Below are 72,089 nucleotides of genomic sequence, written 5' to 3'. Positions count from 1 at the left end.
TGCTCAGATGACTCTTTGTTGTTTATCCCTTATTTATTTGTAAGCTACTTGTAAGCAGTTTACATCTTTTAAATTGTTTGTAAAACCATGAGGTTCTTAGTAATTTATCTGGCAGAATTATTCTTTTCCTGTCTTCAACACGGAATAGTCATCATCCTTTCATTCTGGAACTGTTCTAGGCTTAAAACTGAAGATATTCATTACAACTCGGTCTAATATTTTTCCCAAACAATGTTGGATCTTCCCTCTTCTGTATAGAAAGCAACCTCTCCCTCACACCACACCAATGAAGTGAATTCTTTGAAAGGAACAGGAAAAAAGGGAACATTCAATTTGATGGAAATATAAATTTAATATATGCGAACAGGACCATGTACTCTGTTATCTCCTCACCTAGAAGGAAGGAGAAGGACTTAGCAAAATACCGTCCTGTTTCCCCAATCATGTCTCATCTTCTTACCTCTTTGTCCTTCAGGACACTTACCTGATACTTTTAGAAGCTACAGTATAATTAGTGGAAACATAAAAAACACAAAAATATTACCTTCATGGACTCTAAAAATTCCTCCCAATGGCTGCAACCCTGGGGTTCTAGAACGCAACTTGTTAAAGTGATGCATAAATATTTTATGAAAACATTTTAGTGTAAAAGAAGACAGAAAAGGCAAGCAATGTTTACTAGGAATAATAGCATCGACTGACCTGAATGAGGGGTTTGCTGGTAGGAGAGACATTCAAGATTAGATAATTACTTATCTCAAATGTTGCAAAGGGTCCAACTTCTGTATTGGGTAAAGAGGTAGTTGAGCTCAAAGGTCTCTCTCAGTTCTTGATTTGAGATTTCAGATTTACTAGAAAGAAACATTCAGCTCTCAAGGAGGTTGATTTAGTTATTGCAATAAAACCCTGAGCATTTTTTTTTACTTGAAACACACTAGCTTCATTTAGACACTGCTCATGTAAATATTGTCTTTCCAATAAAAAAATGAGGAATAATTCACACAATTGGAAATCAGAAGAAAGAGGGAATATTGGATTTTTAAATTAAATGTTCTGAGTTCAAATTCTCCTGTTATTTACTGCTTTCATGATCCTCAGCAACTCAATTTACAATAGAGAGACTTACTTTTCTAATATAAAAAATAGACAATAATGGGTTAGGGGGAACAAGTGAATTCTAAGATCCTCCTCAATTTAAAATCAATGATCTTAGGTTTCCATAGGAAGCAAGATGCAATAAATGAATGAGAATCATAAAGACTTAGGTTGAAATCAGATAAGAGGTAATTCACCAGGTGTTAGATGTCACTTAACCTCTCTGAGTTTCAGTGCTTACAGCAATAAACTGTTGATAATAATAATAATAATGATAGTAATAATAATAATAAAACTACTCCAAATTTGTTGTGAAAATCAATTGAGGTAAAGTAGTAAAGAATTATTAAGCAAATATTTCAGTAAGGCATTTCAATGTACCTGGAACTGCAAGCATTTCAATTTGAAAAACACTAATGAAATAACTTTTATTGCTGTTGCTATGGTTATTCTTACTCTGTAATCCACTTTTTGTGAAAATGTAAGAATGGAACACAGAAATCCCCAAAACACTATCCTAAGGCCTAGGATGCCATCACCCTTACATGCATTCTGTGAGACTCCAACACATCTTGCAGATCCCTGTGCCATCCACAAATACTCAATCAATTGACATTAACTAAATTTAAAAAATGCTGAAACAATTTAAACTTATTTTCTCACCTGCTTTTTGAGTAATTTGTCTGTTCACAGTAGTCAAAATGATCTGGTGAGAAAAATGCCTCAGAATGGAGAAAGTAAATGTTGGTGCTCCTTGTTGCTTTCCACCAAACTATAAAGCCCAAGGATGCATGGGATTTGTAATGCTGCTGTTGAAGCACATGCATATTTGTTCATCTGAATCAATGTTAAAGTCCCCTTTGGGATTTATAATGGGCCTTTAGAGAATTCAGATGCACAGTAGCTCCTTTCTTAGGTTTTGCAGACTAAGTTGATGTTTTTGTAGACCCATGGATGATACAATAAAAACGTTGTACAGAGCAACTAGAAGTGGGCAAATAGGATGGTCAAGGACATTCTGTTCATGCCAAGTAAGGAATCATTAAAGGACCTGGGGATGTGAGGACACCAAAAGATTCTTTCCACCTCTTCATAGCATTTATAAATGGTTTTGCTATTTCCAAATATAATCTCATTTTCTTCTCCCCTACACTTTGGCTGTTCTTCAGTGGTTTTATCAAAATTTGATTCCTTGTGATTCCAATTTAGAATTATCATGGGAAGGATACTAGAATTAAAAATTCTAGTGTCCATGAAAAAAATCTTCTCAAATTTATTTTAATTTTGAGTAAATTGAAGTAAAACAGTTTGAATCCTGTATCAAGGGTCACATATTTAGTAAGTGTTGTTAAACCAGGTTTAAATTCAGGAAGAGGGGGGTTTTCCTGAATTCCAAGACTAGATAACAAACTTATAAAGATCAGTCTTCTACTGTCATGTGTATGCAGTGTAGATTTTAAAGAACATTCTAACTATAGTTGAAAAGCGACAAAGGCCAGAGTCAATTATCTAACTGATGGCTGATGGGTCCAAAAAGAATTACTTGAATTAATTTTCTTTTTCTTTGTAAATAAATTTACTCACAAGTTAAGAGCTATATATGAAGAAGAAGTGAACGTCAGGAATAGGTCATACATTAAATGCTTATTAATCTTATGATTGATTTTTTATGATTTAAGGATTTTTTTTGCCAGGCAATGGGGTTAAGTGACTTGCCCAAGGTCACACAGCTAGGTAATTATTAAATCTCTGAGGCTATGGTGATATTTTTTTAACCTTTCAACAAAGTTATTTTTCCTGAAAAATATAATAATCATAGAAATATGAGGATTTCGCTTCAAACATCTGGAAGTTTATTTGAAATTATGGGCTCGCTCCTCTTCCTTGGTCTCTGACATTGTATATCATAAGGAAGTGTGTTTGGGTAGAGTTTAGAATAGGTTGAGGAGATATGTTAAATTGGACCAGGAATATATGTTCAACTAAGCTTATGAAGTATTTTGAGGGAAATAGAATATAAAATTTCATTTTAGTTATTATGTTGTCAGAGAAGTATCTTAGGCAAAGTAAAAAAGTAAGACATATTTGAGAACAGTGATTTTAATGATTATCACAAAACCAATCGGACTTTGAAAACATATACTCATTTAATGTCTCATTATCAAAAGGAGATGCTCAGAGTTATCAGAATTCCAGTTCTTCCAGATCCAACCAAATTAAAAAGACTTTATATAGGATAAAGAGACTCACCATCAGAGAGTTGGAACAAAAGTGTTGAATTTTTTGAATCCATAGTAATTCAAAATGCCCATTTATAATATATGGAGGAATTGAAACAAGATATCCAATGATGAAATCTCATGATTGTCAAAAATTTTTCTTTCTTTACTGTTATCATAAAATATTTCACTGTTTTTAATACACTTTCTTATAAAATATTTAAGTTGCTATACAGAGACAAAAATACAGACTGTCAGGGCATGTCCTCCATTTCCCATTTAAAAAATAATGTAATTGAGGAGGAAAGATATTAGATGACTTGTTCCAGGGCACACAGCTTATGAGTGCAAGGCTGAGGATCAAAATTTTTTTTTCACTTGATTTCTACTACTATTTTTACCTAGAGTTTATTTTCAGGTGGCAGGAGGTGTTAAAGGAAATGCAATTGTACTACTAGCTCCATTAATAGAGTGAAGATGAAGGCTTTTTATAGTCTACTGGAGCAGAGTGAGGCAGTAATTTAGGAAACTTGAGATTCATCAATGGATGTTTATTAAGTGCCTACTCTGCTCCAGGTCCTCAGCTAAATTGTAGGGACATAATATAAAGCAAATCAAACAGGTGTTTATCACAAGGATCTGGTAATCTAAGGAGAGAGACAAGATGAAGATTTTTTTTTTGGCTAGGCAATGGGGTTAAGTGACTTGCCCAAGGCCATACAGCTAGGTAATTATTAAGTATCCAGGGCTTGATTAAACCTCAGGTACTACTGACTCCAGGACAATGCTCTGTCTACTGCTACATAGCTGCCCCCAAGATGAAGAATATACACACACACACACACACATATATATATATATATATGTGTGTGTGTGTGTGTGTGTGCATGTGTGTGTGTATGTGTGTATGCATATAGACATTAAATATATGAACATTTTAGGATAATTATTAACACAAAAAACCAGTACTAGAATTATAGTTTGCAAAAAATTTCAGTAAAAATAACATTTGTTTTTATTTGAGATTTAAAGGAAATAAAAGAAGCTATTGGATGCTGTTTAGTAGAGATAGGATTCCAGAGCCAGGGAATAGCCTGGAAAAATGCCAATAGCCAAGCAATGGAGAGTTTCATTCATGGAAAAGTAAAGAGGTTAGTGTCATTAGAGATAAGAGTATGTGGTCTAGATAGATGAAGGTGTTAGAAGCTCAGTTAGATAGAAAGGGACTAGCTTGTTAAAGTAGGAATATCAAACAAAGAAAATTACATTTGATTTTGGTGACAAAAGGAAATCCATTGAATTCATCAGTTAGGAGTGATGATAGGATCAGGACCTGTAAGGTATAAGTCACTCTAGTTATTAAATGAAGGATGGATTTAAATGAGGTGAGATTTGCTATCTCCACCATTTCTGCTTCCTAATCAGAACAACCTGTGTCCTATTAAAATTACAAGCAGACATTCCCATCACTGAGAGGAGGTTATTCTGCCCTTGAGTCTCCTAAGGACATCTTTTATGTCATTATTCCTTGATTATAAATAAAGGGGTTCTACATAGGGGTGACCATTGCATACACTGCTGCAATACTTGCTCTTCCAGGAAGTGTAGGCAATTGAGGAGCTCAAATCTACTGCAAACACTGTGCAATAAAATAAGGAAACAGCACAGTTTAGATGCGCGATTAGAAAAGGATTTGTGCTTATCCTGAAGAGATGGGATGTTTATAATGGAGAACAAAACTGAATTTAAGAGTAGAGGATCCTTGTGAATGGAAGAATACCCAGTAGTAAACAAATGCAGCATTACATAATTGATGACAGGATCAGAACAAGAGCTTCTTAATTTCAGAAAGCTCACAAAAGATCAATGAATCTGATAGTTAGTTCAAAAGTGGACATGTTGCCATTAGACTGAGAAGAAGGGAGTTTACTATCGTCAGCAACTAGAAGACTACAGAACCAAGAACCCATGATAACTGTATAGTGTAGAGGGTGACATATAGCCACAAAAGGGTCATAGCCCATTATGATGAAGAGGACATTATTCAAACCAGCAAAAATATGAAGAACCTTTGGATAAGACAGGCAGCAAAGGGAATAGCCTTGTTTTGTGCCATGATACAATGGCAATATCTTGGAGATTATGGTGGTTACCACAAAGATATCTACAAAGGACAATCTCCAACCTGATGAATAGGTTTGTCAACTACTGTGATCAAATACATGCTCAAGAACAATTCAGAAAAAGGACTTTGATGATCTCAGAAAATAGTTGGAGGATGAATTCAGTGAACTATCTGTTTATTTTCCTGTTACCATGAGTTGGCCATTACTACTGAGAATGAGAAATAAGAAAATGAAAACAATATTTTTCCTTGTATATAGAATGGATGAAACAATCATTCATTAGACTAAGAGGATTTCTAATATGTAGCTCTCTTTCTAGCACACATTACCTTTATGATATTGGAAAAGTCACTATTTCCACATTGCAACTGAATTTAAGACAAAAATTCTAGTTTAATGTCCTCCAAACATGACTTTATTTCTAAAAGGCCAGGAAATGCCTTCCAAGATCTTTTCTAAGCATCAATGACTATTGAGAAGTGGGATAAAAAAGTCCTGGACATGGAAGAACTATTCCTTTAGATGAAAGCAGAGAGGCAGGGAAGATAGTCATCTGGCATGATTGAGAGTTTGGACCTTCCATTCTTCAATTAAGTAATAAAACCAAATGGAATTAGAAGGGATTTTATTATGGAAAATAGAGAATAAATTTTAACCTCATGAAAATTCTAGGCAGAAAAATTGTCCGGGGTCTTCTTCCCCGGACTCCCGAGTGAGCTCCTCAGTGGGCACTGCTTCAGGCGTCCCTGGTGTTTTCCCTCCCCCGGGGATCAGCGAGGAGGGACTCAGGCAGACACTTCTTCAGGAGGCATATGTTTTATTAGGTGCAGAGGGATCCCCCGAATAGCTCAGGGTGATGGCTAATATAGGGGGTTCGTTCTGGGCTGCCACCCCGATCCGCCCCGAGGGCAGGACCTACCACCCGATTGGAGCAATGGACACAGGCCAACCAGGTGAAGCCACTGCACCCCTTAAGGAACCGTATCTTCTTTAGATTGGCCTGACCTCACTCTCGGGGAGGTCCTATCCACTCAGGCGGTCAGGGCCGACCCCCGACAAACTCCCCCTTTTTGTTTAACACAATTAGCGCCCCACCTGCTTATGGGGGGGGCAGAGCACCCTGGCTCGGTTCAGTCAGTAATCACACAGGGGCTGCCCGAGCCCAGCGATGGCGTGGGCCTAGGAGGTCCGCCTTCAATGCCTCCAGAGAACGAGAAAAGATGAAGAACAATAGTTTCAGGATACATGGGAAAAAGAGACAAATCACAATAAACATTCCTACAGCCGGCAAGAAGGAAAACAACCATCTCAGGTGGAGGGCACCCGTAAACCATTTTAGAAAGGAGTCTTCTTGATCATCCCACTCAGCTCTGAAATGGGAGGAAATGTTGTTGAGCTGGGCTATCAGCATATCTAATTGGTGGATGTCATTGGAGGTGTTGTAGGCTAACATCGCCCCCTGTAATGCCTGTTTAACTCTACCCCAGTCTGATGGGAACTGTGACATATTTACAGGCAAATTAAGCACACAGAGAGGCTGATACTTATAATGGCATTGAAGTTTCATGTACCCTGCCATAAGGGCCAGTCTATCCCCTAACCAGAGGACTGTTGTTTCCAATGCTCCTATTTGCTTCTGTAGAAGGGAGTCAACATGTTGCTGGTAATGCCAGAGGGAGACCTGGTTTGTTATGAATGTTTGGATAGTAGAAGCTAACATAGTCACCTCACTCTCTAGTTCCTGGATCTGCCATTCCTCATACATCTCAACAGCCAAGTTCACCAAACTCAAAGCATCCCCGATCCCATCCCTCCTGGTACGTAACAACTTTTCCCCCAACACTGCACGGTACAATTTTTTCACCAAAGAATCAGCGGGGGACAACGCAAAATCTTCTGCTTTGACAGGTAGGAGTTGGTAGGGAGGGGATACAGCTAGGAACACAGCATACCCAGTATGATTATACCGTAAGACATTTGTAAAAATCGGGTCAGTACAAGTGATGTTAAAAAGGGGTAAACCAGCGGACTCCCCCTTTAGTTGAATAGTCAAGTTAGCAGGGGGACAAAGAAGGAAGAGAGCGTCCGGAGGGGTGTGCGCGGTGGCGCTCAGCCGGTAGCACAAGCGGTCTGTGCCGTCCTTGGTTTGATGGCAAGAGATGTTAAGAGTCTTAAACACATTATACCATTGTTGGAATGAAAAGTCATGACAGGCATCGTCATTACGAGGGCATGGCCACAGGCGAAAAGAGGCGTTCACTCCTCCTAAGGCCACTCCTATTTTCCAGAGGTCAGGATGCATCTGTCCATACGGTAAGGCAACAGGAGTGGGAGAGGGTCTCATGGTGTACGTGGTGTGGTTCCGCTGTCCATCCCAAAACCATAACTCAGTGTTGTTAGGTAGCCCAAGTGGTCCTAGTCTTGGGATGCCCGTGGAGCAGGGTACTGTAGGTATGAATACTTGCGAACGGTGGCCTATTGGGCAGGGTGGTAGGGAATGTAAAGGCACTATGGAATTAGAATTCTCCGGAGGGTGCTGCTCAATGGCCATGAATGAAAGATTAACCGCAGCAGTATGGTTGTTCAGGTCCGGAATCGGCCTCGGAGTTTCTGTGCTGTTGTATGGCTCTAAGGGTATACAATGATTCTTAACAGAGGTTCCGTTATCTGGGGAAGAGGAGGTGTTCCCACCCGGCCATAGCCCGTGTGGAGGACGGGCTACCACACAAATAGGCGTGGTAATGGAGAGCAGGGTGAGGGGCTTCTTTAATGGTCTTTCCATCGGTATAGGTAATGTACCGTGTTCATGTAAGCCCAGCACAATGGTGGCGTTGCCATGCAACTTTAATGGCACTGTCTGGCTCCCCCATCCCATTATACGAAGGGACGGTACTCCCCTCGCAACAGCCCAATATGTCTCTCCTCGTTCATCAGCAGCCCTCCGTATAGGAGAGGTCAGATTGTACCACTTCCCACCCTTGCCCCAAGGAAGAGGGGTGGCGGGTTGCAATCCACATAGCAAACCCATGATACTTAGCCATACAGGAGCTTGTGTCTTCATAATTCTTCGTGTCCTGCTAGGTCGTTGCCTTCTTCCGCTCCGATATCTTTTCCTTCGTCTCTTCATAGGCCCTGGTCCATTTGACGGGCACCCAGCGTGTTCCCTCACCTGTTTGGAGACATAAGAATCCCTTTCCCCACACCTTAACCTGTGCAGGGCCGTGCCAACGACCCTCCTCATCTCTCCACCAAACTGTGGTCGGACTTTGCAAGTGTGCTTTTTTATCATGTTTTTGTGTTTGTTGTTCATCATGTTTTTGTGTCTGTGTTGATGTTGACAGCATCTGTTTCATGGCAGGGGTGATGCCTTGTTCATTATCAATCAAATAATTCCTAGTGAATACTGCTGTTGCTACCTGCGCTGCAGTGAGCCTACCACGCACTCCCCCTTTTTGTTTAATGAGAGTGCGCTTCAAGGATTGATTGGCACGCTCCACGATGGCTTGACCGGTGGGGTTGTAAGGGATACCGGTAACATGGGTGACACCGAATTGGTGGCAGAAGCGAGCAAAAGCAGAGGAGGTATAGGCCGGGCCGTTGTCGGTTTTTAACAACCGAGGTATCCCGTGGGTGGCAAAGCAGTGAAGGCAATGAGCTATCACATGGCGTACAGCCTCACCAGGCTGCAAAGTGGCCATAATAAAGTTAGAAAAAGTGTCCACAGTGACATGAATCAGGCTGGCCTGAAAGTGGGTGACATCCATCTGCCAAATGTCATTAGGGGCCAGGCCCCGGGGGTTGGTGGCATGTACAAGCGGGGCAGGGCGGAAAGGGACACAATGCCTGCATTGTCGGACAATGCGACGTGCCTCTTCCTTAGGAAGACCATAAAGCCGTGCAAGTGTTTTTGCTGGGAGATGAAATGTGTCATGAACAATAGAAGGATCTGCATACATGACTATCTCACTTTTGATATCAGGGTCAAGGAGAGCCGAGTCAGCTATGGCATTCCCTGAGTATATTGGGCCAGAAGTGGACACATGAGATCTGACATGTAAGACATAGAGGGGGTCAGAGCGGTGTAGGAGAGACCGTTGTGCTTGGTGTAAAAGATCTATGACTGCAGAATTGGACAAAGAAAGATCTGCTAGAGCTAACTGTTGCAATAAGACAAAGCAGTAATAGCTATCAGTGATTAAGTTAAAAGGCTCATAAGCACACAGTTCTAAGGCTATCACAATGGCCTGCAATTCATTCTTTTGAGCTGAGGTATATGGGGTTTGTAGCACCTTCAATATCTTCCTGTCTGGAATATAAATAGATGCTCTATGGTGTTTGGTAGCATCGGTAAAAACATTGACTCCCTGTACTGGCTGAGGAACTACAGGGTTGGAGGGATACTTCAAAGGGAGTTGCAACCATCCTCGTAATGAGGGAGGTGGATGACCCTGAGAAGTGGGATAAATAGACAATAACATGGCCCACTCCTCAGAGTTCTGTGCTAGATGAGTAAGTATTGCAGGATCCTCTTGGAGCAGTAATATAGGAATGGTACCAAAAATAGTGATTGCAGCTTCCGCTGCTTTCAAAAGGAGTTGTGCATCCACTTCAAACTTGGAGGGTATAGACTTCATGGATTTAGATGAATGTACCCATTGTAAAGGACCTGTAACTTGGAACACTACTCCGGCCTTACCCAATGAAGGATGACACACCAGAGTTACATAAACCGGAGCGGCTGGATCTAATCGGGTAACAATTGATGTGGATGCTAAGTCCTGTATCTGAGTAACAGCTTTTATGGCTGCAGGGGTCCATGTACGAGGCGAGTTCAAATCAGATGAGCCTTTTAAAATATTATACAATGGATACATCATATCATTGGAAATAGGAACTACATTCCTCAGCCATTGGATTGAACCAATTAATTTCTGAAAGTCATTTAATGTAGAAACTTGAGCTGTATCAATCTTAGGAGATTTCTTCACTAAATCCTTGTATACCTGATGTCCTAAATATGTGTAGGGAGGTTCTGTTTGTATCTTTTCAGGGGCAACTTGTAACCCATATGCTGCTAGGGCTGAGGTAATCTTTTGTAAAATAAGCGAGACATCAGTCCGGTGGGATGCAGAAATTAATATGTCATCCATATAATGAATAATAATGGCTCTCGAGTGTTCTCGCCTAATGGGCATCAAAATCTGTGCAACATAAACCTGACATAGAGTGGGACTGTTTGCCATGCCTTGGGGAAGGACTTTAAACTGAAAACGCTGAGCAGGTTCTTGATAATTTACAGCAGGTACACTAAAGGCAAAGCGTTGTCTATCTACAGGGTTAAGGGGTATACTATAAAAACAATCCTTTATATCTATAACAGTTATGGGCCAAGTCTTTGGAATGGCAACTGGAGAAGGCAACCCAGGCTGGGTGGTACCCATAGGTTGTAGAGTGGCATTTACTTTTCTTAGATCTACTAACATTCTCCATTTCCCACTTTTCTTTTTGATTACAAAAACTGGGGAATTCCATGGGCTGGTGGATGGCTCTACTTGTCCAGCCGATAAAAGTCCTTGTACTATGTTAGCAAGGGCCTGTAATTTCTCTTTTGTGAGGGGCCACTGATCTACCCAAACCGGTTTGTCAGATCTCCAAGTCAGTGGTATGGGTTGCGGCCCTCCAGTGACCCCTAGTGGTTTAAAGCTGTGTCTGTAGTCAGAGACAAGCCCAAAGTTTGCAAAACATCCCTCCCCCATAGGGACATAGGAATAGTAAGTACCAAAGGGCAGAAAATCCCTGCTATATCATCACTTTTCCATTTTAGAAATCTTAGAGACTTTTTCGCCAAAGTTCCTCCTGAAACTCCCGTGATGTCTTGGGGAGTTTTTGAAAGTTCCCAACAGGGCTGCCAATCTTTTGTGGATATGACCGAGACATCAGCACCTGTATCAATTAAACCTACAATCTCTCTTCCCTCCACTATAAGTGGTAAAGTGGGACGGTGGGCTGATATAGCCTGTGTCCAGGCCACAAATGTGTCCTCATGGGTACACTCTCTCCAATCCTTATCTATCCAGGGGAGGGAAATAGCAAGAGCAACAGTCTCACCGCCTTTTAGTTCTATTGGATAATGGTGGGGATTTGTAACAGTTATAGAAGTCTGGCCTGGGCTTAGGAGCTGTGTGTGGACAATGACCTGGGGAGCGAGAGCAGTTCCAATCACTAAACGGTGGAAGTCCCTAGGGGAGGCTTTAACAGTAGTCGTAGTCCATGGGCTCAATTCTGTGCTCTCTGAGAGGGGAATAGTAACCGAGGGATTTAATAGGTCAGCCCTGGGGTCGGGCCCTCGGCTTCCCGACCCCTCTTCCCGTTTCCCTGCGGCCCATCATTGCTATACTTCTTATTTTTCTGTCTACAATGCTTTGCTATATGACCAGGTTTACCACAGACAAAGCACTTCATTGCACTCTTCTGGGAATTACGGCACTCAGCTTGAAAGTGACTGGCCTTCCCACAACGAAAACAGTTTCCTTTGCCCTTTGATCTAGGCACCAAGCTTGTGGTTTGTAAAGCATCAACGAGGAGGTTAATAGAGGTTTGGAGAGGATCCGGTGGGGGTTCCTCGTCTAGGGCCTTATCAATTATCTCCTCTAAGGAGGGGTCAGCAGGCAGAGTAGCTAGCAAGCCTTTTGAATGAGTTAGCCCTCCCTTTATCAACTGAATGATTAAAGGCTGTGCTGCATTTCCTGTCCCGAATTTCCCTTCCACAGTAGTCTGCACTCTGCTGATAAAATCTACAGCAGACTCCTTAGCTCTCTGTTTCAGCTGCTGCAGGGGAGTCGAGGCTGCTCGAGCCAGTTTGTTCAGGGCATTCAGTCCTGCTATCTGCACTGCCCTGACAATGGGTTCTGAAAGTTGTAATTGAGCCTCCACAGTGTTAAACTGGCCACATCCAATGAGTTGATTAGTTACTAAATCAGAATTATTTGGGTCTATGATCTCAGCCTGTAGCCTGGCCTCTCTGCGCCAGTAGGCAGCCCAGGCGGTGTAATGTGATGACTCTAACACCGCTTGTAAAGTTTCATCCCAATCCATGGGGAGCCAGGCGGCAGTCTGAGTGTTAGAACTTATGAGCCGTTTTACATAGGCAGATCCTGGCCCATAATTATGGACTGCCTCTCTGAGATCTTTGATAAATTTGTACGGTATTGGGCGGCGAACTCTAACCTGTTGGCCGTTTTCTCTTTGCACAAATATTGGGTAAGCAGCTGCTGAGGAGGTAAGATAGTCTAGGTCTTCTTCCTCTACTTCCTCCCCATCCTCCAAAGCCTTATGAATGGCCTGCTGTAAACGAGTCCGGCGGGGTGCCTGTCTGGGGACGGTTGCCCCAGACCCTTCCTTTCCTGTTATCAGCACGTGGCTCCGGCCATCTGCACCCTGTCCACAGATCCCTTGCCATTCTGTATGTTTGCCCTTTTGTTCTAAAATCTTACTATCACTTTTTACCGGGGCAGGCGATCGACTCGCGGCAGCCAGTTCTTCCCAAGGGTATTTGGGGGCTGGTTCCCTCCGGTCATCAAGCCCCTCATCTGGGGGCGGGGGCCATTCAGGTTCCCCCAGTAATGAGGGTCCTGTTTGTGATTCTCCGGACACGGCTCCTTGTGGGGGCTGCGGGTCAAGGGCCGCAGCCACCACAGAGTAAATTACAAAGTCTGTGTCCGTTAGAAAGCCAGGTTTTTCTGTGTTGTAAGAGGACATTTGAGTTCCTACCACTCTCCACTTCTGAGGGTCAATGCCGGTGTGGGAGACCCAAGGAGAGACAACCAATATTTTTTCCACCCAATCCTTACATTCTTTTATACGGACTCTTATACCATGAGTCTTTACTAGTGCATGTACTTGACATGCTAATACTCCTGAATCCTCTGGCTGTAAATGCTTAGACATTCCTTTGCCCATCTTTACTCCCTCTAGGTGTCCCGTGGACCTAGGGTGTCTGCCTCTTCTGTTTTTACTTAAACAGGCTTACCTCACTCGGCGGGGTCTTCGGGTGTCCCTGTTCGGGCGCCAGTTCTGTCCGGGGTCTTCTTCCCCGGACTCCCGAGTGAGCTCCTCAGTGGGCACTGCTTCAGGCGTCCCTGGTGTTTTCCCTCCCCCGGGGATCAGCGAGGAGGGACTCAGGCAGACACTTCTTCAGGAGGCATATGTTTTATTAGGTGCAGAGGGATCCCCCGAATAGCTCAGGGTGATGGCTAATATAGGGGGTTCGTTCTGGGCTGCCACCCCGATCCGCCCCGAGGGCAGGACCTACCACCCGATTGGAGCAATGGACACAGGCCAACCAGGTGAAGCCACTGCACCCCTTAAGGAACCGTATCTTCTTTAGATTGGCCTGACCTCACTCTCGGGGAGGTCCTATCCACTCAGGCGGTCAGGGCCGACCCCCGACAAAAAATATACTGGGCAAATGAGTATCTTTCCTTTTCCAGAATAATTCTATGGTAACAAAAATTCTTAAATTTCTAAGTCAATCCATTCCTCTATGCGTTTGCTCTCAACTTTCCCTGTTGGGTCAAAATATGAGTCTCTGAGTTCTATCCAATGCATTCATTCCACCCTTTGAGATATTGAGAACAAAGCCCTTTTTTCTGCCATAAAATTTATTTGAATTTGTGAAGAGTGTATGCCCATATCATTTATGATTTCACTCCTTTAGACCAAGTAACTAACTGCTTTAGCTGATTCTAATCAGGTCGTTCATTATACTACTTACTCTGCCTTGCATCCTATACATCTTACAATAGCTTTTTTTCTCAATTGTAGAACACAAAATTTCAGATCCTGTCAAAACATGAAAATGGGATGATCATGTGGTAGCCACAATTATTCTTTATATATTATACATTTTTTATGTTATTTTGTCTGCTATATCTGTGCTAACTTGTGATGAGTTTATACTCCACTGGAAACATCTGATCATTTTTTCAAATGAATTGTGGTCTTACACTTTGGGAGAAGGTTTTGTGGAATACTTTGGTGCTTTTCCCTTTCTTGTATTATGTAGCTACAAGTAGATGATGCTAGATGGGATCAGCCTTCTAGTATCTGATTAAACTCATCTTGCTAAATCTATTCTGTGATACCCTAGTGCTATGTATTTGGAAGGGCACCTCTTTGAGACTGCTCCATTATCCAGGAAATAGCTTCAGGAGGTCTAGTTTTGCATTCTATTATTTAGTCCCTTAAGCCTTAGAAATTAAACATTCTACTCCTATTCCAGCTGATATAATGCTTTAAGTTTCTTTCCTATCACTTACATATGTAAAGGGAATTATTGTAGAACATGGCTGAGCTTAACAATATAGTAGGTTTAAATGAGGACTATTCAGTCTAAGAAAGAGTTTCCAGAGAGAATCTATATAATGCTAAAACTTTTAGTTCTAGTTAACAACTTCAAAGAATTACAGGGCAATTTGAGGGTTCTTTATAAGAAAACTCAGAAATAGTCTGAGTGAGAAAGACAGAATTTCTAGAAGATTCATCCCACTGAGATATCCAGAAGCAAGGAACCTAGGAATTAAAAACACATACTGAGCTCTTCTAACATGGTTAGGATGGCAGCACAGATTTATTGAATATTTATCATGTGCCACACATTGTTCTAAGAGATAGGAAAACAAATTCTAGACATTAGGGAGGTTTGGCAGAGGTGGGGTTTCCACTCCAAGGGAATGGTGATATATATCCTACAGACTCTGATGCAGACAGGAGAAAAATAAAGAATGATACTCTGGAGCTCTTTATCCAAAATGGAAAATTCCCTGAAGTAACTCAAAAAATAGAAAAGAAAGAAGATATGGGGGAATGATCTCTCAGTTCTAAGATACCCCGGGCTCCTAAATCATGTTTCACAAATTCAGAATCAGAAATACAGGTGGGAGATGATTAAAGGTGTATTTGACACATGAGAAGTCCTTATCCAGCTGTTGTTTCAAAATCTCCCACGAACAGGAACTCACCACCTACTGATAGAACCAATTTCACATTTGGAAAGCTGGAATTGCAAAAGATGAACAATTTGCTTGTATCTCCAGATCAAATCTAAATTTGTCTTATTTTGCCATATCCTCTCTAGGAGGACTCTACCTTTCTAAGGAAACCAATTTAATTTTTCGCACTAATCTTTCAAACAGTTCAAGACATCTACCAAGCTAGAAGTGAGAGCACAGTACATATCTATTATAGGGGATATATTGAATACCCAAGACTATAATACTTAGAAAGTTGAAGAAAATGAGTTTCTTTCTCACTTTGGGGTAGTGATGGTGGAGGCAGTAGTAGTTGCCAGAGTAGACAATACTGGAAGCAAAGGTCAGAAGGAGAAAGAATGCCCCAGAAAGACTATCATGTATGAGAAGAAAGAGTCTTTACTGATTCATGCTTAGCTCATGCCCTAGTAAGATCTTCAAGTCTTTCCCTACGTGTGTAAGTTATACCTTTGTATTATTTTTCCAACGCACACTCAAACCAGCAAGATAGGTGTATAGAGGATGTGAGGAATATAGGGAATTGTTGGTCTTCACAGGGTGGAGGGTAGTCCCTATGAAATCCATTACAAAGTGAGAATGACCCCTGCCAATCACAAAACTCAGAAAGTTTTCTTAATCCTATTCTAGAGATCACAAATCCAAAAATAAAAGAATCTAGTCCTCAACAGGTCAAACTTATTTTGCACAATTAGGAAACTGAATATTATCCATCAAACCCCCTTTATGATTGTTGTTCATCAATATATCATGTATTGGATGATGGGGGAGATCATATTAGGGACATGTCATGCTATTTGCGGACCTCTCATATTGTAACTCAAATTCTGAGAGCCTATGAAACTCCAAGAGGGAGGGGAAAGAGTTTCTAAAGATTATAAATTACCTGATTTTGTAACTCTATCTCATGCATTATACTAGGTAAGATAACCATATCCTGCAGGATTCATGAATAAAGTGTTCAATTCTTATCTCTCTCCAGCAGATATCTCTCATTTATAGGTAACAAATAGGTACTCATTGCTTGGGATCCTCAGAACCCCCTTGAGGAAACCCCAGAAGTATTCTGAAGGAAGGAGCACTCACAACTCCAGGGCAGAGGGCAACAGCTGTGATCATCTACATATCAAACAACAGGCAAGAGAGTATGAGACCTTGAAGGAATAAAGTTCCCAATGGGGTGTCCCAAAGACTCCCCAGTGCCTTGGAATTGTAGTAAATTAGTCTTAGATTGAGAAAATGGACAAAGAACAGAAAGGAAGAGGGCTATAGAAAATTACTTTAGTCCTATGGAGGCTCAAAATACATACTCAGAAGATATTAAAGTTGAAGCTTCTGTATCCAAAACATCCAAGAGAAATAGAAAATGAGCTCAGGCTATGAATGAGCTCAAAAACACTTTGAAAAACATTTAAGGAATGTGGAGGAAAAAATGGGAGGGAAAATGAGAACAAAGAAGATAAATCATGAAAACCAAATGAGCAGTTTGGTGAAAGAAATCAAAAAAGAAATTACTGAAGAAAATAATATGTTAAAAACCAGTTTGGCCAAATGGAAAAGGCAAAACAAAACACAAATGAGGAGAAGAAAATCGTAAAAAGCAGAACTTGCCAGTTGTTAAAGGAGATAAAAAAGCTCTCTGAAGAAAATAACTCCTTCAAATGCAGAATGGAACTAAAGGAACCTGATGACTTTACAAGAAAGCATCAGGAAGAAATAAAACTCTTACAAAAAAGCCAAAAATTAGAAGAAAATATGAAAAATCTCATTGTAAAAACAACCTACCTCAAAAACATATCCAGAAGAAATAATTTATAAATTATTGTGCTACCTGAAAGTCATGACTAGTAAAAGACCCTACACTTCATTACAGTAAAATTGCCCTGAGATCCTAGAAGCAGAGGGTAAAATAGAAATAGAGGAAATTCACTGATCACCTCCTGAAAGAGATCCCAAAAGAAAAACATCCAGGAATATTACAATCAAATTCCAAAACTCTCAATTCAACAAGCAATTACTAAAACCTGACAGAAACAGCAATTCAACAATCATGGTTCTGTAGACACAAGTACATAGGATCTGGCAGCATGTACATAAAATGCTCATAGGAATTGAAATCAAATATTCTGGAAGTCAAAATTTCTTGGTTTATAACAAAAATCAACTACCCAGTAAAACGGAAACTTTTGTTTCAGGGGGAAAGACGGACTTTCTCTGAAATATAGGACTTCCAAATTTTCCTATTGAAACAACTAGAGTTTAACAGAAAGTTTGATCTGCAAGTACAGGACTCTGGTGAACCATAAAGGGCATGGATGAGAAGGACTAAGTATGAGAAACTTAATGATGCTGAACTGTTTGTCTTCTTGCATGGGGAAAGGATACTGATAAGTCATATGAACTTTCTCATTTATAAGAACTGTTAGAAAGAGCACATATAGAAAGTGCACAGGAAGGAGCAGAATATAATACAGTAAAAAGATGGAGTCAATGGGTGATGAAAGAAAATAATGGGAGGAAGAGAAAGGAGAGAAAGAAGGGGCTAAGCTATTTAACATGAGAGTCAAGCAAAAGCTTTTTCAATGGGGTAGAATGGAGAAGATGAAGGGGATTGAGTGAGCCTTCATTCTTATCAGAAATGGCTCAGAGAGGAAGTAAAAAGCACACTTAATAGGATATAGTAATCTTACATACACTAGAGAAAAATGAGAAGAAAGGGATGGGATAAGAGGGACTAGGGAGAAGGAAGGGGGGAATAAATCATAGAATAAATGAGAGGGGAGGATTAGAGTAGAGGTAAATATATCTTGTTATACCAACTGTGAGAGAAATATTGAAAAAAAACTTCTTTGGTGAACTTATGATTAAGAAAACAACTCACCTCAGACACACTGAAGTACATTTTTTTCTCTCTCACTATTCTTGAAGTTTCGCAACTTCTTGGGTGGGGGGTATATTTACTCTTGTAACATGATTCTTGAAATAATTTGGAATAAAAAAATTAAAATCTTAAAATAAATTGGAATGGAGAAAATGGGAGCTAATGATTTAATGAGAAATGGAGAAAAAATAAAAATATAAAGAATAAAAAAAATGAGAGAAAATGTGTGTAAATATTCAGGTTTGGATCGCCAGGATCCTGTGACAGAAGTCATGTTGAGGGTCAATTTTGTCATCAATGTCTGGCCTAATATTAATCAGAAATTGCAGAAATTAGAAAAAGGAATATGAATACACTTGAAGAACTATTAAGGGAGGCACAGTGAGTTTACCACAGGAGATGGATGGGAAGCAGAAAAATGGAAGCCAGGGGCAGGTATGTGATGCAGTGGATAAAGCACCGGTCCTGGAGTTAGGAGAAACTTGGTTCAAATCAGGCCTCAGACACTTAATAATTACCTAGCTGTGAGGCCTTAGGCAAGCCACCTAACCCCATTTCCTTTCACAAACCTAAAAAAAGGAAAAATAGAAGAAGGAAAAAGAAATCAGAATGATGGTTTAGGTTCCTAAAGAAGGGATTAAGGGGGAGAAAGGGAGATGGAGGGAACAGAATGATGCTTTAAATGTGGTAGAACAGAGAAAATTACCTGGCTTGGAGAGCAAGTACAGATTGTGACCCTCATGATCTTTGAGTATGAAACTCAGGGGCTCTTGTTCCTCAAGTTCAATCAAGAGCCCTTGATAAAACTGAAGGTTGGAGACTCCAGGAAAAAAGTCCTTTGAAATGTGTGTTTGTTTTATGCCCTGTCTAGTGTAAATGTCTTGTTCAGTATATCTGGATATGGGGACACGGCTTGTTTTAAATTGGGGGAGCTAGGAGTTAGGCTCAGGAGTTTCAGAAGGTGGGGGAAGAAGGAAGTAGATGTGCAGTGAACTCCTATGGCTCAGATCCTCCCTGACTGAGCCATGGTAACTCTGCTAGTGTGTAGAATTAAAGAGAAAAATGGAGGGTGATTATGAAAGAGAAAAAGCTGTAGTTTGGAGAGAGTTTAGAAGAGTTTAAGAGACAAATAACATGTAAGGGAAAGATTGAGAAGTTATATGAGGGAAAATTTCTTATCGTTACAGTGTCTGGGAGAGATCCCATTCTTTCTCCCTGGGTTGGAGGAAGGGTGTAGTGGGTTGGAAACAAGGTGGTGTTGATCCCATCTGCCATCTCCTTAAGATTTGAACTGTAGATTAAGTCTAGCTGACATGCCACCTACCCATTGAGAGGAGGGGCAACAGGAGACTTCAAGTTCTTAAGTCTCAAAGGGAAAGAGATCCTTCCCCAGGCAGGGTATGTGATTGGGAAAGGAAAACAAAGTATGAAATCCAGGGGTTAGGAAAACATTTGTTGAAAGGAAATCATGTTTAATGAATGTCTGCTCTGGCCACATGGTCTATAAACTGAAGTTTTGGGAATCACTCTAAGTGTTTTAAAGGAGAGTTATTAGTACTGTTACTTTCTGACAAAATTTGTTCAAAATGGGAGGAATTAAAAAACCTACATTGTTATATTAGTTTGGGATTATAAACTATTTTAACACTTTTGCAAAGAATTAAGTGGTGCTGGGTTAACTAAGAAGAGAAATATCCATATCATAGGGGATATTTGTTCAATTAATTTGGGAAAAACTAATTCTTTTCATGTTAAGCCTAATAATGCTTACAATTAAATTTTATTTTGGATGGAGTTTTTGGAATGTGAGTGCTGGATTCTCTGTATAAGGTTCTCTAAAATTTTATCAAGCTAAACTGTTGGGAAGTTTAGGTGTAATTGCATTGGGGTTTTAAATGTATTAAATGTATGAGACTGGATTCTGAGAGGTTCTGGTTAAAGAGGTCTGGGAGACAAAAATTTTAAAATAGTGAGACATTCACTTTGCTATTCTAAGGGAAATGAGATGTTTGAATAATAATTTTATGACTAATGTTTGTTAGCAATGTATGTTCAATTTTAAAGAAATTAAGAATGTTCGACTTCTGTCTGACAACTGCAGACAACTGATGGGGGCTCTGAAAAAAGCAATTGTGTGGTCTCCACTGTAATGTAATTATGAATAAGATTTTTTATCAGTTATGTGATATTCTTTTGGAACTGCAAAGTCATTATATCTTCATTATCCAGTTATTTCTTGTGACTATGTTATTTAAAGTCTGTCATTGCTAAAGCCAGGGATTAACATGGGATTGAATTGAAGGGGAAGAAGGGAAATACCGAGAAAGCATGGCCCTTTCTCGGATATATCTGTGGGTTCAAGAATATATGATAATGGAAGGATTGCTTTGTATAATCTACTAATTTGTGTGTTACTCTTATTGCTGTTTTGTTAAATTGAAATTAATAACACATGTTGTAAATTTAAATTCACCTAAGATGTTCTAATGCTTTCAAGAATTCTGAAAAGTAATTTGCATGTTAGGGGGCAGCTAGGTGTTACACTGTATAGAGCACCAGCCCTGGACTCAGGAGGACCTAAGTTCAAATCAAACTTCTGATACTTAATGATTACCTAGCTGTGTGACCTTGGGCAAGTCACTTAAGCCTAATTGCCTTGCCAAAAACAAAAGTAACAGTTTCTATGTTGAGGATAACTTGTAGCTAAACAGGTTCATTTATAGAAGGTTCAATCTACATATGTGAATTGGGAATATTTTGGAAATATATACATATATATATATATATATATATATATATATATATATATATATATATATTCCCAAACTAGTGGTTTGCTTAGAAGTAAAAGCACCTATGTAATATGTGAAAGATAAAAAACAAGATCATTTCAGATTTTTCTGTCTAATCTCCTGGAAAAGGAGGTATTTATTTAGGTAAAATACAACAGGATAGAAGGAGGATTCTCTATCCAAAGAGAAACTTAAATGCCATGTTCATTTAGAGATAGAGTAGATATGATTTCAGACAAAGAAATGTCTCTAGTAAGAGGTAGGAGGTGAGATCTGTAGGGCTAGTCACAGTTAGAATATCTGTTTGTAGGTAAAGACCCAGGAAGGATATACAGATCTTTAGGTAGGAGTTTCATTAACTGGGCCTCCTTTAAGACTGTAATTGGGATTTAGTGAACTATATTCACTGGAAATTCTAATTAGGTAAAACAACTCTTTTAGATCATGAGACTTTTTAATCAGTGTTCTCCTTTTAAGTCAGATACCAGAATGGTTACAAAAGGAAATGTTACTGGGTCAGTGTCATATTCTTGGAGTCAAGGGAGCCAATGGGCCAAGGATGTCAGGTGATAGGGCTGTGCAGCCAAAGGGATGGCTTCTCAATATTACCTGAGTTTGGATCCCTTTTACTTGATTTCCCCAAAATGACATTTGGATAATCTCTCATCTGGAAGAATAAATCTAGCCTAAGACATTTGACTACCCACATGACCTCTGACTGGACGGTGACATTCAATATTTATATCTTTATAGGTATTTTCCTTTAATGTCCTAGATCTTTACAGCTAGTTACTAAGCAAACCAGAAAAAAAGTTTTATGCAAATTGGATCTAATAGCTAGAGATAGGTTAGGTGTGAGGCTTTTTCACTTGCTATCATCTTCGTGTTAAGATTGGAATTGAGTTTCCTTAATTTGTTAGAGGGAATATTTAGGTAAGAAGAATAATGGGAAATTCTTCTTATAATCAAAGTTTCAAAGTTCCAGTTTAAGGAAAAGGAAAATATGGGAATGTTTTAGATAAATGACCATTTTGGTTAAAGGTGTTTGAGTCATTATTGTAATGAGAGCAAAGGCTAAATTTGTTCTATTTTTAAACCATATGCAGGGTACTCTTTGAAATAAGATGAATGTTGAACGTATATCTATGTGATAATTCTCATAGGGCGTTTCCTCATGCATTAAAACACTAATAGAGGGTTATTGTGGTAAAGTGAAGTATATACATCAATGTAGAAATAAGAAAAATTATAATCTGTAATAAGTTCTTAAAAGTAAGCTTCCCTTCTAATTCCCCCTCCCCTTACAGAGAGAGGGTGTGCCAGAGAAAGAGAGAGCATTTCAAAGAGAAAGAAAGTTTTCTCCCCATGGATAATTTCCAAAGCTCAGGTGTTTTGATTTTGTAAAATGTAATTCCTTCCATAGAGAAAGCACCCAGCTTGGAGGTGCAGGGGCAGGAAGCAGAATCTCTGGTACCAAGTTTTCCCATGTTTTAATTCCCCTAATCTTCTAGATAGGTAAACATGTCAATTGGACATATATCAAAAGTCCTTCCTTAACAAACCTCAGTCCACAGTGTTGCATAAATGAAGCTCAGCACTGCCATCACAGCTCAGCCTGAACAGTACACAGGGCAGGCCCACACAAAGGCTACTGTAAAACAACACTTGGGATCACATGTGAGTCACATTTGATGCCACATCATAGCTGACTTCCCACAAAATTCAAATATTTTCCCATTCCTGGACAAAGAAAAGGGAAACACAAGAGGAGGCCTAGAACTTCAATGATTTTCCTACTTTTCTGAAATCTAGGATCCGATAAAAGGTGGGGTCCTTCTCACCAACGGAGCTCCATCCAATTTCCCAGGTCTGGGTAGAGATTTCCTCCTACCTGGCAGGCCATTATATGTAGCTGTTGGCTTATTTGAGTTTGATTGTAATTTGGATGAAATTACATTGAGGAATGTCATTAAAGAACAATGTTGGCATTGGAAAAAGGGAGATAAATCTGGTCTGTTTTTTATTTTCCTACAGTCGAAATGTACCTGACTGAAATCCCCCCATACCTGCAGAAGGCCTGAATTGACAAACTGACTCTTCAACATCTTGCCTTGGTCATGTCAGGTAGGACCTTTCATCTTCCTTATCATTAAAGGGTTTATATTTTAATTTAAAAATTAGACACAATGAAATAAAGCCTTGAAAACAAATAATAATAGTAATAACAGCAGCTATTCCTAAGATAATGGCAGGCAGTAGAGTAGATAGTATGTCTTTTCTGAAGTCAGAAAAATTCCTTCTGTTCAAATCAGGCCTCAGACAGTTTACAGTGGTATGACCATGGACAAGTCATTTGACCCTGGTTGCCTCAAATGCAAATCTCTAAAATGTTTTGGACAAGGAAGTGGCAAATCACTGTAATATATTTGGAAAACCCCAAATGGGTTCACAACAAATTGGAAATGACTGAGCAATTAATTATTAATTAATCATTTTAAATTATTAATTACTTAATTAATTATAATTATTATTAATTGACTATTTTTATAATTAATTAATATTGATAGATGTTATCTAAGACCTCAAATAGGACCATGAAAAGTTGGATAAAGCTAAAAACAAGTGAATAATAGAATAATAGTTCTTTCTCTCTAATAGACATGTTGTAAGTGCTTTAAATATGATATATTACTAATTTTCTTTTGGGACATCTAATTTGAAATAATTTATTTCAATTATTTGATTTTACCTTATTTCATTAAAGAATGTATTTATATTATCTGCCATTGATTTATTCATTTTTCAATTGCTAAAGACCATAAAAATCCTTCTGATATTCCCATTCTTCAATTTTGAAAAGTCCAAATCACTAAGATTGTAGCATATTCAAAAATTACACTTTCTATACCTGAACAGTCTCTTTCATCTGTCTGAAAATCTTCACAAAACTACCAGTTTCATCTTAAATGAGATTGAATCCATGAATCCATCCACTGCTTCAAAGATTGCCTAGATTCAAAAATTCAGTGTGGAGTAAACCAACCTTTTCTGGAAAGATTAGTAATCATAATAACCAGAAATATCAACAACAGCAACAGCAACTACATTCTACCGATAGAATTTTATGTTCTTGATTTTAGTCAGCTTGTAACTATGAGGGTCATGGCAAAGAATTTCAGAAGGGACAAAAGATGCAAAAAGCAGAGTGAATGTCTGGGAACATTTGAAAGCACCACCATTTGTTGCTCATGCTTGTGGGACTTTTCTTGATCCACAAAAATAATGGAATGAAATGGCATCTTCTTCATCTCATTTTACAGATGAAATGACATTTAGAAAATGGATTGTATGATTTGTCCAGGGTCTCACAATAATTTTCGGAGCCCAAATTGAATTCTGGTTTTCCTGACTCCAGGTGGAACACTCCATCCATTGTGACACATACTTACCCCTTAACCTATCAACATTTATAAAATATTCATTACTAATTCATTACAAAAATTTATACTACAAAATTCCTTACAAAACATCATCACTAATATTAAGACAATTATTTGTATCATTTTTATTGTATTTATTTTATTCTTTTGTTTGAAGAAATTTGTCATAAATGAATTTTCTGGAAGAAGAGTGACTTATGGTGGGGGTATCTAGGCAAGGTGAAAAGAAATGTTGTCAATGCAATCTCTTCTTTTTTGAAAGACAACCAGAGTAGAGGAAAGGAACCAGCATAGGGAGTCATCTTTCTAGTTTTATCTTTGACTATCAAAATGACAACAAATAAGTTACAGATTCTCATTTCCCAAAAATGTAGCATAATGAAGAAATTGCTGATCTGCATTGGTGGAGGGACTTTCCACAACTATGTAAACTTATGTCAAAAAAATCCAAGAAAAAATGTTATTAGTATTATTATATTAATTCTAATATCAAAAGAATTTAGGTCAGTTTCTATTTGGAAATATCATTTCTAGGTGTACTTTGGAATGGTAATGGGACATTGTAATCCTATCTATAAAATAAGGGAAATGGAACTGTAAAATGAGATGGTCTCCATTTTTTTCCCTTAAATACTCATATCCTTCTGATATTAGACTAAACTTTTATATCTGAATGATATCTTGATCCATGTAATTCCAAAACATCTAATGAATTGATCACTCTGCCTATGGCTGCTGGGTGGTACCATAGTGTTTAGAATACTGTCCTGGAGTCAGGAAGACACATGAACTAAGTTTAAATCTGGTCTCAGACACTAGATCTGTGGTCATAGACAAGTTTCAGTTTCTTTACCTTGAAAATGATCTGGAGAAGGAAATGGCAATCCACTCCAGCATCCTTGTCAAGAAAACAACCAGTGGGGTCCCAAAGAATCAGACAAGACTGAAATGCTTAAACATGAACTCAGAGGCTGCTTTTCAAAGAATAGCCAAAAGGACATGCAGATTGATAACCCCACTGAAGGAAGAGATGAGCCTAATCCAGTCATGCTGCTGCATGGAAACACCATTTGGATTGGCCCAAACAATTCAGATGATCCTAATTTAGATGAGGAGAAGTAACCACTTAAATGTAAAAAGTTGGAAGTTAGTACTATAAGTAGAAGTGAATACAAAGCTGTTTATTGAAGGAAGAAACAGCAGCTGGTTCTGGACAGACTCCAGTCCTAGGTAGTGGGAGAGCAAGTCTTTTTATAAATTATGGGATATAGGAGGCAGGGTGGTAATGGTTTCAGTGGGACTGGGGGCTGGTTGAAGTCTCGATAGAGTTTAAGTTTTGTTAGAGGAACAACAAGCTGGTTAAGAGTTTCTTTGGAGGTTTGCCTTTGAGTACTCAGGAAAGGTTAATCAATGGGACTTTACTGTGCAAGAATGAAATTCAGAACAGTATCGAACATTAAAAAGTGGTTGCATATGTTTCCAAGCAACTTAACGCAATGACCTAGTTCTGATCAACCTGATTCTGTGACCTGGTAACTAATGTTCAATTGGTCAAAGGAGCACAGAAATCAACATACTCTCAGCCCAGGACAGCCTATTTCTCCTATTCCTTAGTTAACCTTATTAATAACTATGTTGAATGCTTTCTTCACCACTCTCACTTACACCTCATCCACCTGAACCTTCTAAACAGTTCTCATACCTCTATGGCTAGAAGTAGAGATCTTAATTTTCCACCCTTCTCCCATTACCCTCCAAATATTCCCCTTCATATTTTTGTCTTGAAGTATTCTTTGATTTTCTTATGCCCTTCCTTCATATTTCCAATATCCCTTTCCCAGATCCTGAATGTGATTGATTTATCGTCAATGTGAAGGAAATAACGGGATACACCACTGTGTCCTCCACCTTTCTTATTGAGTCAGACTCACTCCCTCCATAGACTTCCTCATAGTGAATAGAATTCATTGCCTTATTTTGAACCCTCACTCTACCAAAAGTGAAATGAATTATCATCTTCACAGATTCTCGGGATTTTTTTTTCATATTTTATATTTTCATGCCACTGTTCCAGCAGAAAAGGGTTTCCTGACATCTAAATCTCCTATAATAAATGTTGACCTAATTCTTAAACTTCTTTGTACTATAACCTCTTCCTTTACTTTGGCAGTGATTCACTGTAAGAGATATTATGTCATGTTCACCTCTGTGACAACTGGCAATGAGAATTCCTGAAAGGTAGTTGAATGGGTTGCATGCCAACCCTATACATACATATATATATATATATATATATATATATATATATATATATATATATATATATATATATATATATATATATACACATATATTTCCAATTTGTTATCTTGCCCTCCTTGAATCCAGAATATACAATGGATGAAAAACAAACATACCTCTCTATAGGGACCTTTTGAGAGGAGCCCTGTATACCTCAGAATGACTCCTCCCCTTTCCCCAAAGTTCAGCAGATACATTACTTTCTCATTTTCATGATTCCCTCTATTGGGAACTATATACCACAAAAAGGCATCTTCTGAGGGAACATGATTACCCAACAGTCACAACATACTAGTGGACACTGGAATTCACTTTATTATGGCTGAACCTGTAATACAATGATCCCCTTTATAACCCATGAAGCCCAAGCCCTCGTAGGCTTTCTCTCAATTTGGGACTGAGAGAGTAGGTGTAAGCTTGAGAAGAGATGAGATCTTCTTCTTCTGTTGGAATGTTGTATATTTATGTCTTCCCACCTGAGCCTAGCATTTGTTTCCTTGTCTCTCACCCTATGTTGAGATAGTACCTAACAAACTCATCTATTCCCATCACCCTCCAAACACATGTAAGGTAGCAGAGTCCCTGTTCTCATTTTTTTCTTAGTGGCTATAGTGAATCTTTCTGGAGTGGGGTTGGAAGCCATCACAAGGTCTCTGTATAAGTTTCACCTATCACAAGACCTACAGAAAAGTCTTATTACATGACCAAAAGCCTTCCATAAACTCAAGATCAATGAAATCTCTAGCTGCTGTAAACTTACAAAACAGACAGTGCATGTGCCTACTAACCACTAGGAAGGGAAGCTTCTGTCTGTTCCTGGATGAAAAATTCATCTTATGTGTTAATCCATCTGAATTGGTTCAGGATGTTGCTAAAAATTCGTTAAAAGAGCATCTCCTATTAAGGCAAAATCAGCTGACTCCTGGTCCAGTTGCCAGTCTTCCCACATACTCCCTTAGCTACTTCCCATATTAACCCCAATAATGGTCTTTTGGGCCTCTTCTTAGTTCCTCCTTTGTTCCAAATGCTTTCATCGTTCATTAAAAATACAGTGAATATTGCAGCATCTCAGATGATCAAATCCTTGATTCTTATTCAACCCAAGTAAAGCAGCAGTTTCAACCTTTACCCTTTGCTATAGCTCATGATAGGATTGCCCCCACTGAGCAAGAAGCAGCTCTAGAAGAACCTATTTCATGGCACAATCCCACTTAGAAAATTAAAGCAAAAAGACTGAAATGGTGTTTTCAGGTCTGAGTTATATTCTTGCCCAATAGAACCTCATTGATTATGCTTTACTAAGGACAAAAATCCAAACATCTATCAAAACTCCAAACAAGTAACAATCACTCCTTGGTGAGACCTAGAGAAGACTCCATGGAGATCCAAAATGGCTCCCAATCTCTGTAGAAACCATATTATTCTGTCTCCTTAAACACATAATTTCTAAAAAGATTTGCTCTCCCCACTATCCTGGTTTGGAGTCTGATCAGACACAGTCAATTCCTTCCTTCAATAAACAGCTTTGCAATTACTTCCATTCATAGTGTTACCTTCCTTTTAACAGCCAGATCACCCTTTGACCTTTCAAAACTGTATAAAATAATCAGTGTAATTGGATGAATTCCACAAACCACAAACCTCCTGTATGATCAATTTACCCTGTATGTGTCACCACTCCTTTCCCTTCCTAAAATATAACCAGGTGTCACACTCAGATCCTACAATTACCCCAACAGCTTCCAGGGCAAAGATCCCTTTGTGACACTTTCCTTGTTCCTCTTCCCTGTTCCCCATTGTCTCATGAAGATCAGAGTCAATGTAAGGAATTAGACAAATTATCTGCCATGCTTTTCTTATCTAGGAGTTACCAGAACCTTTCCAGTCCAGTAGAAATCACTAGCTGTTCTGCTGATCTCAAGGATCATATTTCTTTCTCTGTCTAGAAATGGAAAGAACAACAAAATGATAAAGCTTTTGTAAGCATTAAATAAGGGTTTGAAAGTCTGATGAGATGAATCTGATGCCTTCATATCAAACTGAATATGAAGATGAGAAATCGTGAGTTTACCAGGATGAATCACAGGGTATTAGACTGAGTGAATTGGAAATGATTTTGCTCTTGACAGTTATAGTGAAATTGGGAGGTAGGCAAGGTGTAGGGGAAAGGCAGGGTTTGCGTTTGGACAGTTTGAATTTAAGATGTCTCCTATCTATCTAGTTTGAGTTTTCTGATAATTAAAATTCATGATTAAACTTCAGCAGGGAGGTTGAGCAGGAGAAGTATATTTGAGACTCATTACCTTAGATAATTAGTTAAATCCACTGAAGTCAATGGGACCATTTTGGAAGTAGTGTAAAGGGTTAAGAGAAGAAGACCCAGGATAGAACCCCATGATACACATTTGATTATAGGACATGCTCTCCAGTAGCTTCCAGCAAAAGAGATGGGAAAAGAATGGTCAGATGAGTTAGAAGAGAACCAGGAGAAAAGAGTATCTTGAAAAATGAAAAAGAACAGACCTTCAAAGAGGCAAAAGGAAACGGTATTTTCAAAGGCTTCAGCAGGTCAAAGAGAATGAGGATTGAAAAAAATTCTTTGGTTTTTAACAACAAACATATCATTAATATCTTTGGAGAGAGTAGTTATGGTGAAATTATCATATTGAACTGTGCATTGTAAACAAATTAGAAGAGAATAGAAGGAGAGAGAAATGTGGAAGTATTGCAGTAACCTTTTCAAGGAATTCAGTCAGAAGAGGCACACATGAGATTTTTAATCATCAATGTGAATGAGATGTTGGAGTGAGGGTTTCAGATAGCTTTATGTTGTTGTTGTCCAGATGCAGACTGAAGAAGGACGAGGTGGACTTGAAGATAAAGAAAAGAAGTGATAGATTAGAAATATTAAATAGATAAGAATTTTCTGGAGGAAACAGGAAAGACCAGATTCTATGAGAAGGTAAGGTGCAGAGTCTTAGAAAGATTAAAGCTACTTCATCTTGGGAGATGGAGTAAAGGAGGAGATATCTGGAAAAGGCTTACTACTGAAGTGAGATGAAGAAGTGAAATGAAATGGAGTTTCCTGCCTCATTTTTTTTCTGAAAAACTTTGAGAAAAATATTTCAGCTTACAGAGTGTGGTGGGGAGAGATCCATGTGAGAGTTAAAAAACATGATGAAAAAGTAGATTGAGGATCAAGTTGAAATTCTTAACCACCATGTGTAGTTGCCCCATTGAGAATGATTAAATGAATTTTCTTTATTTTTGCTCAATAGCATATAGTACTGGGGGCAACTAGGTGGCACAGAGGATAGAGCACTGGCCCTGGAGTGAGCAGTACCTGAGATCAAAGCCAGCCTTAGACACAACAATTACCTAGGTGTGTGTAGCCTTGGGCAAGCCACTTAACCTAATTTCCTTGCCAAAAAAAACCCTAAAATAAAAAAAAAAAAGAATATTGTAGAGTAGTTTTTAGAAGATGGAAATCATTCAGGACTGAGTACAAAGAGTGAAATGATAAGGCATAGAAGGACTCAAGAAAAGAGTAAGTGTAAAAAGCACATTGGTATTCACTAGGGGTAAATATAGAAAAGTAGATGGTTCAGGTTCCCAAGGACTTCATCTTCTCTAGACAGAAAACAGAAGGGGAGACATGTTGGTAATATAGGAAAATTGAGATGCAGAAATTGTATAAGTTGAAGAATAAATTGATAATATCATGATTTTCAGACATATATATGTGTAGCTACATGTGTTGAACCATCTATTAAATTAAAAGGGTTTTTAGCTTATTAGATTAAGAAACCTTTATGATGTGGGCAAGAAATTCTTAGCATACCATAGGAAGTTATAGACATAGAATATATATATATATCAGTAGAGAGAGGAACTCACATATCAACCAATAATCCAGAATCAGAGAAAGTTGATTTAATGTGTAAAGAGCCCTATTCAAATTCTAATTAGCTTCAATGGATCTGATATGATTATAGAGCTCTGAAATGTAGATGATAATAACACAAGCACAATCACAGGAAGCCAGTTCAAAGTCATTTTTCCTTGTTCTGTTGATCAAGTTCCTTGTAGTGGAGATGACTCAAATGAAAAGTTTCAATTCATTTTTGTACCTCTAGACCCAGCAAGTGTCCATCTTACATCCACCTAGTCAGGATGTATAACTTGCGTCATCTCCTCCTGCCTAAACTACAAAATAGCTTACCTATTTTAAGAGTATTTTATCACCTCTTAGTCAGTGGGAATGCCCTATGCTTGAGCCAATATATGATCTACTACCAATATATCAATTTTTGACCCTCCAGGTCAAAGTCTATAAACCAATGCGATTCTTTATTTTCTCATGCCTTTTCTTTATATTTGGGCAGATTCAATTAAAATATGGTCAAAGCAGAAGGGGGGAATCTAAGATTGTGAAAAATAAAGGAAGTCCACTTCATGAGGATGGATCATGGATCCTTTAATAAAGTGACATTGGTTCAAAGTTATTCCTCAGTTTCTTTTATGGTAAGCAGGACAATTTAAACTCTCCACACATCTTAGTTGTATCCAGTAGTTCAAATGGAAAATTCAAGATCATCTGCAACCACACCATTTCGAGTGATATTTACCTTTTTTCCAGTGGAGAAGAGAAATGGTTACATGCATATGTGTGCCTTTTTGCTAAACTGTTTGCTGTGAATAGTATGGAGAAGTTGTATTCCATATAGTCAGACCGTGAGGAAATCAAAGACAGTATTAATATATGATACCAAAAACAATAGAAATTTCAGTACTTTTGCTACAGCAAGCATGCTTCGATATAGCTGTGAGTCACAATTTTTGAATGATCTATAATTCTTACTTTAATACTTGGTTGATACCATGTGCATATGATATTGTTGTCTAATGGAGGAACTGATGCATCAATCAATAACATCACACTTGCTATAAATTAAATAGAACTCATGAGAAAAATTTAAAAAAAATATAAAAAGGATCACAACAGAATTTCCACGGAGAGACAAATATTAGATTTGTTTCAGTTTATCTTATTGTATATATAATGGCAGTCAGAAGCATCATAATACTTGAATACTAAAGATATTTTACATACATTTATAATAGGGCAACAAAAGACATTGAATCTAAGTATAAATAAATATTAATTTCTTTGCATAACTGTCTTTCCTAAAACTTTCTTCAGAGCAGATAACACATCTTTATTTCTGAGACTGTAGATGAAAGGGTTGAGCATAGGAGTAAGAATAGTGTATGAAATCGCTAAGACCTTGTCCTGACCTGGTGTATGATATGACCTTGGTCTCATGTATGTAAAAGTAAATGGACCATAGTACATGAATACTACAACCAGGTGGGAGGAACAAGTGGAGAAGGCTTTTTTCTGGGCTTCCATAGATTTAATATGAAGTACAGTACGAAAAATTTGTCCATAAGATGCAAGGATGATGGACAATGGAATTAGGAGGAAGAACACAGAACTTGCATTAACTCCTCCTCCTTCATACCGTGATGTGTCAGCACAGGAGAGTTTCAACATGGCTGGAATTTCACAGAAGAAGTGATCAATGGTCCTTGAGGCACAATATGGGAGAAGCATCACATAAGTCGTATGAATTATGGAATTGATGAGTCCCCAAAACCAGCATCCAGAAGCCATTAGGACACTAATCTGATGGTTCATAAAGATAGGGTAACGCAGTGGGTGACAGATGGCTACATAGCGATCATAGGACATGGCTGCAAGAAGAAGGCATTCAGCACCCAAAAACATGAGAGAAAGAAAGATTTGAAACCCACAACCTACTAATGTGATAGAATTCCTTCCAGTTATGAAGTTACTGGCCATCATGGGAACAATGTTGGAGATGTGCAAGATATCTGTAAAAGAGAGATGACTGAGAAGGAAATACATTGGAGTGTGGAGCCGGACATCGAGGTAGATAAGAAGAATCAAGACTGTGTTTCCCATAATTGCCAACATAAAAATGAGAAGAATAAGCATTAAGAAGAGCAATCCATACTGGTTTGGATCCAATAATCCTAATAAGATGAAATCTCTATCAGAAGTCTGATTCTTTTCGTTCCACATTATGATTATTTTACTTTTTCACCTAAAGCTCAAAAGACAAGTTTTAGAAAAGGAAGAATATTGGGTTAATGCAAAGATCAGGACTGAATTTGTAGTTAAAAATTATGATGTCACAAAAAGATATTCAATAGAAATAAATCAATTAAATGAATTACCTGAATTAACTGAGGCCTTGGGATGATCAATTCATGGACTGAAGTTCTGAAAAAAATCAGACTGGTTCATTTGATGAGTTTTATATTCATGTTCCTTTCCTTATTGTTTTCTTACCATGATAGGCAATGAAGAAACTTAATCAACCCCTTAATAACTGACCTTTCCTTCTATTTGAGTAGCAAGAAACATTTTCTAATGCAAGGAAGAGATGAGAAACTATACAATTTTAGGAGAGACCTGTTTATAAAATTTGAAAGTACATAACATTCAAAAGCAAAAATTTCCCTGATACATCAAGGATGGGTTTGTTCAACATCATAATCCCTATCATCCCAATGAATATTATTTTTATAACTATTTCACTTTCATTTTATGGGAAGAAACTATCATTTCCATAACATAATTATGCTCAAAATACATATTGAATATGAAATTGCAAATTGAGTATAAATTTCTATCCCTTTTAAAAAATGTAATAACGTTATACAAATTTCATCTTTTGAATTTTTGATTCTTTCTTCATAACCTGTCCTACATATAAAAATATGAATGTATATATGTAAATTATTGATATTTGTTTCTATTTATGGCTTTGTTCTTTGTATAGTTTGTCTTTTGCATTTATCCTTTGTTCTTAATATTTCAATTAACAATAGTCATAATGATTAAGTTGCTCAAGAAAGACATTCATAAAATAATATTGTTGATACTGTAGATAATGTAATCTTGGTCCCGCTCTCTTTGCTCTTCACCTTTTTGTGTCTGTCTTTACATGACTTTCTAAAAATATTGAGCTCAAGATGTATTTTAATATAGAAATATTTCATCACAAAAATAAACCATAAATATTTCAGTCATTTTCCTAATGCTGGAAATCCCTGAAATTTCCAGTTCTTTCCAGATTAAAGAAAACTGCTCTAAAAACCAATTCACTTTTGTTTTTTTCATTTTCTCCAGTCAATGAACATTTATTTAGTGTTAATCGCTCCTGTAGGAGAGTCAACAATCATACAATTTTGTACAAGCCATCTTTAGACAGTGAAAGTAGAAAATATTTAATAGAAGGCACTGGAATTGAGAAGGATAAATGCTTCCTAGCATAGGTCAGATTTTAGTTAACTATGAACTATTTTTCTTCATGTATTCTTATGGCTTTCTATGAATACCATGCCTGAATAGTTCTGCTCAGAAGATTCTTTTGTGTATCCTTTATTTATATGCAAGCTCCTTGTAAGCAATAACTTTCAAAGTGTTTCTAAAACCATGAGGATATTAGTCCCTTATCTGGCAGAATTATTCTTTTCCTGTCTTCAACAGGGAGTAGTCATCATCCTTTGATAATGGAACTGTTCCAGTATTAAAATGGAAGATATTTATTACAAATCGGTCTAATATTTTTCCCAATGTTGTATTTTCCCTCTTCTTTACAGAAAGCAAACTCTCCCTCACACCACACCAAAGAAGAGAAATCTTTGAAAGGAACAGGAAAAAAGGAACATTCAATTTGATGGAAAGACAGATTTAATATGTGCCAACAGGACCATGTAGTCTGGTATCTCCTCACCTAGAAGGCATGAGAAGGACTTACCTAAATATTGTCCCATTTCCCCCAGTCTTCTCATCTCCTGACCTATTTGTTCTTCAGCACATTTGCCTGATACATTTAGAAGCTACAGTTTAATGGGTGGAAACATTAAAAAAAAACACAGAAAATACTATCAAGGACTCTAAAAATTCCACCCAAAGCCCGAAATCCTGGAATTCTAGAATGCAACTTGCTAAAGTGATGCATAAACAATTTAGGAAAACATTTTACTGTAAAAGAAGAAAGAAAAGCCAACCAATTTGTACTATGGGATAATACATTGCACTGACCTGAATGAGGGAGTTTTCTGGTAGGAGAAACATTCAAGAACAGATAATTACTTGTCCAGAATGTTGCAAAGGGAAAACCTGTTATATTGGGTAGAGAAGAAGCTGATCACAAAATCTCTCTCAATACTTGATTTGAGGATTTCAGCTTTACTAAAAAGAAACATTCAACTATCAAGGAGGCTGATTTAGTTAAAAACCTGCATTAAAACCCTGATCATTTTTTTTATTTGAAACATTAGCATACACTAACTTCATTTAGACACTGCTAAAATAAATGTTTTCTTTCCAATAAAAGAAAAAAATAAAAAAAATGCACAATTGGAAGTCAGAAGAAAGAGGGAATATTGGATTTTTGAATTAAAAGTTCTAAGTTCAAATTCTCCTGTTATTTACTACTTTCATGATCATGACCAACTCAATTTCCATTATAAAGACTTACTTTCCTGATAAATAAAAATAGAGGATAATGTGGGAGGGGGGTATAAATAAGTGAATTCTAAGATCCTGCACAATTCTAAATCAATGATTTTAGGATTCCATAGGAAGAAACATGGAATAAGGGATTGATCATCAGAAAGATCTAGGTTGAAGTCTGACAACAGGTAAATCACCAGGTGTGAGACCCCCCCCCACTATTCACTTAACCTCTCTGAGTTTCAGTGCTTTCTGTTTTAAAATGTTGATAATAATAATCATTACCCCACATTAGCTGTGAAAATCAATCGAGGTAATAAAACAGAATTATTATACAAACATTTTTGTAAGTCATTGCAATGAACCTGGTACTGCAAGCAATACAAATTGCAAAACACTATTGAAATACCTTTTTTTTGCTGTTGCTATGGTTATTTTTACTCTGTAATCCACTTTTTGTGAAAATGCAAGAATGGAACACAGAAATCCTCAAAACGGTATCCTAAGTCCTAGGATGCCCTCACCCTTACATGTATTCTGTGAGCCTCCAACACAGCTAACAGATCCCTGTGCCAATCACAAATACTCAATCACTTGACATTAACTAAATTAAGAAAACACTGAAACAATTTAAAATTATTTTTCCCACCTGCTTTTTTTAGTTATTTGCCTGTTCACTGTAGTCAAAATGATCCGGTGGAAAAACAGCCTAAGAATGGAGAAAGTGAATGTTGGGGCTCCTTGTTGCTTTCCACTCAACTATAAAGCCCAAGGATGCATGGGATTTGTAATGCTGCTGTTGAAGCACATGCATATTTGTTCATCTGAATCAATGTTAAAGTCACCTTTGGGATTTATAATGGGCCTTTAGAGAATTCTTATACATAGTTGCTCCATTCTTAGGTTTTACAGAATAAGTTAATGTTTTTGCAGGCCCATGGATGTTGCCACCAAGAACTTTGTATAGAGTAACAAGAAAAGGGCAAATAGGATGGTCAAGGACATTCTGTTCATGCCAAGTAAGGACTCAATAAAGGACCTGGGGGTGTGAGGACATCCAAGTATTCCTTCCATTTCTTGATAGCATTTATAAAGGGTTTTACTATTTCCAAACATAATCACATTTTGTTCTCCCATACACTTTGGACTGTTCTTCAGTTGTTTCAGTGAAGTTTGATTTTTTTGCAACTCCAGTATCCAACAAAAATATTACTTTTGCTCTCAAATGTATTTTACAGTTGAAGAAATTGAGGCAAAAAAAGTTTAAACAATTTATCCAGGGTCACATAGATTGTAGGTGTTGTGAGACCAGTTTTGAATTCAGAAAGAGGGATTTTCCAGATTTCCAAGACTAGTGTTCTATTCACTGTACAACCTAGATAGCAAATTCTTATAAAGATCAGGCTTGCACTGCCCTGTGCTTGCAGTATAGATTTTAAACTACATTCTAACCACGGCAGTAAATGTTGAAGCAGTCATACCTTTCATGAGACAAGCGACAATGACCAGGATCAATTATTTGATTTATGGTTGATATGTCTAAAAAGTATTACTTGAATGAAGTTTCTTTTTCTTTTTAAATAAATGCATTCACAACAAGGCTAGAGCTATATTTAGAGATGAAGTGAAGGTCAGGACCAGGTCATAAATTCAATATTCTTCATTCTTATGTGTAATGGTGTCATCTTTTAACCTTTAACAGAGATATTTTTACTGAAAAACATAATAATCATAGAAAAATAAGTATTTCCCTCCAAACATTTACAGGATTATTTGAATTTATGAGCTCCTTTCTCTTCCTTTGTCTCTGAAATTAGATGTTATAAGTACGTGTGTTTGACTATAATGTAGAATATGTTGAGGACGGTTATGTAAAATAAGACCTGCAATATATGTTCAACTAAGCTTATGAAGTATTTTAAGGGAAACAGAAAATGAAATTCCAGATGAGTTATATGGAGACCGCAAAGCATCTTAGGCAAAGAAATAAAAAGTTTAGACACTTGTTTGAGAGCAATGATTACAATGATGATCACCAAACCAATTGGACTTTGAGCACATATATTTATTTAATGATTCATTATCAAATGGCAATGCTCACAGTTATCAGAATTCCAGTTCTTCCAGACCCAAGAATACTAAAAAGACTTTATAAAAGACAAAGGATAAAGAGATTCATCATCAAAGAGTTGGTACAATTGTGTTGAATTTTTTTAAACCATAGTAGTTCAAAATGATGATCTATAAAACATGGAGGAATTGAAATAAGATATCCAATGATGGGGTGGCTAGGTGGCATAGTGGATAAAGCCCCGGCCTTGCAGTCAGGAGTACCTGGGTTCAAATCCAGTCTCAGACATTTAATAATGACCTAGCTGTGTAGCCTTCGGAAAGCCACTTAACCCCATTTGCCTTGCAAAAACCTAAAAAAAAGGTATCCAGTGATGAAATTTCATAATGATTTTCACAATTTTTTCTTTCTTTACTGGTATCATAAAATATTTCACAGTGTTGGATATACTTTCCTATAAAATAGTTAACTTACTATACAGAGAAAACAATACTGACTGTCAGGGCAGGTCCTCCATTTCCCATTAAAAATGATATAATTGAGGAGGAAAGGTATTAGATGACTTGGTCAAGTGCACACAAGTTTATAAGTGCTAGGTTGAAGATTAAATCTTTTTTTCACTTGATTTCTATGACTGTTTTGACCTGGATTTTTTTCAGGAATAAGGAGGCACTAAAGGAGAAGTAATTATACTGCTAGCACCATTAATAGAGTGCAAATTACGGTCTTTTAGAGTCAACTCGAGCAGAATGAGGCAGTAATTTTGGAAAACTGAGATTCATCAACTGACGTTTATTAAATACGTATTCTGATCCAGACCCTCTGCTAAGTTTGGGGGGCAAAAATGAGGCAAATAAATCAGTTGCTTATCTGAAGGATCTTGCAAACTAAACGACAGAGACAAGATGAATATTATATATATATATATATATATATATATATATATATATATATACATATATATATATATATATATATAGAGAGAGAGAGAGAGACATCAAATACATGAACAAGAAATATACATTTTTGTAAAAGGTATTAACAGAAAACAGGGCCTAGAATTAGAGTTTGTAAAAGATGACAGTAAAAATGACATTTGTATTTAATTTGAGATTTAAAGGAAATAAAGGAAGCTCTTTGATACAGTTAAGTAGAGAGAGGATTACAGAGGCAGGGAATAGCCTGGGAAAATGACAATAGCCAAGCAATGGAGAGTTTCAGTCATGGAAAAGTGAAGAGGTGAGTATCATTGGAGCTAAGAGTACATGGCCTAGATTGAGTAAGATGTTAGAAGACTGGTTAGATAGAACTAGGCTGTCAAACTAAAAATGTCAAACTAAAAAAAAATATATCTAAACTTGGTGAGAAAAGGAAGTCCATTGCATTTATCAGTTAGAAGTGATGATAGGATCAGGACCTGTATGTTAAGTAAGTCACTCTAGTCATTAAATGAAGGATGGATTTAAGTGGGGAGTGATTTGATATCTCCACTATTTCTACCTCCTAATAAGAAACATCTGTGTTCTATTAAAATTACAAGGAGTCATCCCGATCACTGAGGAGGTTATTCTGCTCATGAGTCTCCTTAGGGAATTTTTTATGTCCTTATTCCTCAATTATAGATAAAGGGGGTTCAACACAGGGGTAACCATTGCATACATTGCTATAACTGCACTTCCAGGAAGTGTAGACAATTGAGGAGCTCACATCTACTCCAAGCACTTTGCAATAAAATAAGAAAACAGCATAGAGATGAGATCCACATGTAGAAAAAGGGTTTTTGCTTACACTGAACAGATAGGATTTTTGTAATGGAAGAACAAAACTCAATATAAAGAGTAAAAGATCTTTTTGAAGGGGAAAATACCCAGTAGTAACCAATGTCAACATTACATAATCAATGACAGAATCAGAAGAAGAGCTTCACAATCACAGGAAGATAACAAAAGGCAAGTCATATTTGCATTAGACTGAGAAGAAGTGAGTTTACTAAAGATAGTAACTAGAAGGTTGCAGAACCAAGAACTCATGATTACTGTATAGTGTAGAGGGTGACGACTAGCCACAAAAGGGTCATACACCATTATGATGGGGAGGAAATTATCCAAACCAGCAAAAATATGAAGAACATTTCAATAACACAGCATAGGGGATGACCTTATTTTGTGCCATGATGCTTGCCAACATCTTTGGGATTGTGGTACTTATCATACAGTTACCTACAAATGATAATTACCAAAATGATGAGCAGATTTCTGAATCACTGTGACCAAATACATTCTCAAGAACAATGCAGAAAAGGGCCATTGCTGATATCAGAATATATTTGGAGGTTGGATTCAATGAATTGGTTTCCTATTACCACGAGCCTAACATTTCTGTTGAGAATGAGAAAGAACATAACATAAAAACACTTTAATCCTTGTATGTAAAATGGGAAAAAACTGTAACTAACTAAACTAACAGAAGATTTCTAATGTGTGTCTCTGTTTCTACCACGCATTACCTTTGTGATATTGGAAAAGTCACTATTTCCACATTGCAACTCATTCAAGACAAAAGATTATAGTCTAATGTCCTCCTAGCTTGATTCTATTTCTAAATGTCCAGGAAATGCCTTCTCAGATCTGATATGAGCATCAGTGACTTTTGAGCAGGGGGACAAAAAAGTACTGGTCATAGCTGAACTAATCCTTCAGACAATAGCAGAGAGAAAGAAGACAATCATCTAGCATGATTAAATGCTTGGGCCTTACATTCTCCAATGAAATCAAAATCAAATGGAATTAGAAGGAATCTAATAGAAAATATAGAATGAAACTGTACCTCACAAAAGTTCTAGGCAGAAATTTTTACCTGGAAAATGAGTATCGTGCCTTTTCCAGAATAGTTCCACAGAAACAAAAAATTCTTAAATTTCTCAGTCAATCCATTCCTCTCTGGGTTTCCTGTCACTTTCCCTATTGGGTCAAAATATGAGTCTTTGAGTTCTTTACAATGCATTCATTCCACCCTTTGAGATACTGAGAACAAATCCCTTTTCTCTATGCAATAACATTTCTTTGAATATGTGAAGAGCGTAAGCCTATAATGCTTCTAATTTCTCTCCTTTAGGCCAAGTAACTAACTGCTTTAGTTGATTCTATTCGGGTCCTTCACTATCCTGCTTGCCTTGCTTCCTACACAACTTATCATAACTTTTTCTAAATTGTAGTCCACAAAATTTCAGATGAGGTCAAACCATGGTCAAGGTAATGGGATGATCATCTCCTTCTTATTGGTAGCTACATTTATTTTATATAAACTATGCATATTTTAGGTTATTTTTGTATGCTATATCTGTGCTAACTTGAAATTACTTTATAGTCCACTAGAAACATCTGATAATTTTTTCAAATGAATTATGGTCTTTCACTTTGGGAGAAGGTTTTGTGCAAGACTTAGTCACTTTTCCCTTTCCCATATAATGTAGCTACACATTGTTGGTGGTGGATGGGACCAGCCTTCTAGTATCTGATTAAAATTATCTTGCTAAGGCTACTCTGTGATAGCCTTGGGCTACATATTTGAAGGGCACCTCTTGGAGACTGCTCCACTATCCCTGAACAACTTTCAGAAGGTCTAGGTAATTACAGCTTCCAGTTTTGAATCCTATTCTTTAGTCCCTCAAACCTCAAAATCATACATTGTACACCCATTCCAACTTACAAACTGTTATAAATGTCTTTCCTATGAAATTATATATATATATATATATATATATATATATATATATATATATATATATATATACAATTATGTAAAGGTGATTATTGGAGGACCTGGCTGAATTGAACAATAATTAAAAGGAATATGGGTCCAAATTTCAATGGGAATTTCAGTCTATGAAGGTGTTTCTAGAGAGAACCTTAAACCTTTCAGTTGTAGCTAACAGCTTCAAACAATTACAGAACAATCTGAGGGTTCTTTATAAGAAAAGTCAGTAATACTGTGAGTGAAAGAGACAGAATTTCTAGAAGACTCATCCCTCTCAGAATTACAGAAGCACTGAACCTCGGAATTACAAACGCATATTGAGTTCTTCCAACATGGTCAGGATGGCATCAAGCATTTATTGAACATTTATCATTCGCCATACACTGTTCTAAGAGCTAAGACTAAATACTTTAGAAATTAGGGAGGTTTGGCAGAGAGGGGGAGGTTCCAGTTCAAGGAAATGGTGATATAGCCTAGAGACTCTGATGTAGACAGGAGGAGAATAAAGAGTGACACTGGAGCTCTTATCCAAATTGGGAAATTCCCCAAACTAACTCAACAAAGGCAAAAATAAAGAAAGTGTGGGGGAATGATATTTCAGGGTAAAAAGACCCCTGACCCTGAGTCATATTTTGCAAAATTCAGAGTCAGGAATAGAGCAGGGAGGTGATGAAAGCTTTTTGGGACAAAGAAGTCTTTATCTAGATGTTGTTTCAAAATCTCCCATGAACAGGAACTTACCACCTACTGATAGAACCAATTTCACATTTGGGAAGCTCTAATTGAAGAAGTTGAATGATTTGCTTGTATCCTCAGATTAAATATAAATTTGTCTTATTTTGCCAAATCCTCACTAGGAAGACTACCTTTCTAAAGAAACCAATGTAATTTTTCTTGGTAACCTTTCAAAAAATTAAAGATAGGTACCAATCCAGAAGTGGGAGCAACGTACGTATCTATTGTAGTGGATATATTGAAGACCCAAAGCTATAATACTTGGAAAGTTGAAGAAAAGGAATTTCTTCCTCACTTTGAGGTGATGGTAGTGGTGGTGGTGGTGATGGTGGTAGTAGCCATAGTAGACAATACTGGAAGTAAAGGCCAATAGGAGAGAAGAATGCCCCAGAAAGGCTATTATGTCCAAGCTGAAAGAGGTCTGTACTGATCTGTACTTGACTCATCCCCTAGTATGATCTTCAATTCCTTTCCCACATGTGTAGATCATATCCTGAGGCTATTCTTCTAACACACACTCTGACTAGCAATTTGGGTGCATAGATGATGTGAGAAATGTAGGGCATTGTTAGTCTTCACAGGGTGGAGAGGGGCCCCTAACATATCCATTACAAAGGGCGAATGACCCCAGATAATCACAAAACTAGGACAGTTTTCCTAATCCAATTCCAGAGATGACAAAACCATGATTAGAAGAATCTAGTCCTCAACACGTCAACCGTGACCTAGAGATCTTGACTTAATGCAACTGAGTTTGGGCAATTAGATGATTGAATATTATCCCACATACTCCCTGTGGTGATTGGGGTTCATCAGCATATCATGCTTGATATCAATGGGGATGGGGGAAGAGTCTTATTATGGACATGTCATGGGATGGGTGGACCTCTTATATTGTAATTCAAATTCTGAGAGCTTATAAAAATCCAAGGAGGGGAAAGAGTTTCTAAAGACTATAAATTACCTGATATAACACCACATCATGCCTTATCCTAGGTAAGGCACCTGTATCCTGTAGGATTCATGAACAAAGTATTCAATTTTTCTCTCACCCCAGAAGATTTCTTTCATTTATAGGTAACAATTGGGAGGTCATTGTTCAAGATCCACAGAACCTACCTTGTGGAAATTCCAAAAGAGACCAAAGGAAGGAGCATCCATAGCTTGGTTTCAAGCTTGAGGGGTTACCCTTGGCTGGATCTCTGAATGGACCAGGAACCTAGACTTTAGCTCGGAAAGTAATGAAAAATTTTCCAAAATGGACAGAGAAAGGTAGAAAAACTTTGGTTTTGCCTTTCAAGGCTTAAAAGTTCCCATTCTAAAATAACCCTAGAAAAGTAAGATCCAAACAGAATACATTGGGAAGAAAACTAGTTAACTGGGGTGGCAAGGATGCTGACTGAGGTAAAGAGAAATGTTTAACTATTTTTTATGAATAACAAAGGACCTTTAAATAAAAGGAGTTAGAATATTCAGCAGAATGGACAATTGGGGATAATAATGGCCCAGCTGGTAGGAGACACATACAGGATTTGAGGTTCTTATTATCTCGGGATCAAGGTCACCCCCAAATCCCAAAATTTGAACAAAGCTTTTGAAGTATCCTAAAAAAAGATAAAACTCCTAGATTTCTTTAGTGAATGAGGGAAAAATGTAAGTAAATATTCAAATTTGAATCTCGAGGATCCCATGACAGAAGTCATGTTGTGGGTCAATTTTGTCACCATTGCCTGACCTGATATTAATAAGAAATTGCAGAAATTAGAAAGATGGAACATGCATTCACTTGAGGAACTATTAAAGTAGGTGCAGAGAGTTTACATCAGGAGAGAGGATGAGAAGCAGAAAAGGGAAGCCAGAATGATAGTTCAGGCTTTTTTTTTTAAATAAGGGATTGAGAGAAAGGGAGATGGAGTGGATGGAATGAATGTTTTAAATGTGGTAGAGCAGAACATTTTAAAAGAGAATGCCCTGAGCTGGAGAAGGAGGCACAGATTGTACCCCTCTTGACCTTTGACTATAAAACTCAGCAGTTCATGTTCCTCAAGCCCAATCAAGAATCCCTGGTAAACCTGAGGGTTGGAGACTTTAGAGAAAAGCCCTCTGTAATGTGTGTGCTTGTTCTATGTCCTGTCTTGTGTAAAGGTCTGTGTTGAGTATTTCTGTGTGTGGAGACCCAGTTTATTTTAAACTGGAGGAGCTGGGATTTGGGCTGAGAAGTTTTAGAAGGTGGGGGAGGAGGAAGTAGGTGTGTGGCAGAGGCCACATGGAGATCATCCCCTCCCTCACTGAGCCATGGTAGCTGTGCTAGTATGTAGAGTTAAAGAGAAAGGGGGAGTCAAATTTTTTTTTAGGTTTTTGCAAGGCAAATGGGGTTAAGTGGCTTCCCCAAGGCCACACAGCTAGGTAATTGTTAATTGTCTGAGACTGGATTTGAACCCAGGTACTCCTGACTCCAAGGCCAGTGCTTTATCCACTGTGCCACCTAGCCGCCCCGGGGAGTGAAATTCCTAAAGAGAAAAAGCTGTGGTTTGGGAAGAGTTTAGAAGAGTTTTAAGAGACAATTAACATTTAAGGCAAAGATTGAGAAGTTATATGAGGCAAGATTTCTTATCCTTATCAGTATCTGGGAGAGATCCCATGCTTTCTCCCTGGGTTGGAGGAACGGGGTAGTGGGTTGGACACAAGGTGGTCTTGATCCCTTCTGCCATCTCTTTAAGATTTGAAATCTAGATTAAGTCAACCTGAGACCCCACCCACCCATGGAGAGAAGGGGTGGGGGGAGACAGAAGACTTCAAGTTCTGAAGTCTTAAAGGGAAAGAGACCCTTTTACAGGCAGGATATGTAATTGGGAAAGGAAAACAAAAATATGAAATCCAGGGTTTAGGAACACATTTATTGAAGGGAAGTTATGTTTAATCAATATCCGCTCTAGCCACATGATCTCTGAACTGTAGTTTTTGGGAATCACTCTAAGTATTTTAAAGGAGGGTTATTAGTATTGTTACATACGGACAAAATTTGTACAAATTAGGAGGAATTAAATAATCTAGATTGTTAAATTAGTTCAGTATTATAAACTATTTTAACACTATTGCAATGAGTTAAGTGGTATTTGGTTAACAAAGAAGAAAGATATCTATATTATTGGGGATTTTGACTGATTTATTTTGGGAAAAATCTCTAATTCCTTTTAATGATTAGCCTAATAATACTAACAATTGTACATTTCTTTTGTATGGAACTATTGGAATGTGAATGCTGGATTCTCTGGAGTAGAAGATAATCTAAAGCTTTTATCAAACTAAACTGTTAGGAAGTTTAGTGTAATTGCATTGGGGTTTTAAATGAATGAGACTGGATTCTCAGAGTTTCTGGGTAAGGAGGTCTGGGTGACAAAAGTGTAAAGATAGTGGGATAGTCACCTTGCTGTTCTAAGGGAATGAGATGTTTAAATAAGAAGCTTATGATTAATGTATGATAACCATGTATGTTCAATTTTAAAGAAGTGAAGAATGTGGACTTCTCCCTTGGTAACTGTAGACAGTTGATTGGGGGGCGGGGCTTTCTGAACAAATAGCAATTTTGCGGTCCCCATGCTTTGGTAACTTATTAATGAACAAGAGGAATTTAACAGTTAAGTGATTTCCTTTTGTAACTACAAAGAGATTATATTGGCAATATTTAATTATTTCTTGTGAATATGTTATTTAAATACTCTGTTGTTAAAGCCTGGGATTAATGTGTGATCACTTTGAAGGTCAATAAAAGAAATATTAAAAAGTATGACCCTTTCTGGGATATGTCTGTGGGTTCATGAATAATGGAAAGATTTCTCTGTACAATCTAGCAATTTGTGTGTTACTCTTATTGATGTGCTGTTATCTTGAAATTAATAACACATGTTGGAAATTTAAATTCACCTAAGATGTTTTAATGCTTTAAAGAATTCTGAAAAGTAATTTGTATGTTAGGAGGCAGCTGGTTGGTGCATTGAATAGAGCACCAACCATGGAGTCAGGAGGACCTGTGTTCAAATCTGGCCTCAGACACTTAATAATTACCTAGTTGTGTGACCTTGGGCAAGTCACTTAACCCTAATTGCCTTGCCAAAACAAAAATAACAATTTGTATAGATACTAAGGCCCTGTGCAGAGGTGCATTATGGCACAGGATTCGGGTCCAGAGGAGCAGCATATGACTGAATCAGTTAAAGGTGACTATGTTGATACCAGTTTGGTCAGAATATTTTGCTGGGGAGTGGAAAGTATCTGGACATATCTGGAAGCAGGGTACACATATTCTGGACTGTTCAACTTAAAGAGACAGGTGACTGAGACATGTAAGATGCAATGATGGTACCTGTATCCCTTGTAAAAATGCAAAAACTGGGGTACTTGTTAAGGAAAACTGTGATTATGAGTTAGTATGGATTTGCAGGAAAGTGCAGAAATAACTGTTTTCCAGAAAAATAATTTAAGGAACAATGCTTGGTATATTAGCTATTATTGGGGTTAGTCCAATGGCACAAAATCAGGGGTTTATTTTGATCAATTTTGGTGCCCGGAAGACCTATCTAAATACATTGGTATAAAAACTTGCCAATGGAAGGCGGTCCAGCAACTTTGGAAATGTATGAATTATCATGATGATTATATGACTTATTTAGGATGCCCCTTGGATGTAAGGATGAAAAGTATTATACATTTGTTGGAAACCAGGAAACAATATTCCTGAAAAACCAATCAGGACTAGAGGGATATTTTTAGATTTTTGAGACTACTACCTACACCCATTTCTCCAAAGTCTGGTCAGGGAACCCCAATTCATATCCTGAACAGACTAATAAGACTCCAAGTTGTAGTGGAAATAATTACCAATCAAACAACTAGGGCCTTGGACTTGCTGGCTGACCAAGCCACAAAAACAAGAGAGGTGATATCATATTCAACATTGATGGGTGTTAGACTACCTGTTGACTGAGGAAGGAGGAGTCTGTGGTAAACTGAACTTAGCAAATTGTTGTCTAAAGATAAATGACAATGGGCAGATGATAAAGGAGATAATCAGGGATATCAGAAAGCTGGCATATGTTCCAGTCCAACCCTGCACAAGTCCATTTAGTATCTCTTGGATTAATTGGTTGACCTGTTCATGGTGGCAACAGTTACTGGGTATCTTACTATCTTACTATTGGCCCTGTTACCAGGGCGTGTCTTCTGTATGTGTGATCCAGTTAATAACCCAAATTATAGAAAATTCTATCAGCAAATTAGGCCTGGTGTTCTTCTCTAATAATGGATAAGTAAAAATATTGATAGAAAAAGTTAGTAGTCTTATCAAGGATGAGGATTGTGAATTAATTTGAGGAAGACTGCTGGTGAAGTGTGAAGACAATTTGTTATTAAAAAAGGGGGCATTTGTGAGGAATATAAGGCATTGTTGGTCTTCACAGGGTGGGGGGGTCTCTTTGAAATCCATTACAAATGGGGTATGACCCTGGCCAATCCCAAAATTGGGAGAGTTTCCTAATCCCATTCCAGAAATGACAAACCCCAAGATTAGAAGACTCTATTCCTCAACTGGTCAAGAATGACCTAGAGATCTTGACCTAATGCAACTGAGTTTGCTCAATTAAGTGATTGAATATTATCCCACACACCCCCTGTGATGACTGGGGTTCATCAGCATATCATGCTTCAGATGATGGGTGAGGCAGGATCATAGTAAGGACATTTCATGGGATGGATAGACCTCTTAGACTGTAACTCAAATTTTGAGAGTTTATGAAAACCCAAGGGTGGGGGGAAGAATTTCTAAAGACTATAAATTACCTGATATTGTAACATCACCTTGTGCTTTATGCTAAGTAAAGCACTGGTATACTGAAGGATTCATGAATAAAGTGTTCAATTTTCTTCCCATTCATTTCTATTATTTTCTTTCATTCATAGATAACAGAGGACAACAAATATCTGTAAGATTCTAGGTGCCAGCCAGGCCATGTTAGGAGATGGTTTTCTGATATTCATGTCCTTTCAAACTTAAGGATTTATAAACTCCTATTGTGCTTCCTATATTGATTTTGAGTTGATATCAATTAGATAGACAATTGATTTACATAAAGAAATCTTTACTAAGTTTCTATAGTACTAACAGTTTGCATAATATAATGCATGCCTCCTAAGACCAAAGAGGCAGTGGTATACTGATCTACAAATAAAGAGAACCTTCAGGAGAAAGGAGGAAAAAAATGTAGACAGTACTTTTTATAAAGGGGTAGCACAGGCTTATGAAAGTTCTTTTCTTACAGGTCCTTTGTCCCTCTTCATAGAAACCTCAAGAAACGATACCTCAACCTGGTGTTTTTTCTACCTCTATTTCTTAGGAAGTCCTAACACTGCAATTATTAGAAAGCTTTTCATTCCTTCATACATAAATTAATAATTTTCAAAATTTCCATGCATTATCACTAGAATTCTCTATGTTCAGAAATAAATATATATATTTTTCTCATTATACTCTTTCAAATATTGAAAGCAGTTATAACACCCTTGCCACATCATAATATTACCTATTCAAACTTAACTGTCACTTAAAACCCTTCTACACTTTATTTGGGCTACTCTTTCTTTTTCTCTCTCCTGAACTCAGTTATCTCCACATTCTTGGAGGTAGACAAATGCAGTCATTAACTAACAGAACAGTGTTTAGGTCACAGAGTGTTTTCATTTTAAACCACCAAACAAGCTGATACCAAACCACTATGTACATTTAGATCCTTTTACTACTCAAAAAATACATATGACTTTTGATATGTTAATTTTTGTATCTGGGTATAAGCATCCTCAGCAAAAGTATAAGAATGCAGAGGAATAGGTATAAGAATAAAAGGTGGAAAGGAAGGAAATGTAGGAATAATGGAATCAGAATTTCATATCATCTTGTCTCTCCTGACAGAAGCAGAAAGAAAAAAGGGGGGAAAAAGACAAAGTACAAAAGATAGATAGGAGGTGACAAAACCGATAGAACTTACATAAGGAAAGCAAATAGAGAAAAGTCTGAAGTGATGTCTCACAAAGAAACGACTGCCCATGATTGATTTAAGAAAATCTGAGGACTTTTCAAAGACATTTCAGCAATAGATCATACTCCATAAAAAATATCTACAAAAGGATAAGCAGCTGTTTTGGTATACTGATCAGCTATACTCCACATAATATACTGTCAGTGTCTGTGTTCTTATATTTCTTCTTGAAAAATCTTCCAAAGGAAACAGAACTGGCAATGAGGAAACAAAGCTTTCACTTTTCACAGATGATATGATGGTGTGCTTAGAGAATCTGAGAAAATCATCTAAAAATTCCTTGAAACAATCAACAAATTCAGCAAAGTAGCAGGATTTAAAATATGACCACAAAAATCTTCAGCATTTCTATATTTTAAGAACAAAGCTTAAGAGAAAGAGAAATTCCATTTAAAGTAACTTGGAGACAACATTAAATACCTGGAAATCTACCTCCCAAGACAAACCCAGAAACTAGATAGACACAATTATGAAGCACTTCTCATCCAAATAAATTCAGATCTAAATAACTGGAAAAAATTTCCATTTCTCATGGTTAGGTCGAGATAATATAATAAAAATGCCAGTTCTAACCATATTAAATTATTTATTCAATGTCGTGCCAATCAAACAACCAAATAACTATTTTACTGAGCTAGATAAAAAAATAGTAATAAAATGCATCTGGACCAAAAAATCAGTCAAGAATAGCAGGGAACTGTTCAAATACGTAAAACAAGATAGCCTTGTAGCTGCTGCCTTATTTGAGTTCGAATCTTCCTGTGATGAATCTGCCTGTGAAGAATCACTTTCAGACACAGGAAACCAAGGGTAGAAAGAAAATAAAAATTTATTAAAAGATGTTACAACATATAATAAAGTGGTAGGTAAAGAGAGATAGAGACAAGACAGCAGTCAAGCAGAGCTGACTGGACCAGCGAATCAGAGAAGACTGGCTCAGAGAAGACTGGTGTCCAGGGGAGATCCAACCCAGAATTTTATGGTCTAATCCCTTATCCAGAGGGCAAAAGGTGGATTCCTTCTCCTCTTACTGGACCTGGAATTAGGTAGAGGGTTGAAGCCAAAGGGGGTCAGGATACAAATTTTACATTAAGCAATGAAATGATGGTAGTCAATTTAAATCACAAGAGTCAGAGATCTCCACCCAATTTAATAAGATTTAGCAGTCTTTAAGAATACAAATGTTGTTTCTGTTACATTCATAATCCTCTGCTTCTGGTCAATTTACATCTCAGGGGCAGGAAACCATCCAATTTAACAAGATTCCACAGTCCTTAAGATTACAAATTTCTTTTCTGCTAGGTCACGATTATCTTCATCTTTTTTCCTGCATCATTCTCCCCTCAAAATTATCCATAATGCAGACTATTCTGGGCCTTTCAGAGTCGATTTGAAGATGAATCCATTACAGAGAGGATTTCATTGAGGTAGGCTCCAGGGAATGATGGGCTGGTAAAGCTGGGTGGCATCCTGCAGAGACTGGTCTCAGGGATATATAGCAAGAGGAGCAAAACTCAAGGGGAAAAAAATGATCAAGCAAAACCCAGAGATATTTATCAGCGGTCCAATAATTAGGAAAAACCTAGAAGATCTACAAGGGGCAAGAATTATACTAAATGACCCTAAACCAGGATCAAAATAGCTTTTATAAGAACATTGGTTCCAATATAACACAAATTCATTGATGGATGCCACATAAGTTCTAAACAAATGTTCAAAAATAGTATAAACAAATGTACTAAAAAAAGCATTTTAAATTGCACATAACCAAAACGTAATTTGCAAAAGAATTTCTATTTTTCTTTTGTCATATTTAGAATGAACAACAATTCTAGTTGAAGAATGGATCTCTCTTTTAAAGAAGTTAAAAATAGACCAATAGGCATTATCCTGATATAAGCAGGCATAATGATATTTCTTTTCCTTTAGGGAACTTGTGCTAGTAAAGTAATATGCTATGTTAAAAGGCCAAGACAAAATACTTACCAATTGTTTAATATTTAGAATATAGCTTTGTAATGGCTCACTCTAATATTCAGTTATAATTCAACTGAGATGATCTTGCAATTTGCTACAGAGCAGAGAGTGGCACAAGGACATGTTCCCTTATGAAGTCATACAGACAATCTTTTTCAAAGTGCCAGATGAGGGATTCCATTAAGGGAATCCTAGCCCAGTTGATGCCATTCACACTGTCTGCAGCTTTCAACATCAGCCCCATAGGGCTAATGCCTTCATAAGCATATCGTCTTTCTATTTTGAGATACCTGATGTCAGACAGGACAATTATCAATGCATTGTAATATAGCAATTGCCTATAATCAGAGCTTCAGAAAATTTTAGCATTGAAGAGAGTCAAAAACATGTCAGGCTGTAATTTGGTATAAGAGATCTAGGGCAAAAATTATATTTCAATTGTTGCTCATGTACCTAAGAACAGTGATGTAAATGAAATACAATAAAACAGATTTTGTGATGTAAATGCAATAACCCTAATTCATATATATTTTTATAAAATCCACTTTTTTTCAATTAACCTATTTAGTTATTAAATATGTTTAAAATAACTAAACATCTCCTTCCGGCTAGGAGGTTGTCCATCATCTCAAGACTTTTCATATAACAATTTGATAGAGATTGCCAGAATGAAATCTCAAATCATCACCCTTATTTGATCTTCCTCATGTTACATAGATGCTTTTCTCTCAAAGCAAATCAAAACAGTTCAGTCCCAGTTTACATATATATAGCTAAAAACTTCTATACATAAAATTTTAACTACTAGCCATCTTCAGAATGCAAAGTGTTACTTTCAGAATTCTTTAAAACCATTACAATATCTTAAGTAAGCTATATTTTCTACCATGTGTTAATGATTCCAATGCAATTAAACAACATTAAAAACAACCAGGCATTCAATATGAGTTGACAACATGAGTTATTATGCATGAGTCCACAGATTTATTCCAGAAGAGAGTTGTCATTTGTGATATTTTCCATACCACAATTCAAAATAATCACATGTTAATTCCAGGCCTTAACATTACAATATTCAAATAGCTTACATGTTCACAAAAGAGAAGCAAACACTGCAAATATAATTTCTGTGATGTTACAAAAGAATATCATGTACCTGATAAATCATTAATTTTAAAATCTAATATGTATAAATATATTTTAAAAAATATTAATTTTACTTTGAACATAAGATTCTTATCTAAACATCTCATTTCCCTTCCAACAAGAGCAAAATGCTATAAATGCTAGGCAAGGTTGATACATTTTCTTATTTTCCAATAACAGACGTTAAGTATATTTTACTTTTAGTCATATATATGTATTATATACATATTATATATATATATATATATATATATATATATATATAAATTTGCACACACACACACACACACATATAAACCCTTCCATAAACATGTGATAGAAGACAAAGATTATTACAAACTTTCTTCTTTTACCAACAAAAGACTTTGTGAGATTGTTCACAAGATATTATCCATATTTATTTAACATTAAATCCTCTACTTTCTAATCTTCTGAGTATGTGTTTTGGTTCCCCCATAAGATCAAGTCATTGTTTATGGTCAGTATGGTCAGGTCAGGTTCATTTTTTTCTGTTTACTCATTTTCCCAGTCTGTGCCTGGTTTTGGGGTGCTTCAAGAGCTTCTGAGTATTATTGAGTCACCCCCACATACACACACAAAGACTTCAGTGTATGGTTGACCTGGTCTGTTGAATGACCACCAGTGCACCCATCTGTCCTGGGCCTGTGAGTGGAGTCCCTGCCCTATGGGGTGCCTAGACCAGGGTCTGAATGTGGTCAAAGACCCCAAAGTCTTGTCCCAGAGACAGAGGACAGACCTCAGCAGGTTACCTCCACTCCCTTACCTTCCATGGGCTGAGAGCTAGCTTAGTGCTTAGGGCACAATTGCTGGACAGCTCAGGCTGGGCAGCTATGTGGGCCTGCTTCTGTTTCCTGGAATCTGGGCTGGGCTGAGGGCCTGGGCTTCACGCCCATTCTGGCAGAGATCCCCCTGCTATCTAAGTTGTGCTTGATGAACCCTGGGGTATAGGTCAAGAAACTGCTTTTGCTGCCAGGAGTCAGAGCTCCCAGGTGCCCTGGGGCTGTTTCTGGGAGGCTGAAGTTCATTTGCTCTGGTACACTGTCACCCCTCAGAGCCTTTCCACTATTTTCCACATTACCTTGAGCTGGAGAATTGCCTAGTTTAGTTAGAGTCATAATTTTAAGGTTTTTGATATATTTTGGAGAGAGCACCTAAGAGAAGCTATACTTCTGCCACCATCTTGGTTCTGCTCTTCAAGTTGAAATTCTTAATCATCATTGTGTAGTTGCCCCATTCCAAATGTTTATATAATTTTCTTTATTTTTGCTCATTAGAATATAGTAGTGAAGGAGAAGATGTGAATCATTCAGGACTGAATACACACAGTGAAATGCTAAAGGAGAGAAGGGCTCAAGAAAAGTGTGTAAAAAGCACATTGGTATTCATTAAGATTAATTATAAAAAAAATAAGAGTTCAGGTTCCCAAGGACTTCATCTTATAAAGACAGAAAGGGAGATAGGTTGGTAATAAAGGGAAAATGATAAAAAGAAATTGTATATGTTGAAGAATAAGTTGGTAACAACAAGCTATGAAATCCGCATATATGTATCTACATGTATTTATACAGGTATTATATTAAAAGCCTTTTAGATTATTTATTACATGCACAAAAAATTTTAGCATAACAAATTATAGATTTAGATTAGTTATATAGATTATATGTTTACATCCATGTAAGTGGAGAGATGAAATCACATATCAACCAATAATCTAGAATCTAAGAAAGTTGAATTAATGAGGAAAGAGCCCTGTTCAAATGCTCTTTCGTATCAATCAATATGATATGATTCTAGAGCTCTGAACTGCAGATGAAAGTAATACTCATGCAATCATCAGAAGCCAGTTAGAAGTTGCTTTTTCTTTCCTTGTTGAGGAAGTTCCTAGTAGTGGAGAAGACTCAAATACATGAAAAGTTCCAATTCATTTTTGTACCTCTAGACCCAGCAAGTGTCCATCTGATGTCCAGCTAGTCAGGATGTATAACTTGCATCATCTCCTCCTGCCTAAACTAAGAAGGAGCCTATTTATCATATCACTATTCCATGGCCAATATATGATCCTCCTAGTAATATATGAATGTTGACTCTCAAGATCAAGGTCTATGAATTAATGACATGCTATGTTTCCCCATGCCTGTTCTGTACATTAGGACAGATTCCATACCACTCTTGCTATAAATTAAACAAGAACTCAAGAAAAAAATTCAAAAAAAGATAGGATCACCAATAGATTTTCCATGGAGAGGCAAATATTACACTTGGAAGAGATTTCTTATTATATTTTTAATGGTAGTCAAAAGCATCATAATACTAGAATGCTTCTTCTGATATTTTCCATACATTTCTAATAAGTCACCAAAAGACACTGCATATAATTATAAAAAATTATTAATGTCTTTGCATGAGTGTCTTTCCTAAAACCTTCTTCAGTGCACATAAGACATCTTTATTTCTGAGGCTGTAGATGATAGGGTTGAGCATGGGAGTGAGAATAGTATATGAAATAGCTGAAATCTTGTCCTGACCTGGTGTATGATATGATCTTGGTCTCATGTATGTAAAAGTAAATGGACCATAATACATGAGTACCACAACCAGGTGGGAGGAACAAGTGGAGAAGGCTTTTTTCTGGGCTTCCATAGATTTAATGTGAAACACAGTACGGAGAATCTGTCCATAAGAGGCAAGGATAATGGAAAATGGAATTAGGAGGAAGATTACAGAACTCACATTGACTCCTACTTCATACTGTGATGTGTCAACACAGGAGAGTTTCAACATGGCAGGAATTTCACAGAAAAAGTGATCAATGAGCCTTGTTCCACAAAATGGGAGAAGCAGTACATAAGTTGTATGAATTGTGGAGTTTAGGATTCCCCAAAGCCAGCAGCCAGCAGCCAGAATGACACTGATTCGACGGCTCATGAGGATGGGGTAACGCAGTGGGTGACAGATGGCTACATAGCGATCATAGGACATGGATACAAGGAGAAGGCATTCAGAACCCAAAAAGATAAGAGAGAGAAAGACTTGAAATCCACAACCTGAAAATGTGATGGAATTCCTTCCAGTTATGAAGTTGCTGGCCATCAGGGGAACAATGTTGGAAATGTGCAAGATATCCGTAAAAGAGAGATGACTGAGAAGGAAATACATTGGAGTGTGGAGCCGGACATCAAGGTAGATAAGAAGAATCAAGACTGTGTTTCCCATAATTGCCAACATATAAATGATGAGAATAAGTATTAAGAACAGCAATCCATATTGGTTCGGATCCAATAGTCCTAATAAGATGAAATCTCTATCAAAAGTCTGATTCTTTTCAATCCACATTATGATTATTTTACCTTTTCAACAAAAGTCCAAAAGACAAGTTTTAGAAAAGGAAGAACTTTGGTTTTATGCAAAGCCTAGGATTTATTCTCTGGTTAAAAAAATGATGATTGACAGAAAAACAACTTCAATTGAAATAAATCAATTAAATTAATTATTTAAGTCAACCGAATCCTTTGGATCATCAATTCATTGACTGAAGTTCTGAAAAAAAAATCAGAGTGGTTCATTTGAGTAGTTCTATGTTCATGATCCTTCCCTTCTTGTTTTCTCACTATGACTGGCAATCACCAACCTGAATCAACCTCTGAATACCTGGCCTTTCCTTCCATTTGAATAACAAGGAATATTTTCCAATTCAAGGAAGAGATTAGAAACTACAATTTTGGGGGAGAACTGTTTATAAAGTTTGAAAGTACATCAAACTCAAAAGCAAACATTTTCTTGAGTCATCAAGGATTGGTTTGTTCAACATCATCATCACTGCCATTGCCATTATTATTTTAATAATATTTATATGTGTTTTATGGAATGAAACTATCATTTCAATAATATAATTATGATAAAAACCCATATTGTAGATGAAATTGCAAATGAAGTATAAATTGTTATCCCTTTTAATTATATAATAAAGTTAAGATTTTTTCCCATTTTTGTTCTTTTCTCTTCCATCTGTTCTACAAAGACAAAAATATGTAAGTGTATATGTAAAATTATTTACATTTGCTTCTTTTTATCAGTTTTTTCTTTGGATATAAATAGCATATTTTTAATTTATCCTTCATCTTAATTTTCTGCATTAATAATAGTCACAATGATTAAGTTGCTGAAGAATTAATCTTAAAATGATATTGTTCATGCTGTATATAATGAAATAATCTTGGTTCTGCTCTTTTGGCTTTTACCTTTTTTGCCTGTCTATATGTCTTTCTAAGATCGTGGAGCTCATGATGTCTTTTAATAGAGAAATTTTTCATCACAACCACACACCACAACTATTTCAGTCATTTTCCCACTGATTGAAAACCCAATTTCCAGTTCTTTCCAGATCAAAGAGAACTGCTATAAATAACCCATTCACTTTTTTTCTAATTAATAACATTTATTTAGTGTTAATCTCTCTTGTAGGAGAGTCAACAATCCCATAATTATGTACAAATACCCTGTATATATTGAAATTGCAATATAATTAATATAGAGAAGGCATGAGAATTAAGGATAAAGGATTCCTAATTTAGATCAGATTTTAGCTGGAATGGAATTGAATTTTAAATTTTTTTCTAATTACATGCAAAGATACCTTTCAATGTTCATTATTTTGAAAGCTTTTTAGTTTCTACCATTGACCTTTCCCTCCCTCATTCCCATGGCAGTAAGCAATGTGATATAGATTTGACATGTAGAATGGTGTTTACCATATTTACATAGTGGCCACATTGTAAAAGAAGGATTGGAATTAAGGGGGGTGGGAACATAAGAAAGAAAAGAAAACATAAAAGAAGTTTTAAAAGGTGAACATAGTGTGATTGGCTCTGCATTCAGACCCCATAGTTTTTCAATGGATGTGGTTTGCATTTTCCATAACATGACTTTTAGGATTGTTATTGATCACTGAACTGTTTAGAGAAGCTGTATACATCATAGTGGATCATATTACCATTCTATAAGGTATAAAATAATGTCCTGGTTCTGCTCACTTCACTCAGTATCAGTCCATGCAAGTCCTTACAGTCTTTTCTGAAGGCCTCCCACTTATGATTCCTTACAGAACAATTATGCTGTTCAGGTATTCTTCAGTTGATGGGCATACTCTCAATTTCCAATACTTTTCCATTACAAAAAGAGCTGCTATAAATATTTTTGTGCATGTGGTTCTTGTCCCTCTTTTATTTAATCTCTTTCTGAGAGAGACCACATAGTGGGATTTTGGGATTAATTTAAGTATTTTGGCCCTTTGGGCATTGTTCCAAATTGCTCCATGGAATGCTTGAATCACAACTCAACCAACAGTGCAATTATGAGTGTTTTTCTACATCCTTTCCAACACTGATCATTTTCCTTTATTGTATTTGCCAATATGATAGGCGTGCACTGGAACCTCAGAGACATTTGGCATTGCTCTCATCAAGAACATTTTGGAGTATTTCGTCATATAACTTGTAGATAACTTTAATTTATTCATCTCAAAACTGCCGATTCATATCCTTTGTCCCCTTATCAATTGGAGGCAAACTTGGATTCTAATAAATTTGATACCATTCTCTTTATATTTTAGAAATGAATACTTTTACAGAAATATTAACTGAGAAAATGTCTTCCCAGCTTTCCTTATTCCTTCTATGTTAATTTTTCAGGGATGAAAGTGATTCTCTTATTCATAAATGGTCAAAGGATATGACCAGGTAGTTTTCAGATAAATAAATTAAAATTATTTATAATCATGTGAAAAGGTAATCTCATTGACTTTCAAAGTTATAATTACTATTTTTGAATTTCCTTCCATTCTTTAGCATACTTTTCCTTCTCAGTCTCTCTTTTGATACTAATACTGTAATTTCATCTTTCCTCCTCATCCTCTCCCTCCCCTTCCTATACAGAGATCCAAGAGTCCAGCTCCCACCCTCTCCCCTACCCTCTCAATCCCAATCCACATCCACTCAAATTTCTCTTCACCATCCTGTCCCCCTACACTCCCAAATCCCATCTACATAGCTTCCAAAAGTCCTCCCCCATCTTGTCCCCCAGTTATCTCCCCTCTCTTCATGTTCAGAAATCTATGATACCCTTCCTGATAGACACTCTCCTACACTCAGTAATGTTTCAACATTATCAGATCTCCACCTCCACCTTATCTTAGTTCTTTCTTTCAAATTCCATTTTAATGATATAATTTGTCCCTTTTCTCTGTTCCTACTCAAATTTGTTTTTTTAGAATCATCCTCTTTTGCACAACTCATTCCAACCTGTCTTTCAAGCTATCTTAGTATTTTTCTATTTTCTATTTCTATTTTTATATATTATATAATATAATAATATATTGTTATTGAAATTTTTATTTTTATTTATATTTATATTTTTGACTAGCATTTTGCTCTCTCTATATTTATATAGCTAAGGATAGATAGATATAGATATAGATATACATAGACACCCACATACATATATGTTTGTATGTTATTGTGAATTCATATATATTTTCATATACATCTCTACACACATACCTAAACACATCTCCCTACATTTATGGATACATACATCAAAGCATTCACATGAATATATTTTGCATAATACAGATACACATGCATGCTTATATGCATAAATGTATATAATGTGTACATATAAATTGTTTGACTATAATTCATACCTTACAAATTCATTGTTATTGTTTTCCTTATATTTTTTATGTTTCTTTTGTATCAAATTTGCCATTGACTTTTAATGTTTTTTTCCAAATATTAGAAAGTCTTTGAGAACATCACACATTCATTTTTTTTTAATTCAAGATTATACCTAAATTTATTAGTTAAGTTATTCTTGAGTATAACCCCTGATTATTTTTTGTTCTTTAAAATACAATGTTCTAAGACCTTCGGTCTTTTAGAATAAAAGCATTAGGTGTTATGAAAAATTGCGTATAATTCTACAGTATTTTTTTTCTTGTTGCTTGCAATGCTTGCTCCTACTGTGGGAGCTTTTAAATTTGACTATGACATTTTGCTCAGTTTTCCTCTACCTTTCCTCTACCTTTCAGGTAGTGAATGATCATTTGTTTTATCAATTTCTACTTTACCCTTCTGTTATAAAAGCTCAAGTAGTTTTTCTAACTAATTTTTTGTAATATTTTATCCAGATTCTTTTTGATAATAAATATTTGATCATTTGACAATTAGACATTGTCTCTTGAGAGCTATTCTCCATGATCCCATGGTGCCAGGGCCTGCTTTTCTAATGAGATGTTTCAGATTCTCTTCCATTTATTTTTAGATTCATTATTGTTAATGTCTTGTAATAATATCTGATTTTATTTGCCCAATTCTAGTTTTCAAGGACTTATTTCCTTCATAAGATTTTGTTTTTATTTTCATAGTTAACTTCTTTTCATAATTTATGTGAATTACTATTATTATACGTGTCACCTTATTTTATTTTTGAACTCATTTTTAAATTTTTCCAAGATATCTTTGGAATTCTTTTGAAAATTTGACAGAAATTGCTTTTTTTTTTAACAAAAACTTCACTATCTCTTCTGAGTATGAATGGAGGTCTTCTTTTACCCCAAAGCCATTATCTAAGGTTTCCTTTGTTTGCTTATTTTATTTTGTTTTATTTTATTTTGAATAGCTTATTGTTATAATCATATTTTAACCCAAAGTCGTGGATAATGTTGCATTAGACCTTAGGTCCTCCTTAACTGTGCTCAAGGTCAGGGCCTTCCCTCCTACCCTAATATAAAATTCAGGGCAGCAGTTACGTGGTCCCCCAAATTTTATTGTTTCCTGTGGTATTATATGCACTATGAATTTGCTCCCTCCTCCTCACTCTCAATCATGACCCAGGATCATTTCTGGTTAACATTGCTAGACCTGCCTTAAATAAATATTGGGGTGGGGAACATCCTTGAATCTTTTCCCATTCAGTCATGTTCTCCTATTTTTAGATGATGGTTTTTGAAGTGAAAGTCTCTGAAGAGGGCTGGTAAAAATTCTTGAGATAAAATTTCTAGAGCTTCAGAGGGAAATGAAATTTCTTGAAGTCTAGTCCACTGCACAATGGAGCTGTCCTTAAGGCCTGCTCTTTGTTAATTAAGGGCATCGGCTGGGAGGTGTCTTTAATTCGCTCAGACTCAATCTCAGTCCTAAGTAATACTGTTTTTTGGTAAGGTCCTTGCAAGTTATTTTAGGAGGATAATTGCTATTACTCCCCCCTTTCATTTTTGATACTCTAAATTAATTTCCTGGTGATTTTCGGTCTGAGTAGGATATCTGGAGATCTTGGAAATTCCTGATTTCTCCCAACATCTCCCTACAATGTCCCCCCACCCCAACATCATCATCATCATCAATACCATCACCACCACCATCTTCACTATCATTATTTTTCTGCTCCTCTTCCTCTTCCTTCTCATTGTTAGAGTATCACCAATACTGTCATTCATATTATACTTTAAAGTCTTCAAAATAATTTACCTGTCCAATGTGAGAAACAATAAGTAATTGGAGAAACAATAAGTAATCTAAGTATAATTATTATGTTTTACAGCTGAAGACACAGGAAGAAATAAGGAAGATAATCTGAAGGTTCAAGAGAATGAGATAATGCAGTAGGTGACAACATATTTCATATCTATTATAGAACCACATTATCATAACGGTGTCTTCCTAGTTTTTAAAAAAAAGGTTTGTTTGTGTTGTTTTGTTTGATGTTAAGAACTTCCTATTTTCACAATTATTTAAAAGATCTTTCATATTCTTAAGGCTACTGTGACTGAAGGAAATTTATTAGCTCAACATGTTAAAATAATAGCAAATATGTTTATGGTACTGACAATGTTCCAGACACTTATTTCCAATTCACATATCCTGATAAGGGTATATAAATAAGATAAAATAAGATAAATAAGATAAAAATAACTATGTTAAAGGAACTGTTCAGATTTTAACAGCTAGAACTATCTACTGTGTCCTATAAGCTCTAGTTAAGGGACCACAATTATATCTAAAAGCAAACTTTCTTGGAGATTTTTTCTGTAGCATGATAGCTTTTAACATTTTTAAACAGTGTTGCTTTCAACATATTTTTGCTCTGGTTAGGCTAGTCTTCCTAAATACGAAATTAAATGTCCTTCACAATGGACATTTATTCTTCTTTGAATTCTCCCTTCTATGAAGTCATAGGATTGACTGTTGGTGGACAATCCATTTAGAAATGAATCTGACACTGAAAACCAGTCACTTCACTTCAGTTAAATTGCAGTTGTTTTAATTTTCTTTTGGTGATTCTATTTGGTATCTGCTAAATCTCACATCTATAAATTCTCTTCTCATTTAAAATTTTATTGACATATTGACAGTGTTTTGACAAAATCAACAAGCTTGACCTTTTCATTCTTTTCTCATAAACCATATTTTCCAATATACCTCTTAGTTTCATACTGAATGGGCTGAGTATAAAATACATGCTTATTTGTTTTAGATTGTTTCATCCAAGTTTCCAAACAAGGTGCTATCCTTATCCCCCCCCAATCCATCCCATAAATCTGTTACCAAAACCTATAACTTTTCCCTTCATAATCTCTCTTGGATATGCCCCCTTCTCAGCTCTGCCATTGCCACTGCCATGGGAATAGCCAACATTACTTAATGCCTCTATTCTTACAGTCACCTCCTAAATGGTCTTCATACATTAAGGCTTTTTCTAAACTCTCTACAAAACTGCATAGCCATCTTAATAAAGCATAGGAGTTGCCATGTCATCAATAAATTCCATTAGTTTACTATCACTTCTAAGAACAAATGAAAAAACAGTCTCCTTGACAAAGTATTTCATAAACTGTACCCCATACTTTTCTATCTTAAAGTTCCTTTTTATTTGTTTAGGTTTTTTTTTTTTGCAAGGCAATGGGTTAAGTGGCTTGCCCAAAGCCACACAGCTGGGTAATTATTAAGTGTATGAGGCTGGATTTGAACTCAGGTCCTCCTAACTCCAGGCTGGTGCTCTATTCACTGTACCACCTAGTTACCCCAGATTTTAAGTTTCTTACAGGTAGGGAATGTTGTGCTTCCTTTTGCCTCTTTAGGATGTAGATTGTTTCATGATATAAACATGGTATTTAATAAATTTTTTAATTGAGCTGAATTTTTATATATCACCTTCCTCTGTTGTACTTTGTGATTCAGTGATATTTATTCTATCACTATTCCTCAAAGCAGACATTTCATCTGCCAAATCTTGGAAGTTGAACTGACTTCCATATCTCTCTTCTCTACTTCTAGGTTTCCTTAACTGCCTTCAGGTTTCAGTCCCATCTTCTACAGAAAGCCTTCCCTATTCTTGATTTCTAATGCATTCCTTAGGTTGAGTATTTCCTGTATGTTCTCTCTAAGGAAATAGCAATTTACATGCTATATCCCCTAGTAAGTTCCTTGAGGGTCAGGACTACCTCTTGCTCTATTTTATATTTTTAATACTTAGCAATGTCCAATTTACATGGTAGGTGCATAATATATGTTTATTGATTAATGTATAATTGTCACAATCTTGGTTCACAGGTTTTTCAAAATTGTTTTACTTTACAGTGTTGTAAACATTGTGTACATGGTTCCCCTTATTAAACTCATTGCTCTCTATTTTAATTCATTTATGTGAATCCACCAGTCATTATTTTCTTAACAAAATATCACTGTTCTGTTCTTATGCTTTAATATATATGACAAGGTTGAGAAAGATAGAAAGATAGATTGATTGAATGAATGAAGATATATAGATATTCCAGTACCCTTAAGACACTTGGCTTAAAAAGAACAGGGTTACTGGAATTTCAACTGAAAAAATAGCACAAAACAATCAAGAACGCATAAATTATTATTTTCAATGTATAGGTGTTAAAATAGCATGCAATCAGGGTTACTTGCATCCCTCAACTATATATCCCCAAATCCTAACTTCTTAGTTCTTAAAACATCGTCTTACTGTAGAGTCTTCTTAGAATAGCCACCAGAGATCTTATCTTTCTCATCACATATGTACACACACACGCATAAACTCAGTGTCCTCTTTCAAAAATCCAACAAAGTACCATAGAGGGTATCTTTGAATAAATATCACTGGCATAAAAATAGGGAAATTTTTAGAAGCATCATTTTATTTGTCAACTTTTAGCAAAACTGAAAAGTCAGCCAGGTTTACTTTCAGTGTGTTAACTTCCTCTGTCCCTACTTTTTTTTTCTACATTTGATATCATTGATGCCACCCTTTCAGGCATTTGGACTTTTAAAATCTATTCTTATTTTAAGTCATTCATGAAAAAGCATATAGGATTATTAGTTGAAAACTTTGGATTATTTTGAGGAAGAATTTATCGGAAATTATGAGAAGGCAGAGAATGCATTCCACTAGAGAAATCAGGTTACAAGACAGATTTTCTAGAGCATATTGTTCTGAAAGATGGTGAAATGAAAATAATTTTAAAATGATTGATAAAGTGTCTTAGTTTCAGAGAAAGGTTTTGCATTACAGTTGAGAGGACAAGGAATTTTGAGTCAGAAAGGGCTGGGTTCAAAATACTTCTTAGTTATGTGATTCTGGGAAAATCATTACACTTCGCTACTTTACTGTTGTAAGTTTAAATGGTAAATCTCATTTGTAAAATTAAATAAAGTTTGTAAAATTAAAGCATTGAACTATTTTCTTTCTAAGATTGTTCTGGTTCTAAGTCTATGACTATATCTTGAGACAATTAATCAAATAATCCATCCAAGTTAATAAATTTAATTGAGCCAAGCACCTGTTGTTTGACTTAGCTGACCAAATTAGAAGGCTGGTTAGGCACTATCTGTTAAGTGTTCTGAGAAAATGACTCTACAGCCAAACCGTCTAATTCAAAGTAGGTCACTCTAGTACCAAGAACTGAAAAAAAAATATCACTGCATTCTAAATACTCCTGTGAAGATGAGATAGGCATTCTGCTCTTAGATTGAGTCAGACCAAAAATAATTAAAACGACTACTTAGTTATACCAATTGGGTTTCAGATATAGCAATGTCTTGTCCTTATTCAACCTATTAACTCCATTTTCTTGGTTGCCAGAACCTTAAATTAAGTAGAGCTAAAGAATTCAAAAACAGCGAGTGGATTTGATCGATTGATTTAAATAAATAATAGTGATTCCTTGAGTTTTTCTTTCACCAATTTCAAAATTTGTGATTTCCCACTGCTGATCAGATAAAACAAAGATTTCTTATTCTGTCATTTAAGTCGCCTAACATTGTGGCTCTAATTTCTCTAGATAGTCCCATTTTATACTGCACTTCTCAATAACATTTACATTATCAGTGGTTTATTTCATCAAGAATTACTTAAAGGCCTGAAATATGTAACAGATTATATTTTGCAAGATGAATACAGGGACCAAGCAAGAACTGTGCCTGTCCCAATACACCTAGAGAGATCAAGGGCTTCTACATTTCCCCTCCTGGGTCTGTGTCCACTTACTATGACACAAATGTATTATGAAGATTATCTTTTCTTCAGGTCAAAACTGTTCTCCTCCTTCAAGTTCCAACTCAGCTCGAATATGAACTATTCTTCTTCATCTTTTCTTATGGCTTTCTAAGAATACCATGCCTAGATAGTTCTGCTCTGATCACATTCAACTCATCAGACTGTGTGTTGTGTATCCCTTATTTATTTGTAAGCTCCTTGAAAGCTATTTACAACTTTTAAATTGTTTCTAAAACCATGAGGGTCTTAGTCCCTTATCTGGAAGAATTATTCTTTTCCTGTTTTCAACAGGGAATGACCATTATCCTTTACTTCTGGAACTATTCCAGGGTTAAAACAGAAAACAACTCAGTCTAATATTTTTCCCAAACAAGATTGGATCTTCCCTCAAATATAGAAAGCAACCTCTTGCTCACACCACACCATGGAAGTGAATTTTTTGAAAGGTACAAGAAAAAAACGAACATTCAATTTGATGGAAAGATAAATTTTAACATCTGGTCAAAGGACCATGCATTCTGTTATCTCCTCACCTAGAACGCATTAGAAGTAATTATCTCAATATTGTCCCATTTCCCCAATCATATTTCATCTCCTGGTCTATTTTTCCTTCAGCACACTTACCTCTGATTCTTATAGAAGCTATAGTCTAACGGGTGGAAACATAAAAAAAGAAAACACAAAATTTTACTTTCAAGGACTCTAAAAATTCCTCCCAATGCCTGCAATCCTGAGGTGCTAGAGCAGAGTTTGCTAGAGTGATACATAAATATTTGAGGAAAACCATTTTAGTTTTTAAAAAAGAAAGAAGAGTCAAACTACATTTAATATGGAATAATAACATGGACGGACTTGAATGAGTGGGTTTTTTGGTAGGAGAGACATTCATGACTGGATAACTACTTGTCCAGAATATTGCAAAGGCACCACCTCCTGTATTGGGTAGAAAAGCAGTTGATCTCAAAGGTTTCTTTCAATTCTCTCTCAATTTGAGGATTTTTAGGTTAAATAAAAAGCAACATTCAAACCAGAAGGAGGCTGACATAGTTACTGAACTAAAACCTCGGTCATTTTTTTTTACATTGGAAACAGTTGTACACACTAGCTTCATATAGACCCTGATCATGTAAACATTGTCTGTCTCCAATAAAAAATGAGAAAAATAATTCAGGGAACTGGAAATCAGAAGGAGGGAAAAATTAGATTTTGAATTAAAAGTTCTGGGTTCAAATTCTCCTATTATTTAGCACATTCATGATCATCAGCAACTCATTTGACTTTATAGAGACTTAATTTTCTTATATATAAAAAGAAATGGTAATGGGGGAGGGGGAATAAGTGACTTCTAAGATCCTCCCCAATTCTAAATTAAAGATTTTAGGATTCTGTAGGAAGCATCATAAGGGAGTGAGAATCACAAAGACCTAGGTTCAAGTAAGATAATAGGTAACTCACCAGATGTTAGACTTCCTATTCACTTAACCTCTCTGGATTTCAGTGTTTGCATCTATAAAATGGGGGTAATCATAATAATAATAATAACAATAATAATAACCAAAACCCCACATTTGCTGTGAATATCAGTTGAGGTAAAGAGGCACAGAATTAATAAGGATTTTTGTAAGGCTTGTAAGTACTTGGTATTGCAAGCATTTAAAACTGCAAAACACTATTGAAATATCTTTTATTGCTATTGCTGTTATTCTTACTCTGTAGTCTACTTCTTGTGAAAATGCAAGAATGGAACACAGACATTCCCAAAACAGTATCCTAAGTTCCAGGATGCCCTCATCCTTACATGTATGTCTGTGAGACTCCAATACAGCTAGCAGATCCCGTCTTCAAATACTCAATCATTTGACATTAACTAAATTAAGAAAACACTGAAACAATTTAAAGCTATTTTACCCACCTGCTTTTTTAGTAACTTGTCTGTTCACTATAGTCAAGATGATCTGATGGAAAAACAGCCTAAGAATGGAGAAAGTGACTGATGGTGCTATTTGGTGCTTTCCATTAAATCTATAAAGCCCAAGGATAAATGGACTCCTTGCTGCTTTCCCCTCAATCTCTAAAGTCCAAGGATACACGGGACTAATAATGTTGCTGTTGAAGTATATGCATATTTGTTTATCTGAATCAACATTCAATTCCCCTTTGGGATTTATAATGGACCTTTAGAGAATTCATATACACTGTTATTGCCTTCTTAGGTTTTACAGACTAAATTGATGTTTTTGCAGACCTGTGGATGACTCACCAAAGAAATGTGTAGAGAGTAACTAGGAGAGGGCAAATAAGATGGCCCAAGACATTCTGTTCAAGCCAAGTGAGAACTGCATAAGGGACATGGGGATTTGAGGACATCATGAACAGTTTTAATATTTACAAATATGATCTCATTTTGCTTTCCCTTACACTTTGGGCAGTTGGTCGGTTGTTTCAGGCAGGTTTGACTCTTGGGGATGCCAATTAGCATTTTCATGGCAAGGATACTGGAATAATTTGACATTTTTGTTTGTTCATTTAACAGTTGAAAAAATTGAGGCAAAGAAGTTTAATTTATTTACCCAGGGTCACATATTCAATAAATGCTGTGAGGCCAGTTTTGAACTCAGGAAGAGGGGTTCTCCTGATTTCCAAGACTAGGATTCTATCCATTGTGCAATTTAGATAGCAAACTCTTACAAAGATCAGTCTTCCACTGCCTTGTGCTTGCCATATAGATTTCCAACTCCATTCTAGCCATGGCAGTAAATGGTGAAATAGTCATATATTTCATGAGACAAGCAACCAAGGTCAGTGTCAATTATCTGATTGGTGGCTGATGTGTCCAAAAAGGATTACTTAAATGAAGTTTCTTTTTCTTTTTAAATAAATTCATTCACAACAAGGCTAGAGCTATATTTAGACAGTAAGTGAATGTCAGGACCATGTCATAAATGCAATGCTTATCATCCTTAAGGGTAATGTTGTCTTTTTTTTAACCTTTCAACAGACATTTTACCGAAAAATATAATCATCATAGAAATATAAGGATATCCCTCCAAACATTTGGAGGATTAATTGAAATTATGGATTTCAGTTCAGTGACATACATTTAGCAATTGTTTGCTATTTGCTAATTAATGAGCTAAATTCTGAATATGCAAACATAATATATTATAATGGATTTATTTTTTCTTTTGTTTTTAGATTTTTTGTCATAATGGAAAGCTTTGGGAAACAAGTGACTTATGGTGGGGGCATCTAGTCAAAGTGAAAAGAAAGGTTATCAATACAATCTGTTTTTTTGTGAAAGAAAACCAGAGTAATGGAAAGGAACCGGCATAGTGGGTCTACTTTCTAGTTTTATCTTTGACTACAAAAACGACAAGGAGTAAGTTCCAACTTCTCAGTTCTGCAAAATGTATCATAATGAAGAAATTGCTGATCTGCATTGGTGGAGGAACTTTCCATATCGATGTAAATACAAGTCAAATAACCAAGATAAATGAACATTATTAGTCAGAGTAAGAATTACCATAGAACCAGTAATAAAAGATATTTCAATAGTGTTTTGCCATTTGGAATGCTTGCAGTACCAGGTACATCGCAATGCCTTACAAAAACGTGTGTTTTTTCATTCTTTGCCTCTTTACCTCAATTGAATTTCAGAGCAAATGTGGGGTAGATATTATTGTTATTATCAACATTTATAACTGAAAACACTGAAACTCAAAGAGGTTAAGTGAATAGTGGTGGGGGGGGTCTCACACTTGGTGAGGCACCTGCTGTCTGACTTCCACACACGTCTTTGTGATGCTCATTCCCTTATGCCATGTTGCTTACCACAGAATGCTGTTACGGTTGATTTAGACTTGGGGAAGAACTTAGAAGTTATTTATTCCCCCTCCCCCATTACCCACTATATATATATATATATCAGAAAATTAAATCTCTATAATGTGATTTGAGGTCCTGAGTACTGTAATTAGCAGGAGAATTGGATGTCAGAATGTTTAATTTAAAAATACACTATTCCCTCTTTCTTCTGATTTCCAATTGTTTGAAATTTTACTTATGTTTTTATAGGAAAGACAATATTTACATGAGCAGTGTCTAAATGAAGTTTGTGTATGCAACTGTTTCTAAAGAAAAAAAAATGATTGGAGTTTTAATGCAGTAACTAAACCAGCCTACTTGATAGTTGAATGTTTCTTTTTAGTAAATCTGAAATCCTCACATGAAGAATTGAGAGAGATTTTTGAGATCAACTGCTTCTCTACCCAATATAAGAGGTGGTCTCTTTGCAACACTCTGCACAAGTAAATATTGAATCACGAATGTTTCTCTCCCAGAAAACTGACTCATTTGGGTCAGGCCATGCTATTATCCCAAAGTAAACATTGGTAGACTTTTTTTCCTTCTTTTACAGTTCTTTCCGAAAACTTTATAGTTTCTGATCTCTACTTTGGAATTGAAAATTTTTTCTTGCTACACAAATAGAAGGAAAATTCAGTTATTAAAAGAATGATTCAGTTTCTTCATTGCCTATCATGGTAAGAAATCAATAAGGAAAAAAATATGAATACAAAACTAATCAAATGAACCAGTCTGATTTATTTTTCAGAACTTCATCCCAAGGACTCGGTTAATTTAAGTAATACATTTAATTGATTTAATTTGATTGCAATTGTTTTTGTGACATCATTCTTTTTTAACCACAGATTCAGTCATGGTCTTTCCACTAATCCAATTTCCTTCCTTGTCTTTTGGACTTTAGGTAAAAAAAGCAAAATAATTATAATGTGGAATGAAAAGAATCAGACTTTTGATAGAGATTTCATCTTACTAGGATTGTTGGATCCAAACCAGCATGGATTGCTCTTCTTAATACTTATTCTCATTATTTTTATGTTGGCAATTATGGGAAACACAGTCTTAATTCTTGTTATCTGCCTTGATGTCCGACTCCACACTCCAATTTATTTCCTTCTCAGTCAACTCTCTTTTACAGATATCTTTCACATCTCCAACATTGTTCCCTTGATGGCCAGTAACTACATAACTGGCAGGAATTCTATCACATTTGCAGGTTGTGGGTTTCAAATCTTTCTTTCTCTCATCTTTTTGGGTGCTGAATGTCTTCTTCTTGCATCCATGTCCTATGATCGCTATGTAGCCTTCTGTCACCCACTGCATTACCCTATGTTTATGAACCATTCAATTAGTGTCCTAATGGCTTCTGCATGTTGGCTTTGGGGAATCCTCCACTGCACAATTCATACAGCTTATGTACTGCTTCCCACATTTTGTGGAGAAAGAACCATTGACCACTTTTTCTATGAACTTCCAGCCATGGTTGAACTCTCCTGTGTTGACACATCATGGCATGAAAGAGGAATTAATGTGAGGGGTGTAATCTTCCTTCTAATTCCATTTTCTTTCATCCTTGCATCCTATGGAAAGATCTTCTATACTGTGCTTCATATCAAATCTATGGAAGCCCAGAAAAAAGCTTTCTCCACTTGTTCTTCCCATCTCGTGGTAGTATTCATGTACTATGGTCCATTTACTTTTACATACATGAGACCAAGATCATATCATACACCAGGTCAGGACAAAGTCTTAGCGATTTCATATACTATTCTAACTCCCCTGCTCAACGCTATCATCTATAGCCTCAGAAATAAAGATGTCTTATGTGCTCTGAAGAAGGTTTTAGGACAGATACTTATGCATAGAAATTAATAAGTATTTATTATTAGATTTAATGTCTCTTGGTGGTCTAATATATATGTTTAGAAATTATCCTAAGTAGAATTCAAGTATTATGATGGTTCTTACTGCCCTTAAATATACAATGAAATAAACTGTGCAATTCTAATATGTGTCTCGCCATGGAATTTCTATTGTGATCTTTTTTATTTTTTTTTAATTTTTTTCCTGAGTTCTGTTCAATCTTGTATACACATAGTATCAGCGTAATATTAACATAATAATAATAGACCTCTCAAAAGTTGTGATTCACAGCTATATCACATCATCATTTCTGTATCAAAGGTACTGAAATCTCTATTTTTTATCATATATTAATATCATTGAATTCCTCACTATCCAACTATAAGGAATCCAATTTCTCCATACTATTCACAGCAGTTTAAAAAAATCCACACACATGCACACAAACACACAGACACACACAAATGTCTGCAACCATTTCTCTTCTCTACTGACAAAAGATCAATGTCACTAGGGATGGTGTTTTTGAAGATGATCTTGATTTTTCCCTTTTGAAGTACTGAATACAACTAACTAATTATGTGGGGTATTAAAGTTGTCATGCTTACCATAAAATAGCATGAGGCAGAACTCTGAGCCAATGTCACTTTATAAAAGGGTCCATCATCCGTCATAATTACGTGGACTCCTGTAGTTTTCACAATCTGAAAATCTGCTTGGGCTGTATTTGAAAGAATTTGCCCGAATATACAGAAAGGAATGGTGAAATACAGGATATCATTGGCTTTTAGACCTTGATTTTGAGGGAAGAAATTGATATATTAGTAGGAGAATCATATATTGGGTCAAGCATAGGCTATTTACACTGCCTAAGGGGTCATTGAATGTTCATATGATATACAGGTTACTTTTTAGCTTAGGCAGGAGGAGTTGGCACAAGGTATAGATCCTGACTAGGTCCATTAAATGGAAACTTGCTTAGTCTAAGGGTATCAAAATACATTGAAACTTTTCATGTATTTGTGTCATCTCCACTACAAGGAACGTGATCAACAAGACAAGGAAAAATGACAAGGAACTAGCTTCCCATGATTGCACTCATGTTATTATCATCTGTAGTGCAGATCTCTTTAATCATAACAGATAGATTGATACCAAATAGACTGATACCAAAGTCCAATAGACTTTGAATAGGGGGCTCTTTACACATCAAATCAACTTTCGTTGATTCTGCATCATTGGTTCATATGTGATTTCGTCTCTCTCCTCATATAGATATTACTATAAAAATCTGTGTTTATCACTTGTTAAGCTGAGAATTTTTGGAACACTTAATAAAGGATTCATAATGTAATAAAGCAAAACCCTTTGAATTTAATAAAGTTACAAACACATGTAGATACACGTAAAAATGTATGAAGCTTGATATAATTAATTTATTCTTCAACTTAATCCAATTTCAGCTTCTTGTTTTTTTTTTTCTATATTGCTGACCTATCTAACTTTTCTGTTTTCTGCCTATAGAAGATGACATTCTTGGCAACCTGAACACTCGACTTTTTTAT

The 72,089-nt window shown here is 36.4% G+C and overlaps 2 protein-coding genes across 2 annotated transcripts; both read right to left on the bottom strand.

Moving 5' to 3' along the window:
* Window positions 1–32,061: 32,061 nt before the first annotated feature.
* LOC141492713 (olfactory receptor 2AJ1-like) lies at window positions 32,062–33,009 on the bottom strand. The gene has a single exon (XM_074193339.1). The coding sequence runs from the start codon at window positions 33,007–33,009 to the stop codon at window positions 32,062–32,064; it is 948 nt and encodes a 315-aa protein (XP_074049440.1).
* A 21,627-nt stretch (window positions 33,010–54,636) lies between these two features.
* On the bottom strand, window positions 54,637–55,581 carry LOC141492706 (olfactory receptor 2AJ1-like). The gene has a single exon (XM_074193325.1). The coding sequence runs from the start codon at window positions 55,579–55,581 to the stop codon at window positions 54,637–54,639; it is 945 nt and encodes a 314-aa protein (XP_074049426.1).
* Between the last annotated feature and the right edge of the window lie 16,508 nt (window positions 55,582–72,089).

This window comes from Macrotis lagotis, chromosome 1 (assembly GCF_037893015.1).
Source record: "Macrotis lagotis isolate mMagLag1 chromosome 1, bilby.v1.9.chrom.fasta, whole genome shotgun sequence".
NCBI classification, from domain to species: Eukaryota; Metazoa; Chordata; class Mammalia; order Peramelemorphia; family Peramelidae; genus Macrotis; species Macrotis lagotis.
This window is presented reverse-complemented; position numbering and strand designations above follow the sequence as displayed.

Bases quoted from the DNA above. Each gene is read 5' to 3' on its own strand.
- LOC141492713 (XM_074193339.1), bottom strand. From the start codon at position 33,009: ATGTGGAACGAAAAGAATCAGACTTCTGATAGAGATTTCATCTTATTA.
- LOC141492706 (XM_074193325.1), bottom strand. From the start codon at position 55,581: ATGTGGATTGAAAAGAATCAGACTTTTGATAGAGATTTCATCTTATTA.